The sequence below is a fragment of the Aristolochia californica genome, unplaced genomic scaffold (assembly GCF_029961685.1).
Source record: "Aristolochia californica isolate CCGP_79_NKW_82.1479 unplaced genomic scaffold, dmAriCali1.0.hap1 SCAF_6, whole genome shotgun sequence".
In the NCBI taxonomy this organism is placed as follows: domain Eukaryota; kingdom Viridiplantae; phylum Streptophyta; class Magnoliopsida; order Piperales; family Aristolochiaceae; genus Aristolochia; species Aristolochia californica.
This window is the reverse complement of record NW_027182257.1, coordinates 33,403,202-33,475,290: the sequence shown is the minus strand read 5'-3', so window position 1 is coordinate 33,475,290 and position 72,089 is coordinate 33,403,202. Positions and strand designations below refer to the sequence as shown.

General features: G+C 39.1%; 1 protein-coding gene across 1 annotated transcript; it reads right to left on the bottom strand.

Annotated features, from left to right (window-relative positions):
• Positions 1 to 41,306: 41,306 nt before the first annotated feature.
• On the bottom strand, positions 41,307 to 44,614 carry LOC137934774 (probable polygalacturonase). Its single transcript, XM_068779300.1, has 6 exons — positions 44,334 to 44,614; positions 43,679 to 44,008; positions 42,747 to 42,867; positions 42,479 to 42,653; positions 42,313 to 42,383; positions 41,307 to 42,219 (listed from the first exon to the last, which is right to left on the bottom strand). The coding sequence occupies exons 1-6, from the start codon at positions 44,352 to 44,354 to the stop codon at positions 41,504 to 41,506; spliced, it is 1,434 nt and encodes a 477-aa protein (XP_068635401.1). The 5' UTR covers positions 44,355 to 44,614; the 3' UTR covers positions 41,307 to 41,503.
• Positions 44,615 to 72,089: the final 27,475 nt, after the last annotated feature.

The window sequence follows — 72,089 nt, the reverse complement described above, 5'->3', positions numbered from 1 at the left end:
TTGAAATCTATCAGATTATTTATCTTCTAATAATTATATTTTATGAAGTAAAGTTATACTTGGATGAAAGGTATTTAAGTCTTCTTTTAGAATCAGAAAATTTTATTTCAATCTAATCTATATTTAAAGATATATTCGCACTGGAAGAATCAAAGGTCATGTTGGTATCCTGTTACATTGAAAAATCTGAATTTAAGCAAATTGTTTTGTGTCATTTTTTGAGTTGCTATATCAGGAAAATATCTCACTTTTCCCTGGTTTGAGGGTTTTTTACTACATCTATGTTATTGGGTCAATGATGTTTGGTTCAAGGTGGGATCATTGCCATTACCTCCCAGCTTGAGGGGGAGAAGTAGAAGAAGTACAAGAAAGAGGTATTTTATTCCAGACGTTGTGGATAAAGTTTATGTGACCAAAATATTCAAGAAAGGGGAGCATAGATGAAGCTTTTGCATCTAATAAGAAATTTTTATATCAAATTATTTGATGCGTTCTTTTACAAATTTTATTATTTTGTTTGTATTATATGTGTTGGAAGATGGTCGTATTATATTTAGTTGTAGCTATTATGTCTCTTTGGGGACATTATTATTGAAGAAGAGGTGACCTCATACCATTTTTTATTTGTCCCCATCAAAAATATAAAAAATGTCAATGGTTGGGATTCCATGACGGAGGAACTTAATACCCCGTAAAAAATATCAAGTGTCAATGGTTGGGATTCCAAGATGGAGGAACTTAATACCCCATAAAAAATGACAAATGTCAACGCTTGGGACAACATGATGGAGGAACTTATTATTACATCAATGTTATACCCCCCTGAATTGGTCAGCTGGATCTCATGGAAGAGAGCACCAGCGTGAGGGGGAGTGTTGGACGATTGGAGGACTACTATTTTATACAAAAAAAATTTATACATCATTTGCAGCAAGCTGGGAGTTCTTGATGTTCTCTCACCCCCAACTTGAGGGAGAGTGTTGGAAGATAGGCCCAAGCCCACACGACCAAGGAAGACCGACATATCTAAGAGTATTATAAGATGGGCCACACGACCAAAGAAGGCCCACAAGATGGGCCCAAACACATAAGTAGTTAAACTAACCATGATTACCACGAGTAGGCATCCTTATTAAATAAGTTGGAAGATCAAGAAAGACTCACAAATTGCTTGGGGTTCCATGACGGAGGAACTTAATACCCCGTCAAAAATATCATGTGTCAATGGTTGGGATTCCATGATGGAGGAATTTAATACCCCGTCAAAAATATCAAGTGTCAATGGTTGGGATTCCATGATGGAGGAACTTATTACCCTGTCAAAAATATCAAGTATCAAGGGATGGGAGACCATGACGGAGGAACTTATTATTACATCTATGTTATACCACCCCTGAATTGGCCAGTTGGGTCTCAAGGAAGAGAGCACCAGCATGAGGGGGAGTGTTGGAAGATTGGAGGGCTGCTATTTTATACATCATTTGCAGCAAACTTGGAGTTCATGTTGTTTTCTCACCCCCTGCTTGAGGGGGAGTGTTGGAAGATAGGCCCAAGCTCACACGACCAAGGAAGGCCCACATATCTACAAGTATTATAAGATGGGCCACACGACCAAGGAAGGCCCACATATCTACAAGTATTATAAGATAGGCCACACGACCGAGGAAGGCCCACAAGATGGGCCCAAGCACATAAGAAGTACGATCCACCATGATTCCCACAAGCTGGCATCCTTATCACATAAGTTGGAAGATCAAGAAGGACTCACAAAGGCATCTTTATCTTATGGTCATGTCCTAGAAGAGTTCTAGTTTGAGTTATGTTTGTCTTTTATCTATATTGAGTTATTTAATTATGCTAGGACTTATCTTTAAGTGTTAGAGTTTGGGTGTAATTGGGACAAAGGTAGTTTTATTGTAATTGGACTCTACTTCCTTCCTCTATTATAAATAGACGTTCATGTACTCTGATTATAATGAAGTCAATGAAGTGTTTCACTTTTCCATAAATTCAACAATATGGAGAGTCTTCAAAAAATGTGACATCCCTAGATACAAGTAAATGCTGAAGAGAGGGATTATAGCCAACATAACCCTTTTGTGTACGAGAGTATCCTAAGTAGATACACTTCACAGATTTGGCATCAAGTTTATTGTGTTTTGGGGAGGAAATATGGACAAAACATTGACGGCCGAAGACTCTCAAGGGCAATGAAAAAGATCATCATCAGGTAATAATAGAGTGTAGGGAGATTTTTTACCAAGAACGGAAGAGGTAACCAGTTTATAAGAAAACATGCGGTAAGAACTGCATGCGGCCAATAAAAGTATGAAACTTGCATGACATATAGTAAATCGCAAGCTACCTCAAGAATATGACGATTCTTCCATTCGGCTACACCATTTTGTTGAGGGATGTAGGCACATGATGTCTGATGAATAATGACATTTTCCTGACAAAATGAGTCAAGATCTTTGGATGTGTATTTTTTGGCATTATCCGACTGAAGGAATTTTTTTGCACAAACTGAGTGAGTACCATTGCATGAAAAGATTTAAATATCAATGGTATTTCAGAACGCTCTTTAAACAAAAATAACCAAGTGATACGAGTGAAGTCATCAAAGAATGTAATAAAATATTTCGCTTTAGAAATATTGGAAACACTCAAGGGTCTCCATACATCAGTATGAATTAACAAAAAAAGAGAAACACTTTTAATTTCTAGACGAGGTGAGTATGTAGACCTCTAATGTTTACTCATTTGACATGCTTCACAATGAAGGTCTTACCATGCTTTAGGAAAAATATGATGAAGAGATCGAGCGGAAGGATGTCCCAACCGGTTGTGCCATAACCTAATTTAATGTCACAGGTCGATGCAGTATTTATTTGTGGCACATCCAGGTAGTAGAGCCCCCCTTGTTCACGGCCTCCACCAATCACCCACTTTGTTGTAAAATCCTGAAACACACATGAAGTGGGTGAAAAAGTGATAGAGCAATTATAATGTTTGGTGAACTAACTAACAGATAAAAGATTCAAAGGCAAATTAAGAATGAAAAAGATATCAATGAGCAGAAGTGATGGTGTAACAGAAGTGGATCCTTTCCCTTGAACTTTAGTTTGTGAACCATCAACAATGGTAACAAATTTATGTGAAAGACATGGAGAAACTGAGTATAGTAGATGTTTGTTACCTTTAAGATGCTCTAAGGCTCATGAGTCAATTACCCAAGATGACGAGGAGGCAAAAAACATACCTGAAGTGGTGGTGGCAGCGGTGGGTGAAGAAGTACTTGGGGAGGACCCCATCAAGGTTTTCATTTTCTGGAATAGTACATAATCTTCATCAGTAAAAGTATGCTTTGGAGTTGTTGTGGTAGATTGCTCTACCTTTGTATCACTCACTAAGGCTTGGTTAGCCTTATTCTCATTAGCATTATAACATCTTTTGCGAGAGTGGCCCAATCTACCACATATAGAGCATTCTTTCAGGTGAAAGCATGCGTCTCTGGTGTGGCCATATACCTTACAATGGGTGAATTCCTTCCCATCTATTTGGTCAAAACCAGTCCTTCCACCTCTTCCTCTTCCTTCTCTATAAAATCTTCCTCGGCCTCGGCCTTGGTCAGATGGTGTTCCCCTATGTTCAGAGTACATAGCGGATGGTATTTCAGTAGTAGAGGAAGAAGCACCTAGAATACGGAGAAGTGTAGCATAGACATCATCAAAAGTAGAAACCATGGAAGAGCTAAGAAGCTGAGTCTTGGGAACTTCAAGATGTGGTTTAATGTTAGCAAGGCATATGGCAGTAATCAAGGCCTCTTTCTGTTTATGTTGGACAGTGTATTGTGCAAACCGACAAAAAATGTATTGATAATCTTTTCTAATCAAAGATAATCCAAGATGCATATATTCTAATAATTTCATAAGATGAAAACATGCATAAGGACATCTCTAAACCACCTCTTAATACCGAAAACTAGTAGCATAAAATTAATAATATCATAAATAAATACTTATCTCTTGAGCTTCAATCTTGCTTCATAAGGAGCCTTCTACGAGCAGGTTTTAATCATATCTTCATAGGGCATAATGGGGATCCTAAATTGGTAGCTCTGATGCCATGTTGAATTTAGGATCCCATGAATAATACCTTGAGCAAGGGAGAGAAAAATAAAAAAAGTAAAAAGAGAAGAGCTCTCGGGTATAGAGTGAAGAGAAGGAAAATAAAGGAGAGTAGAGCGAGAGTACTTCACACGAAAGAGAAGAAAAAAATAAGAAACCTGCTTGATATTTCTGAGTTACAATCACTCCTATTTATATTTAGGAGGTGATAGAGTCCATGTACAACTAAACTTAGGACTCCTAATTACATTCCAACTAGAACTCTCTAAAATAAGTCTATTATGATAAGATTACATTACCTATTTAAGAGACTAATTTAACTCAACTACAAACACCTTCTTTAAGGACGTGAATCAAGCTAGAGAGCCAGCTCATGGTCTTATCTTGTGGGTCCCACATGATCTTCCAGCTCGTGGTATCTTTTTGGGTCCCTCTTGATCTTCAAATCTTCTATTTAATTCCAGCACATATTCCTTATCTCTTATCTAGAGCCACTTTATATGAGGACTCTTGTTGACAACTCCCGAGCTCATGGTGTGTCTCACCAGCTTGTGGGGCCATGGTGGCTCCCACATTGTAACAAAGTGCAGCCAAGGCTAGCTCGTGTAGATGGGAGGAGAACTCCAAATTTATCAAGTCTTTAAGCAAGGAGGGAACCCTTTTAAGCCAATCAATAAGCATGAGATCAAGATAAGGTAGCAATTCCAAATTTGATCTTTCCAAGATCATTCCAAAAATATATTTGACTCAAGCTTATGATAAATCAGTCTAGATTCAGTTCCCCATGAATTAGGCAAGATATGATTGATAAAAAATCAAACAAAATCAGGCCTAATCAAGAAGATATTGTGAGATCTTCAATAACAACAATCTTTCTTCAAATGGATTGGCGTCAACTAGACTTTCAAAGGACCACTTCCTTTCGTATTGTGTGTTTGATTCATTTTATATGAAACACAATATTTTATTCTTTATTTTATAATAACAATCAGCCAAATCGTGGCTCTCAAAAAATTCTCGAAAAAATCACATAACCGAGTTGAGTTCTTCAAACAACTGGGTTAATGGAGAAGCTTAGCATAGAAGCTAAGTAATTAGATTTCTAAAATACAATGGATAAAAACCACTAATAATAGGCTCAAGAATAGTTTTCTTCATTAATAAAATCTGGTTCCAACAAAATTATAATTTTTTATGCAGAAAATCACGGAAAGGAAGGTTGAGAAACCTCTTGTTGTTCACGATAAAGAAGATTAGAGACCTCTTTCTCTCTCGGTAAGGGTTTAGGGAACAAGAGAGATAAAAAAGGGGTAGGGGAGAAATCAAATTCAAGAGGGAACCTGGACTTGGAGCTCGTCAAGGAGAACTCCAAACCCTAGAGCTCATCAAGGAGAACTCTTAACCCTGTTTAACCTAAAATCAGACTTCTTTTCTCTTCATTCCTTTGCCCTCTAAGTAGGGTTGACATAAATAGAATTTAGGGTTTAAAATTACAATTCTGCCCCTGATGCATCTTGACTTAAACAATTAATGAAAAGTATAACTTAAAAGCAATATAAAATATGAAACTAAAAGAAATTAACTATGTGATTTAGTGGCGCCACCTTTGGATGACACGGTTAGCAATTGAGTCCACAACATCTCTCCCCCCCCCCCCCCCCCCCCCCCCCCTCCCCCCTTGGAGTAAGAGTTTGTCCTCAAGCTCATAAGTTGGGTAGACCTGCTTGAAGTTGTCCAACTGTTCCCATGTAGCAGCTATTGGTTCGGTGTCCTTCCATTGGACAAGAATCTCCCATTGGTCATGAATAAGTCAGGCATGCAATATAGTAGTCGGAGGAAAAATAACCCGTCCATTTTCCGCCAGAGGAAGGGACGGGGTGGAAGGAGGGGGTGAGCCCATAAAGGGTTTAAGTAGGGAGACATGAAACACACTGTGAAGCTTGGTCATGGTTAGAAGTTTCAGTGGATATGCTACTGGCTCCACTCACTGAGTAATAGTGAAAGGCCCAAAGTACTTTGGGGAAAGTTTATGTTGTTTTTTCCCAGCAATTGAGTGTTGTCGGTGAGGTTGGAGGCGTAACCAAACATAGTCCCTTGCCTTGTATGATACATCCATCTGCCCCTTGTCCTAGAAGTCCTTCATATGAACTTGTGCCTGGAGGAGGCGATCAGTAATATTTTGTAGCACCAGGATGCAATATACGGGTGTGCCATTGGAATAAAGTGAGCATACTTGGAGAACCTATCCACCACCACAAATAAAACTGATTTGCCTAATGACTGGGTAAGACCTTCTAAGAAATTCATAGAGATATCAGCCCAACTTGTGTAGGGAGTGTGAGAGGTTGCAGAAGATCAGCTGGACTTAAGTGTTCGGCCTTGTTGCGTTGACATACCGGGCATGCTGTGACATATGCTGCAATGGTGGTCTTCATGACCTACTAATAGAAATCTGCTCGAATGCGATGCAATGTTTTTTGTATGCCTTCATTAGTGTTGTCATGGTAGGCAGAGAGGATGGCTGAAATCAACTCGGAAGTGTGTGATACATATAAGCACAATTTGTAGAAAATAAGAGAATCCTGAATTGACCACCTAGAGTCCATTGCCCTCTCTGTAATTTTTGTGTGTAGGTCTTGTAGGACCGGATTAATGGTATTTTCCTCCTTAACCAAGTCTAAGAGAAGAAACCAAGTCTGGCTAATGGCATAGAGAAGCTGTGGATTTTCCAAACGTCATGACAAGGCACCTACCACCTTGTTTAACTGCCCGACGTGGTACTCCACTGAAAAGTCGAACCCCATCAATTTACTAATCCAGTGTTGTTGAGGAGAAGTCGTGAGACACTGTTCAAGCAAATATTTAAGACTGTAATGATTAGTGCGAATGACAAATACACGGCCCCATAAGTAAGGTCGCCAGTGTTGGACAGCCTTGGCCAAAGCGATTAATTCACGTTCATATGCTGCCAATTTGAAATGCGGTTCTGCCAATTGTCTGCTAAAATATGCAATAGGATGGAAGTTCTGTTGGGGAACTGCCCCAATGCCTCCACCAGATGCATCACCCTTGACCACAAATAATTCCTCAAAATTTCAGAGTTATAGAACTGGTGCGGGTGCAAGAACTAATTTGAGATCTGTGAAAGACAATGTGGCGTGGTCATTCCAAATAATGGAATTTTTCTTGAGGAGGCTTGTCAATGGTGCTGCTAACAACCCATAGTTTTTTATGAATTTTTTATAATATCCTATTAATCCCAAAAACCCTCTCAAAGCGGAGTTATTCGTAGGTTTTGGCCAATCAGAAATGGTTTCAATCTTCTCGGAATCAACTGTGAGTCTTGAACTTGCTGTAAATGAGTATATCATAAAAAAACAAGTACAAGTTTTTGAAGATAGTTTCGGAATACCTCCTTCACTAACGCCTGAAAAGTGGATGGGGCATTTGATAACCCAAACGACATCACAACAAATTCAAAATGACCTGTGATGAGTTCGGAAGGAATTTTTCTCGATGTCAGCTGGGTGCATACGAAGCTGATGATATCCGGAACGCAAGTCCAATTTGGTGAATACCCATGAACCATGTAATTCATCTAGGAGCTCCTCGACCACAGGAATAGGGAACTTATCTTTTACAGTTTGGGCATTCATATCCCTATAATTGACACAAAATCTCCATGTACCATCATGTTTCTTAATGAGGAGGACTGGTAAAGAAAATGTTGAACGACTACTATGAATAAGGCCTTGTTGCAGCATTGTTTGGCACTGTCTTTCTATTTCATCTTTCTTGAGATGTGGATACTGGTATGGTCTAACCTCCACCATATCTGAGTCAAGTTTTAAAAATATCTGATTGTCACTGTGCCTCAAGGGAGGCAGCCCTGAAGACTCTTGGAACAAGTCCGAGAATTCATCGAAGAGTTGTTCTAAAGTGTTGTCTAGATGGTCCTGTGTGTGGAGGGTATGAATGTGATGTGGCTTGTCAAATTGACTACCTTGTAACAGTACTTTGGTCTAACCGTTGCAGTTAAAACAAAGAAGTCCATAAAGGGCCTAAGGTTTTCAACCATTTAATACCCAATACCATATTGAACCCAGCTATAGGTATGACAAAAAATCTGAATGAAAGAAAGTTGTACCGATTGAAAATTTGACTGATGTGCTGATACCATAGCTAGGAACTTTCTCTCCATTGACAACCGAAACCGTGGCTCTTGGGTGGGGAAGGATCTGCAGTTGAAGGTGTTGAGTAGTTGTGTGTACTTCCTGAATCCACAAGGCTGACAAGTTCCTGGTCCATCACCCGAGCCCTGACTTGCATAGGTTTGACAGATTTTTGGCCGATGGCATTCAAGGAGATTTCTAGTGCGTCTTCCTCTGTATTATCATCAATCTATTTTGGTTCTGCTATTTCGTACACTTCTAACCAGAACAACCGTTTACACAGATGCCAAAAATGCTACCAAAGCCATGACTAGATTCCTTGAGCTTTCAAACAGATTTTGTTTTCATGATCAAGGACTTTTGAACAAGTCCCTTGAATATTGCAATTACCATTTGACAATGGATTTTTGGAATCACTTGAGGCATTAGATGAAATAGGAAGTTCAATGTTTTCCAATAAACCATCTTCCATGGGTAGACGAATGAAGTGCAGAATGCATTGTGCTTTTGTTTTTGTGCCAACAAGATCTGCAATTTCATTCCAAGTGGCATTATAAATCTCCAATGCTTCAAGAAGCAATAGCATTTCCTAATCAGTACAGCTGTCCTCCTCCAGCTCACTGTAATCCCTCATGCTATCCACCCTAATGAAATCTATACTTGCATGCCCAGATACAAACTTCCCATCATGGAAGCACTCAGAGCAAAGTGTTATATCCACCTCCTTATGTGATTGATAAAAGGAATGTAGCAATGTTTTTGAAAAAAATTGCAATGGTTCTCAGACAATCTCTCCTGAATTCTTCCAACATCCACACTCACTGAGGGCACATAATACACATCTTCCTACCGATTTCAGCTTTTTGGCTTGTCAAAATGGATCAAACTATCAATGGATTTCAATGCAACAAAAGAAACTTGAAGGTCCCCATTTGCCTCTTCATGGATAACTGGACCCACAGTCTTTGATTGAGGTTGTAAAGGTGCAGCCATTTAGTTGATAATTCCCCAGTGGTCTAAAAGGCGGGCAATTCTGTTGATATCATGGACTCCAAATCCCCTCACAAGGGCTTGACAACTTGCAGGCAAGATCCTTATACCAAGGTTCTCTAAGTACTTTGAGACAATCCTATTGTGTATCTCCATTTATCACTCTGGGGTGTGATGTTTATGAGCATGAATTAGGAAATTAAACATACCTGTCCATCTAGATAAGTCCAAATATTCAGTTTGTTTGTGCTCTACCACTGAGCTATGGACCCATGTATGATTGAGAACTGTAACTGCAGCAAGTTGCTCTCTAGGAGCTGCTCTTGACATTTTTTTTTCTAGTTCTTTTTCACCAGTGGAAATTGATGGCCATGGATCAGACGCACAATCAACATACCCATGCAAAACTGCAGCACTTATATTATGTCCAATCTCTGCCCAGAATTTGATTTTTTTACCATCAATAGTAATAACAATCATCCCCCACGACCCTTTCTCTACCATTCCCAGAAACATGAAACTCCTTAGCCTAGTATTCCATTACTCCACCTTTATTTCAGACATTTCAACAAGCAGGTGCACGACCTCTTCGATTTCCCTTGTCTACTCTGGATTAGCTCCAACCAATCTATCTACTTGAGCCCTTGCCCTCAGCCCTTTCTTCACTACAATAGTACCAGCAAGTAGACAATTCGTCAGATTGTTCAATCTAATAGTCTCACCATTATTTCTCACGTTAGTTACCTTCTCATTTCCAGAATTCACACCGGGTTGAAGATTTTTTACAAAAAGTGGTCGAGCAGCATACATGGGAGAAAAAAAAATTAAGCACAACGATTTCAACTGTTCTCATCAACAAAAAAATAAAACTTCACTCAGAGAATTTTTTTTACTATTCCTGGAATCCCCAAAAATTACAATCTTGCATTTTAGACCCAAAATTCTGAATTCTATCAAATAGGCTCTATTTCTCTGCTTCACGGAACAATCCCAATGCCATTGGAGAGGTATTTTTTAAAACATCGAGTGATTTAAGAAAAGAAAAGATGGAACTATGAGAAATTCGTATCAAAAGCTTACCCCAAATTTTGTAGAAGTCGGGTTCCTCCTATGCTACCAAGACCGAGAGTGAGATTGATAGTGAGAAGTGTCATCTTGAAGCTAAAGCCCACCGGATTTTTGTCCGATGGAGCCTCATTTTTTGGTGGTGAATATCAGCCCTTTGGGGCTTCGCCGCTCAAAGATTTTTCGAGACAGAGGTCTCTCGGATTTTTTTCGTATCCTATTCTGGGAGTCGTTTTGCTTCCCATGAGAAGGGGTTTGTTGATGTTGAACCCAAATCAAAACTTTTTATTGAGGGTTGTGCTAAATACCCCTCCGATTTTGAAATTTCTGATTCCTTGCCATCTAATTTCCATGCTCGGGATATTGAATTTTTCTGGCCTGTCGCTGGACTTCCCTGCTGGCAGATGTTAAAATTTTTTGGCCCGTGCCCTTTCTTACCGTCCAAGACAGATTCTGCTTGAGTGAGTTTAGGTTGTATGACCTTCTTTGCAGTAGTGACATGCCTCTCCCTTGCAGAAATTTTAATGGAAGATTCACTCCATGCTGTTTCCATTGCTAAACACCTTGTGTGTATGTCTTCCAATATCTCATGCATGGCAGGCCATTTTTCTCGAGACAAAGAATCGCTCATTGTGTACCTGGCTCTGATACCAGTTGTTATGGTCCCGAATTTAACACAACGATTCGTAGGGAGGAAAAAGATAAAGACAAAAATCAAGCCGAAGTGAAGCTGAAAAACCCTAGGTTCTTTGAGGAGAACACATACCCCTAAGCTCATTGAGGAGAACTTAAAATCCTTGGTTATGCGAAATCAATACTTCCCTTTTTCTCATTACTCTTACCCCTTAAATAGGGTTCACCCTTACAAGGTTCAAGATAAAATATTACAAAAATGCCCCTATGGCCTATTAGTTCTTTAACTGAAATAAAATAAAGTAAAGTAAAGAAAAACAATTAATTAGACTCTAAATAACTTAACAATGTTATTGCGTGCATAACAGTTTCGTAGATCACTCTGTATTTCTTAAAGACACACCTTTAGGCACAGTGATTTTTGCCATATATGTTGATGATATTGTCTTAACCGGTAGTGATCCCAAGGGCATTCAGAAAACTAAGGAAAAGATATGTGAAGAATTCAATACAGAAAATCTTGAACTATTTAAATAATTTTTTGGTAGTGAAGTACTACTGTCCAAACATGGGATTATACTATCTCAAAGGAAGTATGTCCTTGATCTACTAGAGGAGACAAGAATGATGGGTGTAGACCAATAGAAACCCATATGGATTCCAATACATAATTATCTACAGGAACTAGAGAAGATGTGGACATCGATATATATTAAGGACTTGCGAGGAAACTTATTTATCTCTGTGTAACAAGGCCAAATATATCATATGCAGTAAGTATAGTGAGTCAATAAATGGACAAATCACAACTTACTCACTGGCAAGCACTTGAAAGAATATTGTGATATTTGAAAGGAGCTCTAGGAAGAAGGTTTCTCTATAAGAACCATGGCCACTTCAACATATAAGGGTTCTCAGATGAAGATTGGGCATGATCCCTGGATGAAAAAAAATCTACTTCGGGATATTGTACAATGGTTGGAGGGAACTTGGTTACATGGAAAAGCAAGAAGAAGAATGTAGTTGAAAGGTCTAGTGCAGAAACAGAATACAAGGCTATGGCACACACAGTTAGTGAGTTTCTATGGATCAAATGCCTTCTCACTGAACTAGGATTCTATAAAGAAGCCTGAATGGATCTACATTATAATAAACAGGCGGCAATACATATCACCTCAAATCCAGTCTTCCATGAACGAACAAAGCACATTGAAGTAGACTTCCATTTCATACGAGAGAAATTCCAAGCCGGCATATTATCTCTCAAACATATCTCCTCACAAGGGCAAGTTGTAGACATTCTCCCCAAACCAGTCACTCATAAGATCTTGTCCACCATCTGCTGCAAGCTGAGCATTTATGATATTTTCTCACCCGCAACTTGAAGGGGAGTTTTACAAGGTGGCATCCACCATGATCACACTAGCCACTGAGTCCCACCATGATCATGTGAGGTGGCATGATGAATCATCACACGAGCTGGCATCCTTATCATGTGAGTTGGAAGATTTGTCAATCTTCCTTGATTAATGTAATCGATTTATCTACCCTTGATTTATGTAGATTTGGATAATCATGTTTGATGTAATTAGGGATATTAGGTATCCTATCTTATATCTAAATATGTAATGAAAATAGTATAAACAAGGGTCTTGATTGAAGGGTTCAATCAAGCTCTCCACTTCTCAACTCATGAAGAATCTCTCTCTAGCCTAAACTCTTTTTCTCTCTTTTCTCTTCTCTCCTCTCTCTCTCTCTCTCTCTCTCTCTCTCTCTCTCTCTCTCTCTCTCTCTCTCTCTCTCTCTCTCTTTTCTCTTTTTCTCCTCCCTCTCTCATCTTGCTCGAGGTTTCAATCGAGGCATCCTAAATTCAACAACGTACAAGAGTGTTACCACTTCATTAGATCAACTCTTGAGGATAGAATATTAGCACTTGAGAATATTCAAGGGAGACAAAATTCGACTGATATGTTGACAAAGACTGTTACGATTGAGAAACTAAAGTTGTGTGCAACTTCGGTTGGACTTCTCTCTGAGGGTTGAGAAGTTGTTGCCGCTACAGAGGAGATATTGATGATGGATAAGTCTCTAAGTGGGAGATTGTTATGTTGGGGAGCCTAATCAATACCTTACACGGAGTCGGTACACGAATCGACCTAATTGACTTTTTTTTCAATAAGGGCAGTTTGGGGATTTTACTCTTGTATTGCAGTTGGCCTAATTTTCTCTTTATATTTGGGGGCACCACTATTAGGGGTTTTATAATCATCAGAGAAGGATCTTGAGTTGTGGCCTGAGAGAGGTTAAATAAAAACACATATGAGTGTGTGCAATTTTTTTTGTACACTATTTCATCTTCATAGTGAATTACTGCAGTGGTGGAAGACAGGACGTAGTCTCACCTTGAGGCGAACCTGTATAAATCTTCTCAAGTTTTTTCTCATGCTTGATTTTTTCTTTCTTTTGTGTTTATTATTATTGCACTCATTAGTTTGTAATTAGGGTGTCTAATTCTATATCATAAGTGAGTCTCGAGAATGTACCCTTCCTTGGGTTGAGGATAAGGGTAAGTATTTCCATGTGTATTCTATGCTCCATACTTAAGTTTTTTTATCTTGATTTTGTAGGAGCAACCCACAATCTGGCTGAAAGTTAGTATGGCATCTTGTATGTTTTGGGGGCAACCCCTATGGAGGTCCAGAAGGCAGTTTTCCTTCACATACTTTGCTATCCCCTAAGATATTGTGCCAAGGATAGTGTTGAGGTCACTAGACTCAATTGAAACGATTGTCTTCTTCACATAGGTCATGAGCCTCACAGTGACTAGGGTAACCTCCTCTACCTCAAGATTTGTGTAGAAGACATTTACCAAGAGTGGGTAAATGGCCTCCTCACTAACTAGAGGTCTTTTTTAAGGCTTAAAAATCCTATCAAACTCATTGATTTCCCTCTTACAGAAATCAATGCCAACTTTACTAGGCTCTACAATACTTTTGGAGGTAAAGCTCTTGAAATAGCTACCCCTTTGTAGCCTAGTTCATAAATGTTCTCTCCAATTAAGCATTTTCCTCACAAACGTTGGAGTCCTTTGAGGGAGTATTCTTCTTTGCCATAAAGTTTGTTCTCACCATCTTGAAAATTTCAGATATGGAGCAGAAGTGCATTTGTTTAAGGAAAAATAATCCCTTTTTCACTTTTGAGGGTTGGAAACCAACAAACTCAAGCTAAATCAAAGGGGGAAAAGGCAGAGATGTTTAAGGCAATGGCATTGGAAGAGTTTGAAATTGAAAAATAAAGTGAAATGACGCTTTAAACTCATCAACTTCTCATTTGGTACCATGGATGATTGATCATTTTATATCAATTGATTGATGAATAGCTTAAGATGATCGATCAATGCCCAATGCAGAGTGATTGAAAAGTTATCTTTTTGTTTTATATCACTCCTAAGACATGATTTTTAAGGGATGTATTCATTAAGCTCAAATTTATCAGCCTAGGTAGATGAAGGTGGGTTGCTTATGCCTCGTTCTCCTTAAAGCTTAGAGAATTGATCGAATCCTAATGGCTTTGTGAAAATGTCTGCTGATTGATTTCAATGGGAACAAATTCATTACTAATTACTTTGAATTAAAAACTCTCACTTGAAGTGATATCTAATCGCAATGTGTTTCGATCGAGAGTGATGAATTGGATTTTTACTTGAGACTTATGGTGCTCATGTTGTCACAATGGGAAAAAATTTCATTTTGGTCTAAGCCATAATCCTCTATGTTGTTTTTTAGGATTCCATCATAGTTGTTTATGTAATGCGAGGTAAAGGAAGAAGGAAGAAGGAAGAAGAAGATGAAGAAAAGAAGAGAAAGAGAGAAAGGAGAAGAAGAGTGGGAAGAGTTTGTTACATGGAGAGAGTAGGCACATTGGGAAGAATGAGAGGATTAAGATTGTTAGAGATTATCCCTAATCCTCCTCCTTAAGGTTTATTTATAGATATCAAAAAGCAAATATTATATCCCTGCCCTTCACCCTAATTGGTGAGGATAAAAACCAAAAAACTTTGCCTTTTTATATTAATGCCACCCAAGTTCACTCATATGTTCTAACACTCCATCAAGTTGGTGATGAGAAGACATCATAGATTACAAGCTTGGTGCATATGGTAGCCATAACTTTTGAGGAAACCAACTTAGTGAGTATCAACAACTTGCTCTTGATGTGAGACATGTTTAAGAAATATAATGTCATCTTGTAATTTTTCTCTTACAAAGAAACAATCTATGCTTTATTCTTTCATGAAAGATCAGGTTGGAGGCAATATGAATGGCCACTTGCTGATCACAATGAAATTCCATCGGACCTTTCTTTGTGGAATCCCAAATCTGCCAGGAGAGATATAAACTCACTACATGAGCCATAGTCCTAGATTCAGCCTCCGCACTGGACCTTGCAATAACATTTTTTTTACTCCTCCATGTTAGTAAATTTTCTCTAACCAAAATACAATACCCAAAGGTGGATTTTCTATCATATAGAGATCCAACCCAATCTACATCAGCAAAAGTTTTCAATGTCTACCAATGAATAATTTGTGATTTATGCATATATTGACTAACAACACCTACTGCAAAGAAGATGTTTGGTTTGGACACACTAAGATAAATTAGCTTCCCTACCAACCTCTGGCATTTACCCACATCTACATCTTCTCTAGAGCTAGCACATAACTTGGTATTTGCATCCATAGGAGTGTTATTCAGGTGACATCCCATCATGCCTATATCCTTAAGTAAGTCAAGTACATATTTTATATATGGTAGAATAATACCATGTTTGGACTGGAAGAATTCACTACCAAGAAAGTATTTGAGTAGTCCCAAGTCCTTTGTTTTGAGTTCATTACAAATTTTTTTGTTTGACTTGATGTATGTTGTCTACACAACTCCTTTTGTAGTGTTCTTGACATAGTAAAAGATCTGCAAAGCACTCAGTAAACCCAAATCGAAACACAATTTGACTAAACTTGTCAAACCAAGCATGAGGAGATTGTTTCATGCCATATAAGGACTTCTATATTTTGCATACTAGATCCCCCTCAACCACAAATCTAGGTGGTTGGTGCATATAAATTTCCTCCTTAATAGCGCCATTGAGAAAATAATTTTTCACATCAAACTGATGGAAAGGCCAACAAGAATTTAACTTGACCAGAAGGAGAATGTTTCCTCATAGTCAACACCATTGCATTGAGTATATCCTTTTGCCACAAGTCATGCTTTGAGGTGGCCCACGAAATCATCAAGATTATGTTTAACAGTGTTAAAAGACACCCATGTGTGTAGGGGTGGGATGGCTAGTAAATAAGGTAAACTTTCATAGAGATGGTATAGAATTATAATTATGCAAGCTAGAGTATGTCCACTTATGTCTTTCTTCTTTGGAAGCATGCAGCCCTAAGGGCATTGTAGTCATTGTAAACACCTTCACCCAACTATAAATACTCCCTCCTCTTTTCCTCTCTCTCCCTTGGTTTCTTCTCTCCTCTCTCCTAAAAGCTAGAGTTCCTCTCTTCTCTCCTTCCCTTGAGATCTCCTATATTTATGTGTTGTCCCTAGAATTCAACGTGGTATAAAAGTGAGCGAAGATCTGAGATGGAAAAAGGAGAATAAAGGGAGGAAGAAGAAGAAGAAGAAGAAGAAAAGAGGAGTTTCTAGTCTTTCCTCATGTCTTCTTTCCCAATTCCTATTTTTCATTAGATGTTTCACTCTCTTAACGTATGTTCCATATAGAAAATTATCTCTAGTTGGAAAGATCATTGAATTTATTTTCCAACTCAAAATGAATCATTGAAAACATATTTTTCTAAAAAGAAAAAAAAATATTGTTGAAAAGATCATTGAGTCTACTTTCCAACTCAAATGAATTATTGAAATCATATTTTTTGAGAAACATAAAATGACATCAGAGCCAACAAAAGCAATAAAGGTCAAGCAACAGTAAAGTTCCATGTAGTAGCAGAAAGCCTCAACTTCCAAAATGGTTTGTACCAACATTACTGATGAACTATATTGATAACTATATCTCAAAAGAAAGCTATGCGAGTCTACTTTCAATCCCAATAAACCTGTTTTCAATTTTATCTTTCTAGAGAGAGTTATCCACAATGGAAGGAAGGTCATGTTGGTATCCTATTGCATTCGAAGATTCAAATTTAAGCCGGATTTTTTCTTCACTTTTTGAGTTGCTAATGTTGGTTGAGTATCCTATTTTTTATTGAATCTAGTCAAGATTTTACCAACTTGATTATCTCTCATTCTTTAATTTTTTTTTATCTCACATTACATTAGTTTCCTTATGATAAGTCTTTCCCATTATAAGTTTAGTTTCCTTTTTTGACAAAGTCTGAAAATTTTAAATTAGAAAGTCATGTTGGCTCATTCTAAATTCTAAATATAGTGTCCTAAAACTTCTTTCATTCCATAAATTATCCTTTGAATATTTTCTTTGTAAATTGGTCAAGTTATGTTAAAAAGAAATTGTCTTATTTGAGAAGTCTAGTTTTAGAACGTTTCCATTATTATGTTCCATCTCAAAACTTTCTTAACGGGGTTTTTTAAGTTTCCTTGTTCATCATGTTAATAGAGAAATTATTTTTTTATCTCCATCTTGAGACAAACCTGGTCACTTTTTATCCATCTACTGGTCTAAAAGTGTCTCCTTCTTAATTGGAAGTATGAAGAGCAGCATTGTCCACCTCCTTCCATTTGAAGTATGAGAGCTACTATTTTTTTATTTGCACTTTAACTCCTCAACGTATTTTTTTTTCAATTTTTGTTTGATAAAATTACTTCAGAGCAATGCCAATAGACCCACTACCTAAAAGTATAGGAGTGTGCCCAACATCCAACTTGAGACAAGTCTTTTATTCTTCAATCAAGAGGTGATTTGTGTTTGAGCTACCCTTAAAAAGTGAGTAGTATCTTTTTTGTGCCTTAAAGCTGGGCTACTTTTTGGCCCATTGAAATTGAGCGGAGTCGTTCAAAGTGAGATTATTTTGAATGGAGTATAGAGCTTTGTCCTACGGCTAGGAGTGATTTTTCTTCTCTCACCATTTTGATCTACAAGCTTAGTCTCATGGTAAAGAACAAAGATATCCTTAACTAAAGGGGGAGAAGTAGAAGAAGTACAAGAAAGAGGTAACCAATAATGAAAAATTTCACATGTTGGGGTAATAAAATTTTATGTGACTAGAATATCCAAGTAAGGGGGAGAAGAGATGAGAACAAGATAAAGACTACAAGCAAGATGTGAACATGAAGAAGATGAATCAAAGCAAGAAATCAAAATTTCTTCTCAACCCACACAAATCAGAATTTTTTTTCAAGCACACAAGTTTCTTAACCAAAATTATTTCCAATATGAAGTTATAAACACCAGCTTGAGGGGTAGAGATAAAAGGCACCCACCTGTGTAGGAGTGGCATTGCTAGTAAATAAGGAGAATTTTCATAGAGATGACATAGAATTATAATTATGCTTGCTAGTGTATGTCCTCTTATGTCTGTTTTTGTTGGAAGCATGCAGCCCAAAAGGCATTGTAGTCATTGTAAACACCTTCATACAATTATAAATACAACCTCAAGGCATGGGGTAGAGCATTCAAGCCTCTTCTTGACTCAAATTTGTCCATACATCTCTCTCTCTTTTCCTCATCTTTCTCTCATTTGGTTTATTCTCTCCTCTCCATAAAGCTAGAGTTCCTCTCTTCTCTCCTTCCTTTGATATCTCTTTGTATTTGTGTGTTGTCGCTAGAAATCAACAAACAATAAATAGCCACGTACATCTCACTAGCATCTTACCGAGAGGTAGGGGAATCAATGTCCAAGTCTAATTCTCATATAAGGTTGCCATCTCTTCCTCTATCACTGCTTTCCATTCTGAATTTTGAAGGGCCTCCTGATAAGACTGAGGAATATAAACAAAGGAAATAGAATCAAGGAAATGCTGAAAAGATGGAGATAACTGGTGAGTAGATACAAAATTAGACATAGTATGAGAAGTAGATGGTTGGGTGCAAGACTGGAGATTTTTTTCCGAATAGCAATGGACTTAGTGTCAAATTGAGGACCAAAATAAGATGAGAGGAAGGAGAACTTATCTCAGAGGGATCCATAGACTCCATAGGAGTGGTATCAACCAATGCTTCAGGAGGTTGTAGAGAGGTGTCATAACTACCATGGGTAAGGGAAACATCGATAGGCACAATAGGCTTAGAAAACTCATTAGCTAAAGAAAATCCGGGTGGAGTATCTGTAGAGGAGTAGAAGGGTTTTTCTTAAAAAAATGTCATATTTCTAAATACAAACATTTTTTTGAGAGAAGGATTATAACAAACATATCCTTTTGGTATGAGAGTATCCTAAAAGATACATTTAATAGTCCTGCGGTCTAATTTAGTAGTATGTGGAGATGTAGCATGAACAAAATATGTAGAACCGAACACCTTTAAAGGAAGAGAAACATATCTTCATCAAAAAAGAGTAAATAGGTTTCAATGAAGTCTCTCTGCCCTTCTCCAAATTCTTCCAAGCTCTCTTAGCCTAAAGGCTCTCTCCTTTTTCTCTCTTTCTCTCTTCTTTACCCGAGTTCTCTCTCTTCTCCTCTTCTTCTCTTCTCCTCTTCTTCTCTTCTTCTCTTCTTCTCTCCCTCTCTTACATTGCGCGAGGTTCTAATAATGGGGTCCTAAATTCAAAATGGTATCAGAGCAATAAATTTAGGATCCCTACATCAAGATGATGCTCTGAAAGTTATATGATCAAAGTTACTCATGCAGGCTCTTCGTGAAGCAAAATTGAAACTTGTTGAGATAAATTTCTTGTTTTCATTATTATTATCTATTGATGGCTTCTTGATCTCATTTATTTGTCTTTGGAATATGGTTTAGAGGTTATCCTCATCATCCTATGAGAATATTGAGATCCATATCTCTCGATTTGGAAGAATTGTAAATGCTGGATTTTTCAGCCGGTTTGCAAGTTTTGGCTGAAATTGGTTAAGTTGAGGTCTTTTTTGAATGGGAAGCTACTATTCATGCATGCAAGACTTTTCAATTCAAAATCAAATCTCTCATACTTTTTATAATCCAAGTGCTATATCTTTTGGTTTTAAGAAGTTTTGAGGAAAAGCATGAGAGTTCTTCCTCCTTCAATGCTCCTTTGAAGAGTTGTATTTTGAAGAATCAAGATTATTCAGTTTTTTTAATCAAAACTACTGGTAAATCCACGAGTGTTCTTGCTCATTTCTCCCCCTCCCACGTTGGAGATCATAGGAGATTTAATTTCCCAATGATTTCAAGGAAAAAAGGGCAAGAAAGGCTTCTTTTTTTACTATTAAGTTTGGCGCCATTCAAGGAAGGAAACTGTTAGGCTCTCTAGCCATGGATCGAGTCACCCGGCGATCTCCTCTAGCTTCCAGATTGAATGATGAGGAAGGGAAGGATTTGGGGTTCTTGGAACGCCCAATGGTGAAGGAAGGGAGCCTTGAAAGGAGCTCCCACGTTAGGCCTCTTTTGAGAGAGAACCTGATCTCATTTAGACTAATGATCAATGCTTGTCTTCATTCCTTCACTTGACGCCCTAAATAGGTCAAGGAAAACATCAAAGGTTCTATAATTACAATTAGACCCTTATGGAACTTCAAATTACAATTAAACCCCTAAGGTACTGAAATACAAGTTTACTCCATCTATTCTCTTCTTCGGTTAGCCACTCTTGATGCTATGGAGTCCATAACATCACCCCCCTCCTGAAGAAAGAGCTTGTCCTCAAGCTCGAAAGTGGGAAATAGAGTCTGGAAGGACTCGAGTGTCTCCCAAGAGGCTTCTATCAATTCCTTGTCAGTCCACCGAACCAACACTTCCCAAGCGTTGTTAACTCGCCTGGCTTGAAGGATCTGAGTGGGCTTGGGCATGGACCTGCCATCTTTGAGAGGAGGCAGAGGGGTATGCAGCAGTGGTGAGTCTCCCTTGAACGGTTTGAGAAGGGAGATGTGGAAGACGTCATGGAGCTTGGCGTCTGGTGGTAGTTTCAAACGATACGCCACAGTGCCAATACGTTGCATGATCTGGAATGGCCCATAAAATTTTGGAGAGAGCTTATGGCGTTTGATGGCTGCAAGAGATAGTTGGCGGTATGGCTGAAGTTTGAGCCAAACAAATTCTCTAGGTGCAAAGGAAAGGGGACGGTGTCCTTTGTCATAAGTATGCTTCATAGTTGCTTGTGAACGTTGTAACTGAAGGCGGACTTGAGCAAGCATTGCATCTCTGTCGGCTAATGCTTGGTCCAATGCTGCTACCCGAGAAAACCCCGGTTCATAAGAAAGTAGTCGCGGAGGTTCGCGTCCATAAACAACTTGAAAAGGGGTAGTACCCAAGGCGGTGTGGTATGAGGTATTATAACAATACTCCGCCCATGCTAACCAACGAACCCACAGTCGGGGCGTGTCCCCCACAAAGCACCGCAAATACATCGCCAATGTGCGGTTAACCACTTCTGTCTGGCCGTCTATTTGAGGGTGGTATGCTGACGAAAAAGCTAACTTAGAACCATGGAGCTTAAATAGTTCCCCCCAGAATTTACTGGTGAAGATTGCATCACGGTCGCTGGTGATGGTCTCCGGAAGGCCATGGAGACGGACAATATTATCCATGAAGAGCTGAGCGACCTGTGTAGCTGTATACGGATGGCTGAGGGCCATAAAGTGGGCATATTTCGAGAACCGGTCTACCACAACAAAAATAACAGATTTCCCTGCAGAAGGAGGAAGACCATCGATAAAATCCATTGATAGATCTGCCCATACCTGTGAAGGAAGTGGAAGTGGCTGGAGCAAGCCGGCGGGTTGTAAGGATTCTGACTTATTCCTCTGACAGATCTGGCACGCTGCAACATACTCAGCAATGACCCGCTTCATACCGCTCCAATAAAATTCCCGACTGAGGCGGAAGTATGTTTTCTGCTGGCCCTCATGTGTACTATCATGAAAGGAGGCAATAATGGCAGGAATGAGTACCGACGAAGGATGAAGATATATGCGTCCTTTATACAGAATGAGACCGTCCTGTAGTGTCCAGTTCTTGTCCTTGGAATGGTTTTCGATTTGAGCTTGTAACTCAAGGAGATCTGGATGATGGCTAGTATCCTGACGGATTGTGTCCAGCAAGGCCGACTTGGGGTGGCTCAATGCGTGCAAATGTGAATCCTCTAGTTCTCGGCGTGACAAAGCGTCTGCTGCCCTGTTGAGATAACCCGGTTTGTATTCCACCTGAAAATCGAATCCCATTAATTTGCTGAGCCAATGTTGTTGTGGGGATGTAGTAAGGCGCTGCTCCAATAAATATTTGAGGCTACAGTGGTCTGTCCTGATCACAAAAGGTCTGCCCCACAGATACGGCTGCCAATGCTGCATAGCTTTGGCCAAACCGATAAGTTCCCTTTCATACGTGGCTAACTTGTGATGGTGAGGAGCGAGATGGCGGCTGAAATAGGCAATGGGGTGACCCTGTTGCTGCAAGACGGCACCAATCCCTCCCCCGGATGCATCGCATTCTATGATGAAATTTTCGGCAAAGTTGGGCAATTGGAGAACTGGTGCTGACGCTAATGCCTGTTTTAAGTTGTTAAATGAGGAGTCTGCCAACTGAGACCACTGAAAGGCATGCTTCTTCAGTAAATTATGCAATGGTGCTGCTAGGTGACCGTATTCTTTGATAAATTTTCTATAATACCCTGCGAGACCAAGGAACCCTTTCAAAGCTGTAACGGTGTGAGGTGTGGGCCAATCCATCACCGATTGTATCTTGCTGAAATCTGGTTTCACCCCGGATGCTGAGATCACATGCCCCAAATAAGCTACTTCGGATGTGGCAAAGTCACATTTGGCACGATTGAGAAATAAATGGTGTGCTCGGAGAATGGTGAAAACCTGTCTCAATTGATGCAAGTGTGCTGCCCAAGTTTTGCTATAGACCAGGATATCGTCAAAAAAAATTAAGACATGCTTCCGTAAGCAAGGGCGAAATACCTGGTTCATAAGCGCTTGAAAGGTGGACGGGGCATTGGATAGCCCAAATGGCATCACCAAGAACTCGTAGTGACCATGGTGGGTGCGGAAGGCAGTTTTTTCGATATCCTTTGAATAAACCCGAATCTGATGGTAGCCAGATTTTAAGTCCAACTTTGTAAATAGTTGAGAGCCGTGTAGCTCATCCAATAATTCATCGACCACTGGAATTGGAAATTTATCTTTGATGGTGCGAGCATTGAGGTCACGGTAATCCACACAAAAGCGCCAAGATTTATCTGATTTCTTTACGAGTAATACCGGGGATGAAAAAGGAGAACGACTAGGCTGAATAATACCTTGTTGTAGCATTTGTTGACATTGTCGTTCTATCTCATCTTTTTGCACATGGGGATAGCGGTAGGGACGCACTACCACTGGTTCTGTGCCCATCTTCAAACGAATTCTGTGATCACACTCTCTTATAGGAGGAAGGTCGGCAGGTGCCTGAAATAAATCAGCATATTCGGCCAACAATGAAGCTAAGTTATCCCCTATTGAAGGATCCACCGAAAGTGTGTGGAGGCTGCATGGCCTCTAGGCGCTATTGCCATGGAGGGTGATCGGATGTGTGTCCTGGTTAAAACTCATGGTCAGGGATTGGAAATCCCATAAGATCGGACCCAATCGCTGTAGCCATTTAATTCCCAAGACAAGGTCAAACCCAGCCAGCGGTATGACCAAAAAATCTGCTACAAAGGAGTGACCTTCAATAGTAAAGGGCACTGCTGAACCGAACCCCACTGTGGTGACCTTGTCACCGTTAGCCACTGAGACTGATATTCCTGATTTCTGCTGTAGTGATAACCCCAACTGTTGTGCTGCCTGGCTGCTTATAAAATTATGTGTGCTGCCTGAGTCCACGAGTGCTAGCAGAATATGATGGTTCATGGTGGCATGGACCTGCATGGTATTTGTGCTATGCAGTCCGGTCATGGCATGGAGGGAGATCTCTGGTGTGTCCTCCTTGGTTTGGTCCATATCCTCCTGAAAGTCATCCTCTGAGGGGTCTTCTATTTCTACCCAAAATAGTCTTTTGCATAGATGGCCCTTGACGAATTTCTCATCACAATTGAAACATAGGCCCTGAGCCCTCCTCTGATCAATTTCTGCTTTTGTCAGACGTTTGATAAATCCTGGTGGGGGTGTAAAGGCTGGTGGTGGTGGGGATGGTTGGTTGGGAGGAGGCCTGGGGGGAGTGGGATAAGGGCCATGGGGCTGTGGGCGAGGTTGCCAAGGAGGACGTTTGTTTAAGGACTCACAGAAGAGGCGCTGTTTGGTGTCCAATGCTCTTGCCAAATTCATGGCGTGGGCTAGGGAGGTGGGGGCTTCCAATTCCACTTCTAGGCGAAGGGGTTCTACCAGGCCAGCCGTGAACAAATTGACATAAAGTTCAGGTCGGACCAAATGACTTGCACGAGCAAGTTTTTCTTGGAACAATTTCTGATATTGTTCTATAGTGCCAAGCTGTTTTAGATTGACCAAATCCCCAACTGGGTTGCTGCGAAGCGGAGGACCAAACCGTAGCATACAATTTTCTTTGAAAAATTCCCAATCATAGACCACAAATTCGTTTTTGAATTGATGAAACCACATAAGCGCTTCATCGAGCATGTGGAAGGCGGCTAATTGAACCTTGCCTTCGGGCAGAGTTCCTTGATTGGAAAAGAAATGATCACACCTGTGCAACCACATTAAAGGGTCGGAGGACCCATCATACGTTGGAAAATTAAGCTTTGTGTACCTTGGCACGGTAGGAGGGGCTGGATTGAGGCCCCCACGAGGTTGAGGTGTTTGGCGCAGGGGAGGAGGTGGAGGCGTTGGCAGAGGGTTGAGAGGATCTGCTGGACGTGATGAGGATGCCATCTGGACTGAAAGCTGGGTGAATCCTTCTTCCATGCGTGACAGCAACATCTGGAATTTTCCCTCCAAGCCATTGATTTGAGATTGAAGACCAGCATGGTTTTCTTCCACAAAATTTCGAATTTCTGCAGGTGAAGAGGAATCACCAAGGGTGGTCCTGTCTGATACCACGTTGTTAGGCTCTCTAGCCATGGATCGAGTCACCCGGCGATCTCCTCTAGCTTCCAGATTGAATGATGAGGAAGGGAAGGATTTGGGGTTCTTGGAACGCCCAATGGTGAAGGAAGGGAGCCTTGAAAGGAGCTCCCACGTTAGGCCTCTTTTGAGAGAGAACCTGATCTCATTTAGACTAATGATCAATGCTTGTCTTCATTCCTTCACTTGACGCCCTAAATAGGTCAAGGAAAACATCAAAGGTTCTATAATTACAATTAGACCCTTATGGAACTTCAAATTACAATTAAACCCCTAAGGTACTGAAATACAAGTTTACTCCATCTATTCTCTTCTCCGGTTAGCCACTCTTGATGCTATGGAGTCCATAACAGAAACTTCCTCTTTTTGAACCTCCTTTGGCCAGCCACGAATTTTGTGGGATTTATTTGTTTTTGGAAAGATTACAAGAATCTAATTTGATATCCTTGAGTATTCAAATCAAGGAAAGATTGATTTTTTGGTAAATGGTGTCATACTACAAGGAAACGTTTCCTTATTTATATTTGGAAGTGGTTGTTTATGAAAGATCTTCTAAATATCATAATTTGGTGGATAATTTGATTATCATTTTTTTAAGAAAGATATGATTTTTTGGCCAGCAAAGAGTTTCCTCAATTCAGTGCATGATCAATTAACTAATGGCAATCACTGAGTTCTGGTTGAAATTGGAAGATTGGGCTCGAATTCTTCCTTGAGCCAAGTTGGTTCAAGTTGACACTTATTTGGGCTTTTTTTAGTTTGGTTTGGTTAGGCTTGCAAATTACTTTCTCCCTTCTTATTGAAAGTCTTCAGGTGTTCAGGTTGTGTTCATGTTACATCACCATAGAGAAATAAACTAGATCCAAAATTTGTCAAGTATATCTTCTTAGGATACTCTCACACGTTGAAGAGTTATGTTTGCTATAATCCTACTCTACAAAGGTTAGTTGTGTCTAGGGATGTGACCTTTTTTTAAGACTCTTCATACTACTCCAAAAATTCTCCTTTGGGTCTCTCCTCTATTCAAGCCTCTCCTCGACCGGTTGTACCCCTTGTTGCGGAAGCTCTTTAACCCCCTAAAGCATTGGCCGACACTATGCTTGTAGAGTTTACAGATCCCATCAAGGTTAGTCCATGTCCTCTTATTACATTTGGACCATAGTATGATACTAGACCTATCGCCATAATAAAAGAACCCAAAACTTGCACTTGGCCCTCTACTTCTCACCCCATATCCAATTGTGTATGTCACCATCGTTTGTCTTCTTCCTGTTGTCAATTTCTTGCCTCTATCTCCTCCATATCCCTACCACAATCCTATTTGGAGGCTCTGAGGCATCCGGGATTGAAGGCAACCATGGAAGAAGAAATGCAAGCACTATATGAGAACCAGACATGGGATCTAGTTCCTCTGCCTTCAGTCAAGAAACTTGTAGGCTGTAAGTGGGTATATATTGTTAAACATAATCTGGATGGATCAGTTTCTAGCCTTAAGGTAGGCCTCATTGCCAAATGCTATTGTTAATACTATGGGATCGATTATGAAGAAATATTCTCTCTGGTGGCCAAATTGAACTTGGTACATATATTATTATCCCTTACTACTAGTTCTTCCTGGCAGTCTATCAACTTGATGTGAAAGATGCTTTCCTCAATGGGGATATTAAAGAAGAAATTTATATGCAACAACCACCTGGATTCGTGGTTGAGGGGGAGTTAGTATGTCGATTGAGGAAATCTCTATATGGTCTAAAGCAATCTCCTCGTGCATGGTTTGATAAATTTGGTCAAGCACTGATATGGGCTAGAAGTCACCGATGTTCAGTAGATCACTCCATGTTTATTAAAGTCACTTTCAAAGGGAAAGTACTTTGTTATGATCCCTAGCAATGGATCTAGTAACTTGGAGAGGTAGTTGTGAATCCAGCATGTTAAGAGGGTTCTTGATCACTGTAATGAATCAAAGACTCCCTTTTCTCTTGCTATGATCGTGATGCTTGAAAAGAAGTTTCCTTTTCTTAGTCCTCTATGCAACTAGAAGACTAATGGGGCTGTTCTTGACCCAACGAATGAAACCCCTATTTTAGACTCACGTCAAGGGTGTAGGGTTTCTCTACAATACTGATATTGATCACGTATGGGAAAAAAGATAATTTTCTAACTCTTCTACACTCGGAAAAGAGATTAAAATTACCTCCTTGCTATGCAATTCGATTAACTAGCCTTAACACCTCATCTTCCCTGGTATGGTTAATGCAAAACCCTTCTTCCTCTCTGGTATTCTATGAAAGAGGCAAATCCCTCCTTAAACTCAAAAAAGAGTGATTAAACTCCCTTCCTCCTTTCTATCTCGAGTATTCTAAATACCAACAGAATTCAAGATGAAAAGCATGAAAGATCAAATCAAGAACATACCTTGGAGCTCGTCAAGGAGACCTCCCAACTCTAGAGTTCATCAAGGAGAACTCCCAATCATGTTTAACCTAATTCCAGATTTGCCTTTCTTCTATTTCCTTACCCTTTAAATAGGGTATTTGACATCATAAGTGTTTTAGGCTAACAATGCCAATTTTACCCCTAAGTCCTTGCTCATTACATAATTAATGAAAAATTAAACTGAAAGCAATATAAATAAGGAAAGTTAAACTAGTGAACTCTATGAGTCATTGTCTCCTCCTCTGGGTGACTCGATGTGCTATTGAGTCCATAACATCTGTCTCCCCTTGGAAAAAAGAGTTTGTCCTCAAGCTCGTAAGTTGGGTAGACCTGTTTGAAGTTGTTTAGCTGCTCCCATGTAGTTGCTTCAGGTTCCGTATCTATCCACTAAACGAGAATCTCCCACTGGTCATCGGTCAAATGGGTGCGTAACACCGCGGAGGGTGTCAGGATGATGTGTCCATTGTCCACTGGAAGAAGGAACAAAGGAGAAGTAGGCGGTGATCCCTTATATGGTTTCAGGAGTGAGACGTGAAACACATCATGCAGATTTGCCGTAGGAGGCAGTTGTAGTTGATAGGCCACCTGCCCAACACGCCTAAGAATGGAGAAAAGCCAAAAAAACTTGGGGGAGATCTTATGGCACGACGGTCCCACAATGGACTACTGGCGGTACAGTTGTAGGTGTAACCAAACATAGTCCCCTACCTCTTATGAAACATCGTGGTGTCCCTTGTTGTAGGCACTCGTCAAGAGCTCCTGAGCCCGCTGGAGGTGGTTTGTGATAGTCTGTAATGCCTGATCTCAATCCATGAGTGCCTGATCAATGACATCCATGCAGGTGGAGCCTCTCATATAAGAAAGACGGCGAGGGGGTCACTTCCATAAAGAACCCTGAAAGGAGATGATTACAAAGTTGTAGAACGAGGTATTATAACAATATTCAGCCCATGGTAGCCATTGAACCTAGTGCTTTCAACGATTACCAACAAAGCACCAGAGATACATTTCGATGGTGAGATTGATCATCTCGGTTTGGCCATATGTCTGTGGGTGATACGTGGATGAGAACCTCAATTTTGTGTCGCTCAGACGAAAAAGTTCCTTCCAGAAAGTGCTTGTGAAAACTGTGTCCCGATCACTGACAATAGATTCTGGAATGCCATGTAATCGTACAATATGCTCAAGGAAAGTCTGTGCCACTCAAGATGCCGTATAAGGATGAGCCATCTGAATAAAATGGGCATACTTGGAGAACCGATCAACCACCACGAATAAAACTGATTTATCGGCTGAAAGTGGAAGACTCTCAACGAAGTCCATCGAAATATCGACCCAAACCTGGGTAGAGAGGGCGAGCGGCTGGAGAAGACCTGCTGGGCTCAAATGATCGATTTTATTTCGTTGACAGACCTGGCAGGCTGAAACATAGTTTTCAATGGAAGTCTTCATAGCTTGCCAATAAAAATCGGCTTGAATGCGCAACAAATTTTTATGCAGATCTTCGTGTGTACTGTCATGATAAGCCGAGAGAATAGATGAAATCAAATAGGACATGTGGGGAAGGTAAATCCGCTATTTGTAACAAATCAGTGAATCATGGATGGACCACTTAGAATCCATAGCCCCCTCTGCAATCTTCCCGTGGAGCTTCTGTAGGGCAGGAAGAGTGATATGTGCATCTCGCACCAAGTCGAGGATGAGGAACCGAGGCTGGCTAACTGCATATATGAGCTGCTGGTGTTCAAAACGTCTGGACAAGGCATTTGCTACCTTGTTTAACCTTCCCGCACGGTACTCCACTGAGAAATCAAATCCCATTAACTTACTGATCAAATGCTGTTGTACCGAAGTTGTGAGGCGTTGTTCAAGTAAGAACTTGAGGCCATAATGATCAATATAGATGAGAAATACACGACCCATAAGTAAGGCGTCCAGTGTTGGACCACCTTGGCCAACCCGATTAATTCTCGTTCATACGCAGCCAGTTTGCGATGGCAAGCTGTCAATCGCCAACTGAAATAAGCAATGGGGTGTGACTGCTATTGTAAGATGGTCCCAATGCCCCCACTTGAAGCGTTGCACTCAACCACAAATAAGTCTTCAAAATTCGGAAGTTGTAAAACAGGTGTAGAGGCGAGAGCACCTTTGAGGGCCTCAAAGGACTGTGTGGCATCCTCCTTCCAATGAAAGGAATTCTTCTTGAGATGATTTGTCAAAGGCGTTGCCAGAGGACCGTAATTCCGAATGAATTTGCGGTAATAGCCCGCTAGACCCAAAAATCCGCGCAAAGCTGAGCAAGACTGAGGTTGTGGCCACTCACGAATTACTTGAATCTTCTCGGGATCAACAGTGACCACTTCACGTGATATAATGTGGCTGATGTAAGTAACATAAGAAGCCACAAAGGAGTATTTGGATTGTTTCAAATATAGCTGATGTGCTTGTAGTAATTCAAACACAATCCTTAAATGTGCTAAAATTTCTTCTTTGGACTTGCTATATATGAGTATATCATAAAAAAAAAACAAGATAAGTGCTAAATACCTCATTAATCAGCGCTTGGAAAGTTGAAGGTGCATTTGATAACCCGAACGGCATGGCCACAAACTCAAAATGGTCGTGATGTGTGCGGAATGTTGTCTTCTCAATGTCAGAGGGGTGCATGTGAAGCTGATGATATCCCGAATGTAAGTCCAATTTCGTAAAGACCCACGACCCATGTAACTCATCGAGGAGCTCCTCCACTATTGGAATTGGGAACTTATCCTTCACTGTTTGTGCATTTAATTCTCGATGATCAATACAGATTTTCCACGTGCCATCATGTTTCTTCACAAGCAAAATGGGTGAAGAGAACGGGGACCTGTTGTTGCGAGTAAGGCCCTGTTGTAACATCACCTGGCACTGTCTCTCGATCTCGTCTTTCTGGAGGTGTGGATACCGGTATAGTCAAACGACCACCACATCAGACCCTGGTTTCAAACAAATCCGGTGATCATAGTGCCTCCAGGAAGAGGTCATGGAAGAGGTCGGAGAACTCGTCAATAAGATTATCAAGAGTGCTTTTTGCAGCGTCTTGGGCTTGCATAGAATGAATGTGATGTGGTTTGTCTACTTGACTCCCTTGTAGGAGCACTTGGCTATCGTGCAAGAAAAAACTCATGGTTATAGCTGAGAAGTCCTACATAATAGGTCCCAATGTTTGTAACCATTTAATGCCCAATACCATATGAAAACCCACTAGAGGTATGACAAAAAATTCAGCATGAAATAAAGTAGTACCAATGGAAAAATTTACCGCCTTGCTGATCCCATAACTCAAACATTTTTTCCCATTAGCCACTGAGACTATGGCTGTCGGATGTGGAAGGATCTGTAACTGCAGATGTTGGGCCGCAGTTAAGCTAAGAAATTTTTGGGTACTCCTTGAATCCACTAGTCCCACAAGTTCCTGATCAAGGACCTGAGCACGGACTTGCATAGTTGTGGGCAATTTTTAACCTGTAATGTCATGCAAAGAAATTTCCAATGGTTCCTCCTCTATAATCTCATTCGTATCATCTGGAGTATTTACTTCATCCACTTTGAGCCAAAACAACCTTTTGCATTGGTGATCTGCCCGATACTATTCATCACAATTGTAACACAGATTCTAGGACCGCCTTTCCGCCATCACAGCACTTGTCAATTTTTTGATATATTTAGGTGGAGGATTAGTAGATCTTGTATCAGCCATCATAGGATTGCCCGACGTGTTTCTTGGAGGAGGTACTACTGACTGAAATGCCTAAGAAGGAGTATTACGTCGTCCTTGCCACGTAGAGGAAGGGCTCTATTCCCTTGGCCATGGTGGTCTTTTGTGCTGGAATTTTTGTCGATGTTCGAATGCTCGGGCTAGATTCATTGCTCTGGCTAAGTCAACAAGTGCATATAACTCTGCCTCTAGCCGTAAAGACTCATTAAGGCCTGCCGTAAATAAATTTACTTGCCGGTCTGTAGAATTTAGGATCTCATGAAAGGAACTTTAGATCAACAAGAAAGAAGAAGAAGAAGAAGAACGTGGAAGAAGAGAGTTTGGATTAAGGGAGAAGAGGGTTGCGTCAAAAAGAAAAATGAGGGCTGGACGAATTTGTGGAAAGAGAGGAGAGTGCTTCAATGCCCTACCTCTTAGCCAATGCCTTTATTTATAGTTTTACAAAACCCTTAGGGCAACAACTTGATAAAACTAAAGAAATAAAAGGAACACATATTTACACTTCTATGCCATCTTTATGGAAAATACCATATTTTACACATATGCCACTCCTTTGACGTGTGGGCTTCTTGTCTTGAGCTCGTGGGCTTGAGCCCATCTTCCAACACTCCCCCTCAAGCTGGAGGAGAAAATACATCATAAATACCCAGCTTGCCACATATAAACGATAGGATTTTAGATGTAATGGGTTTAGTGAGAATATCAGCTACTTGCTCTTGAGATGACACATGTTTGAGAGAGATTATTCCTGCTTGAAACTTCTCCCGTATAAAATGACAATCCACCTCAATATGTTTAGTTCTTTCATGAAAAACTGAATTTGAAGTGATATGAATAGCTGCTTGATTATCACAATGCAGATTCATGGACCCCTTTTTATAAAAACCTAGTTCGGTAAGAAGGGTCCGAATCCATAAAAGTTCACTAACGGTATGGGCCATAGCTCTGTATTCTGCTTCGGCGCTAGATCTTGCAACCACATTTTGCTTCTTACTTTTCCATGTAACCAAGTTTCCCCCAACTAGAGTACAATATCCTGATGTAGATTTTCTATCATCAGGAGATCCAGCCCAATCTGCATCTGAGAAGCCTTCTATATTGAAGTGCCCATGTTTTTTATACAGCAATCCTCTTCCTGGAGCTCCTTTTAGATAACATAATATTCTCTCTAAAGCCTACCAGTGGATAATTTGTGGTTTGTGCATGAATTGACTCACCACACTTACAGCATATGATATGTCTGGCCTAGTTACCGTGAGATAAATCAGTTTTCCCACGAGTCTTTGATATTTGCCAATATCAATATCTTCTTCATTTGTGGCACATAATTTTACATTTGTATCCATAGGTGTGTCAACTGGTCTACAACCCTTCATTCCTGTTTCTTCAAGGAGATCCAAGACATATTTCCTTTGAGACAATATTATCCCATGTTTGGATTGAAGAACTTCTATACCCAAAAAATATTTAAGCATACCAAGGTCTTTAGTCTTGAATTCCTGACATATCATCTGTTTCACCTCTTGTATGCTCAAAGCATCATCACCGGTTAAGATAATATCATCCACGTATACGGCCAATAATATTTTCCCTTTGACCGTATCTTTATAATACACGGAATGATCAACTGAGCACTGATGAAAACCAAACCGCAGGAGTGTTTGACTAAATTTATCAAACAAAACACGAGGAGACTGCTTAAGCCCATATAAAGACTTTTTTAACCGGCATACTGACTCCCCCTCAACCACATAACCAGGTGGTTGAACCATATAAATTTCCACACTGATATCACCATTTAAAAAAGCATTTTTAACATCCAACTAATAGACGGGCCATGAGAAGTTAGTAGCAATAGATAAGATGATGCGTACCGAATTCAATTTTGCAACAGGAGAGAAGGTCTCCTCATAATCTATCCCATAGCACTGCGTATAGCCCTTAGCAACCAGTCGAGCTTTAAGACGATCAACCGATCCATCTGAATTATGTTTCACCAAAAAAACCCATCGACAACCAACCGGTCTTTTACCTTTCGGGAGTGATGTTAAGTACCAGGTTTCGTTTTCATATAAGGCGTGCATTTCTTCATCCATAGCCGCCTTCCATCCTGGATGTCTCAGGGCCTCCTGATACGACTGTGGAACGGAAGAAGAAGAAAGGGACACAAGAAACTGAAAACACTCGGAAGACAAGCGATGGTGAGACATAAAATTTGAGATAGGATGTGAAGTGGTACAGGAGCGACGTTCTTTTCTTAAAGCAATAGGCCGAGTATCAAATTCAGGCCCATACATAGGAGGAGAAGGACTTACCTTAGGTGGATCTGACAACTCCACAGGTGAAGGTACGGCCGGTGTATCAGGGGATGGATCCACTTCAAGATTGAACGGCACAAGCAGACAAGGAGTAGTAGAAGGACAAGTCCATCCTGGAGGAGCATCATGGGAGGAGTAGAAGGGAGTGTCCTCAAAGAAAGTCACATCCCTAGAGATAAACATCCTCCGAAGGGTAGGATTATAACAAACATAACCTTTCTGGGTGCGAGAGTATCCCAAAAAAATGCACTTCATAGACCGAGGATCAAGTTTATTTTTATGTGGAGATGTAACATGAACAAAACACGTACATCCAAACACTTTCAAAGGAAGAGAAAAAGGATCTTCACCATTAAATAACACAGAGTAAGGAGTTTTATGATGAAGGACTGATGAAGGTAACCTATTAATGAGAAAGCATGTTGTAAGTATAGCATGAGGCCAATAGAAATAGGGTACCTTCATGGAGTAGAGGAGGCCCCGAGCAACTTCAAGAAGATGACGATTCTGCCTTTCAGCAACACCATTTTGTTGAGGAGTATAGGCACATGATGTTTGATGAATAAGCCCATTACTCTCACAAAATGATTTGAAGTCATGAGACATGTATTCCTTAGCATTATCAGATCTAAGGGTTTGAATTTTCTTCCCAAATTGTGTCAAGACCATAGCATGAAAATTTTTAAACAAAGGAAGAATTTCGGAACGCTCTTTAAATAGAAATAACCAAGTCACTCAAGTAAAATCATCAACAAAAATGGCAAAATATTTAACTTGGGAAATATTTGAGACACATAAAGGGCCCCATACATCAGAATGTATTAGCTCAAACGGAGCAGTACTTGTAGTTGTAAGACGAGGAGAATATGTACTCCTGACATGTTTACTTAATTGACAAACCTCACAACTGATATTAGAAAGTCCTTTTAAAGATGGAACCAAAGAATGAAGTGAAGGGGTAGATGGATGACCAAGTCGGTTGTGCCAAAGTTGGGCCTCAGATGTAGTGGACGATAATGCAGCTAATGGTGGAAGAGTGAAGTAGTACAAACCCCCTTTTCATGGCCGCCACCAATCACCCGCTTCGTAGTGAGATCCTGAAAGACACAAGAAGACGGCGAGAAGGTGATAGAGCAATTTAATTGTTTGGTCAATTGGCTAACCGAGAGCAAATTTAAAGGAAATTGAGGAACAAACAAAACATCTTGAAGGGGAATAGATGAAGTAAGAGAGGAGGAACCTTTGCCAAGGACCTTGGTTTGGGTACCATCAGCAATAGTAACGAATTTATGAGGATAACAAGGAGATAAGGACTGCAACAAGTGTTTGTTACCTGATAGATGTTCGGAGGCCCCGGAGTCGATGATCCAAGAGGAAGAGGAAGAAGAGGAAGAAAGCATACCTGAGGAATAGTTTTGGCAGCAGTAGATGATGAGGGAATAGATGATTCCATGAAGGACTTCATTTTTTGAAATGTAGCATAGTCATCAGCCATAGGAGTCACATTTCCGGATGATGATTCAGCCTTATCTTCATTTTTCTCAACATTAACTGAGACTGGGTTAGCTCTGGCCCAATCAGGCTTGCCATGAAGTTTCCAGTATGATGCCACAAGGTGGTTCTGACGGCCACAATAAGTGCAAAGTTGAGGCTAAATACGAAAAGAATTCTGACCCATTCTACCACTTCTATTTGCAGCCCCTCTCATAGTTCGACCCCCTCTCATATTTCTGCCCTGTCCTCGGGATGACAAAGATGTTCCCCGATTGCCAGAGAACATCATCGATGGAGCATCAATAGGAGAAGGAGGGGATGGATCTGGTATTCTAAGTAATGTAGCACTAATATCATCGAAGGATGGAAGAGCAGAAGAACTTAGAAGTTGAGTTTTGGCCACCTCAAGGTATGGTTTAATATCCGATAAGCAAATGGCTGCTGCCAAAGCTTCTCTTTGTCGTTCTTGAACGGCAATATCAGTGGAATATGGCTGAGCTAGTTTCCATTCTTGAAGGAGACCGTGAAACCTTGCCAAAAATTCGTGAATATTATCTCCATGTTTCGTATGCAGCATGTTTTGTAAGACATCATATATTTTTTGTAATGAAGCAGTGCTTGAGTAAAGCTTGGCACAAGTGTCCCATATGTTCTTGGCGGTTTCCAAGTGGACCACATTGTTGGCCACCTGCTCTTCCATGCTATTAATGAGCCAACTTATCACCATGTTATCATCCTTAACCCACTTGTGGTAGGACGCGTCTTCATCATTAATCGGAGGAGGAAAGTTAACAACGTGGCTCAAGAGGTCACGAGTAATTAGAACCCTCCGAACTGATTGTGACCAGCTCATGTAATTGGAGAGACCTCTAAGTGGAATTGTAGTAATACAGAGTATATCACTCTTATTACTATTGTATCCAATCTCCATGATGAGGCAAGTAAAATATGGAGGTCAAGGGAAAAGACCTTCTTCAAAAAACAATTACTCTATGTAATTTGAAGAACCCGTAGACCAAATCAATCACCAACAAAAGAGAACAAGAACCAATTTCTTTCACAAGGGCAAGCACCAAATGATAATAACATCCAGCCATCACTCAACTTCTCTTGTATTCATAAGAACAAAGAGAAGAAAGTAGATGCAACTGATTAGGCCTTAATCCAAACTTCAACACAAACGAGCAATAGACAAAAATTTAGAGAAGATTTAATGACAAACCAAGACATTTGGAAGAGATTTATCTTCAGCTCATGGGAGACTTCAACATAAGAAAAAAATTCAATTGTTGAAGTTAAAAAAAATGGAACTACAAAGGGTACATGGCTGTTGGCATTTCATTAAACATGTAATGGGCATCCAACAACACAACACAAACCCATGAGCAACCTAAAGTAGGAGAAGATACAACAACATGTGCTGGAATTCTACCTCAAATGAGATGGATCCAAATTACATAAAGGTAATTGAATTTCATCCATCAATCTTAATAAGATGCAAACAACAAATGATCTTGATCACTCTTGTAATTGATTTACAAGGAGTCAAGATTATAACATCAATTTAGTCATAGAAATAAATCTTTACAACATATAAAGATTTATCTTGACTTGATGTGACTCAAAATTCAAGAAGTAAAGAAAAACAGTAAAAAGGAGTATGTAAATAAGAAAAGGAAACAAAAAAAACGTAAATAAGAAGATAATGAACTTATCTCTTTATGACTGAACTCCTTTTACAACTTCTTGAACAGATTTCATAATAACTCCATGAAGAGATCCTAAACTCCTTGCTCTGATACCATGTAGAATTTAGGATCTCATGAAAGGAACTTTAGATCAACAAGAAAGAAGAAGAAGAAGAAGAGTGAAGGAGAAGAGAAGAAGAAGAACATGGAAGAAGAGAGTTTGGATTAAGGGAGAAGAGGGTTGCGTCAAAAAGAAAAATGAGGGTTGGACGAATTTGTGGAAAGAGAGGAGAGTGCTTCAATGCCCTACCTCTTAGCCAATGCCTTTATTTATAGTTTTACAATACCCTTAGGGCTACAACTTGATAAAACAAAAGACATAAAAGGAACACATATTTACACTTCTATGCCATCTTTATGGAAAGTACCATATTTTACACATATGCCACTCCTTTGACTTGTGGGCTTCTTGTCTTGAGCTCGTGGGCTTGAGCCCATCTTCCAACATGGTCCACTCGAACCCTCCTGCCCGCTCTTGCTAATTTTTCTTGCAACTGTTTTTGATATATTTCCATAGAGCCAGTTTGGCATAACAACACCAAATCCCCCTGAGGGTTGCTGTGAGCCAGAGGGCCAAAATGTAGAATGCATAATTCATTAAACTCCTCCCAGTCTACCAATAATTTATCCGACTCAACTTGCTGATACCAAAGTTGTGCTTCCCCCAATAACTGGAAAGCAACCAACTCTACCCTATCATTAGCTACTGTTCGTTGATGGCTAAATTTTTTTTCATTTCTATACAACCAAATCAAAGGATCTTTTGACCCATTAAAAGTAGGAAAATCAAGTTTAGTATACTTGGGTACGGTGCCTCCTCCTTGGTTGAAGTGTCCCGGCTGGCCAGTGAAGCTAGTGCACCCAGCAAACTCATCTCCCCCTCTGTCATGCGAGTAGTCCTCTCCCCTTTGTTTTAGAATTGTGTTCCTTCCAGTCGTTAGACCAGTTGTTATGTTGTCCATCTTTTCATTCAATCTCTCCATATCGAGATTAATTTTAGAGAACATCTCCATGCATTGAGCAAATTTTCTGTCATTCTCTGCCTGACCTCTTAGCATCAACTCCTTTAAATCATTGTTGCTGATCTCCACCGTGTTACTCTGCTCTGATACCAAGTTGTTATGATCCCTAGCCATGGATCTAGTAACTCGGCGAGGTAGTTGTGAATCCAGCACGTTAAGAGGGTTCTTGATCACTGTAATGAATCAAAAACTCCCTTTTCTCTTGTTGTGATCGTGATGCTTGAAAAGGAGTTTTCTTTTCTTAGTCATCTATGCAACTAGAAGACTAATGGGGTTGTTCTTGACCCAACAAATGAAACCCCTATTTTAGACTCACGTCAAGGGTGTAGGGTTTCTCTACAATACTGATATTGATCATGTATGGGAAAAGAGATAATTTTCTAACTCTTCTACACTCGGAAAAGAGATTAAAATTACCTCCTTTCTATGCAATTCGATTAACCAGCCTGAACACCTCCTCTTCCCTGGTATGGTTAACACAAAACCCTTCTTCCTCTCTGGTATTCCGTGAAAGAGGCAAAACCCTTCTTAAACTCGAAAAAGAGTGATTAAACTCCCTTCCTCCTTTCTATCTCGAGTAGTCTAAATACCAACAGAATTCAAGATGAAAAGCATGAAAGATCAAATCAAGAACATACCTTGGAGCTCGTCAAGGAGACCTTCCAACCCTAGAGCTCGTCAAGGAGAGCTCCCAATCCTATTTAACCTAATTCCAAACTTGCCTTTCTTCTATTTCCTTACCCTTTAAATAGGGTATTTGACGTCATAAGTGTTTTAGGCTAACAATGCCAATTTTACCCCTACATCCTTGCTCATTACATAATTAATTAAAAATTAAACTGAAAGCAATATAAATAATGAAAGTTAAACTAGTGAACCCTGTGAGTCATTGTCTCCTCCTTTGGGTGACTCGGTGTGCTATTGAGTCCATAACATACTTCTAGTAGTCTATGTTTATGATATTTTCCTAACTGATAATGATTCTGATGGCATTCAGGAAACCAAAGAGAAGATATGTGAAGAGTTCAAGACAAAATATCTTGGACTATTTAAATACTTTCTGGGTATTGAGGAATTATAGTCCAAACATGGGATTATACTATCTCAGAGGAAATATTTCCTTGATCTACTAGAGGAGATAGGAATGATGGGGTGTTGACTAATAGATAACCCCATGGATTCAAATATTAAATTATTTGCAGGCTCTGAGAAGATGTGGATATTGGGAAATATCAAGGACTTGTGAGAAAACTTATTTATCTTTGTGTAACAAGACCGAATATCTCATATATAGTAAGTGTGGTAAATCAATACATGCACAATCCACAACTTACTTGTTGGAATGGGCCAAAGCCCACACGATCAAGGAAGGTCCATATATCTAAGAGTATTGTAAGATGGGCCCAAGCCCAAAAGAAGTAGGACCCACCATGATTACCACGAGTTGGCGTCCTTATCATATAAGTTGGAAGATCAAGTGGGACTCACAAAGATAACCACAAACTGGTTGGAAGATCAAGAAGGACTCACAAAGATAACCACGAGCTAATTAGAAGATCAAGTGGGACCCACAAAGATAGCCACAAGCTATCATCTTTATCTTATGGTCACATTCTCATAGAAGAGTTTTAGTTTGAGTTATTTAATTATGCTAGGACTTATCTTTAAGTGTTAGAGTTTGGGTGTAATTGGGACAAAAGCAGTTTAATTGTAGTTGGACTCTACTACTTTCCTCTATTATAAATAGAGGTTCATGTACTCTAATTATAATAAGTCAATGAAGTATTTCTCTTTTCCATAAATTCAATGAAGTAGGACCCTCCATGATTACCACAAACTAACATCCTTATCACATAAGTTGGAAGATAAAAAAGAACTCACAAATGCACCTTTATCTTATGGTCACGTCCTAGAAGAATTCTAATTTGAGTTATGTTTGTCTTTTATCTATATTGAGTTATTTAATAATGCTAGGACCCATCTTTAAGTGTTAGAGTTTGGGTGTAATTGGGACAAATGTAGTTTTATTGTACTTGGACTCTACTATCTTCTTCTATTATAAATAAAGGTTCATGTACTCTGATTATAAGAAGTCAATGAAGTTTTTCTCTTTTCCATAAATTCAACATTACTCATGGACAAACATTGGAAAGAATATTGCAATATTTGAAAGGAGCTTCGAGGAAGAGGGCTTCTTTATTAGATGCCCCCAAGCCGACACGAGTATGGAGAAGGCCCACACGTCCAAGAGAGGTGTCATGATTGTAAATAAGGTGTCATCTTACAAAGATGGTACAAGGGCGTAATTAGTCATGATGAACATGTCTTGAAAAGAACATGATCGTACCGTTGTCAAAATTAGGAGTGATCATAGGGGAGAATTTGATCATTCATTTTTTTGAAAATCATTGCACTACGCTTGGCAAAAATCATAAAATTTGAGATCTCTACAACAACATGGCACGTTTTGTGTTCCTATAAACAACTACTATAAATTCTACATGTGCTTTGACTTTGATTACTTCTACACCTACTTTGATTATGGTTGTGTTTCAATTGTAAAGTTACTTATGCACTTTGGATTACTTGAAGGTATAAATGCACAAATAGGATTTAAATTAAAATGGAGTCAATCTTCGCAACAAACTTTAGCATCTCTATTCACTTCCACCCTAAATTTTTTCTTCATTGGACCTAACAAGACACATTAGAAGTGATTATCAAGTTGAGTTTAGGTGGTAAACTACTATAAAAACCACTTAAATCTATTGTGGCAATTTTTTTATGTGCCTAGAGACTTTATTTCATATTCATTTGCATATATAGACTATCTCATAATATAAGAATTTCACAAGAAGAGTTTAAAAAGTGTTTAAAAGTTATTATTAGAACACAAAACCTATTTACTCCCCTTTTCTAAGTTTGTGCCTTGCAAGACATAATAGGGTTAAAAATAAAATTCTCATTTCAGAATGATTTATTCATGGAATCACTCTCAATTGTCTACAAAACTACAACTATCATAAAATGTTAATATAATATGTCAAGAAGCCTAATAATCAATCTTATGAGAAGATACATAATAATTATTGCTGAATTGACTTACTAAAGTTTCTCTCTTGACATTAGTCAAGTGTTTTTTTGTCATCCATCTTTTTGAAATCAATGTACTTAGGGGTAAACGATATTCATTTGTACCTTAATCATCCACCTTGTATTTGAAAGGGTCAATCTTTGCAAGCAATTTTCTTTTGCTAACTACATTAGTGAGCAACAATCAAACGATCAAGCTTAAACATGTTGTAAGATGTGGTCTACTCTCTTCCCTTGAAATGTGCTAATATGACAAATTTCCTCCAAAGATACAAGTGAACCTATGGTGTCCAATGTATGCAACGACAACTATCATGGGTGCAACAACTTATTTATATATGTATCTCTAAGGGAGCCTACAGTATTTGAAGAATACAGAACAAAAATAAACAGAAAATCTAAGTGAGAAAAACAACCATTGAAAGCTTTCAGAAATTCAAATTTCAGAGAAATATCTATTTCCTTATTTTATTAACTTGTACTCGCAACCATGGCTTTACACGACTTGATCTCTACATCATCGATCGGCAATCGATCCTCTGGATACTCGCATGACTGGGATCCGTATTCTTGAAAGGGGAGTTCAGGACAGGGAAGGGGAGTCACAGAGTTGGAACCCCCTTCTACATAAGTGCAATTCCATGGCAGCTTTTTCTTGGATTTCAGTGTCGCCATCTCAATCGTGACATTGGAGATGCAAATCCGTTTGAAAAAGGACTTCTCCAATCCCTCCAACTGTCCGGCCATGGTGACATTCTCTGCGACCACATCTCTGTAATTGATGCCTTCGATGATAGGAATGGCGTTTGGGTCCCAGTTGTCATCGGCGTGGGAGCCGTAAGCGCCCGTCATCCAGAATACCCATTTCATGGTGTGCAAGTTCATTCCCTTGACGAAGATGTCCTTCACGTATCCTCCTCTCCCGATGGCCGTCTTGATTCTGACGCCGGATTCCGATTGGATGGCAACGATGTCCTCCGCTCGGACGTCCCGTATGCCGCCGGACATCTCACTGCCGAGGGCGATGACAGCGCTGGTAGGGGATATGCAGGTAAGGCGGCGGATTATTATGTGCTCCGTCGGCATTCCGAAGGCAATTCCGTATTGATCCCATCCGCTTTTTATTGCGACACAGTCATCGCCGGAAACAATGAAACAGTCCTCAATCTTAACATTGGAGCAAGAATCTGAAAATCATTTGAACCATCGGTTAATTAAGCAAACATCAAAGAGAAATCTTCAACTGTAACTCCGGCGATGACAGGACAAGGGTCACAAACCTGGGTTGATTCCATCGGTATTTTTCGACGTAACTGGAGCAAGAATGGTGACGCCTTTCACGATAATATTGCTGAAAATAATAGTAGCAGCATATAAATCAGTTACGATGGAATCAAGCAACATAATGAAACGGATTTAGAAAAGAAGTACAGAGTGAGGTCAAACCTGCTGTAAACGGGATGAACATTCCATGAAGGGGAGTTAACCAAAGTAACATTGGATATCAAAACCTGGTCCGAGTACATGAGCTCAATGAGATATCCACGAGTATACTGGAGCTTATTTGTTTCAAAGTTCTTCCACCACATTTCACCCTGTCCATCAATGGTGCCATTGTCCCCTGAAAAAGCAACAAAGGAAACAGAGACGCAAACGAGGTGAGTATAAATAAAATTTTAACAGGTCTTTATAAAAAGCTAGTTCGAGTTATTACCTGTAATAACAACATCAGTAAGATTACTTCCAGAAATGAGACTGCAATATCTTCCTCCTGCCTTATCTCTTCCTCTCCCATAGGAAGGCAAAGGATTAATAAGAGGCCACTCGTTCATATCCTAAAACAATAAAAATTTGTCACTTGTAAAGATTCCGTTTGCGTAACATGAATTGGTTATTGAAAAACAGCTCCAGATTCGATGGGGACGATTTCAAAACCTAAAAGAATCCAAATTCGTCGCTTTGCTTTCAAAGGAGTGGTAACCGCCACTGACCATGGACAAAAGATGTGTTTTTTATGGAGAAAATTAGTAGCATAGACTGAAAGTCAAAGTGGAGACGGCTTCTTTCTACCGACTCCCAATTACAAATTGCGAAGTCGGTGCGCTTCCCCCAGCTGCAATCGTGGATGGGCCCAATACAACCTGAGCTCTAGATCCAAGGATGTATTATGGGATTCGTGGAAGCAGGGGCGGGTGTGGCTAGGCACGTTTGACACCTGGAAGGAGGCCGCCATGGCTTACGACAGTGCCGCTCGGACGCTCAGAGGAGCAAAAGCTAAGACTAACTTCCCGTGGCGCTGCATTGGCCACTGCACAGGCCGGGGACGTCTCCGTCTCCGCCTCCATTCCTAGTCCGACGACGGGTGGTCCTTTCTTGGGCATTGGCCTAAAGGGTCTCGCTATTGATTTAAACGAGCGACCGCCTACGACCTTCTTTCTGATTTTTTTAAATTGAAAATTTTTAAAGGAAGAGAAACTAGAATCACTGAATAGTGAATGTATACTATATTGCTGATTTATCGATGAAATATGTCAATATCGCTATGGCCAGTCTCTGATGTGGCGCTAATGTCGGATTAGTCAACTGATAAAAATGGAGAAAACATAAAAATCGGAAGAAGAAACAGAGAAGGACGGGGAGAAAGACCTGAGTGCCGAGAATAAGAGCATCTTTGTGGAGGTAAAGAGTGAAATGATTGGTGAGATTGAAACATCCGGTGAGCCATTTTCCGGGTGGAACGTAGAGTTGGGAGCCGCCGTCGTCAGAGAACTGGCTTAGATGTTCCACTGCGGCATGAAATGCATTGGTGTTGGACGTTTGTCCATCGCCGACGCCGCCGAAGTCCGTAAGCGAGGCGGTGTGAGATCGGCAGCTGGTTGATTCGTACGTCCACGATGTCATTTCTCGCCCTCTGCGACATTCTGCACCTCGTAGCCCCACCATTCCCACGAGAATCAGCAAAGACAACCGAAGCATCTGCAGAATTCGTTAGGAGACTGTCAGGTCAAAATCTGGAATTCGGTGGAGGGGGAAGAAGAGAAACGGGTTGGGAGAAGATTGGTAACGACGACTATACAAAAAAATTACCCATAATAAGCAGAGAAAAGAAATTGAAAAAGAAAAAATGTGTAAGGGAAATAAACTCATCAGTCAAATGAGACCAAATCCAAACGTTTCTTCTTATATTTTGCAGAGCAAAACAAGAGCAAACAGGTCGAGGTTTCGAACATTTTGACCTGGATACATGTAAAACGGGAAGCTACCAGCTGAAAGAAAAGAGGAAGTCTGTTCTTGAGTTTACCTTCGTCCTCTGTAAAACCATGCTATTTTAGGAAAGGGCGCTGCTGTTAGTACCAAGAGAGAGGACCGGGGGGGGGGAGCGTTTTATAGGCGGAGGGTTCTCCTCACTCGTTTAGCTTCCGTAATGGGAATGCTCCTATACATCCTTGACTAATTTAACGGTTTCTTAGTCGGAAATCCCGCAGTAAATGGCTAGAAAAAGCGTAGAAGAAAATCCTCTAATCTGCATAATCATATTCTGTCTGTATCTTATTTATAACACGGGCAGACGGCAACTGCGAGAGGAATTGGGCGGATTTTCGGGCGTTCGTCATGCCTAAATTGATAATCTTGACCAGGAAGTCGTATTATAAATACGAGTTTGGGATGATGATGATATTGCCATTTAGAAGCTAAGTAAACAAAGCTCAAATTAACTCATAGACTCTAAATTTTGCTTAAAATTTGGAGTTCCAGATTAAGGTAACAGATAGCAATTTCTTTTCCTTTTAATTGACAAAAAAAAAATCGGTTGATAATGGTTTTTCGGAAGAATGAATTAAATTACACATTAACCAGCTCAGTGCTTTCTCTTTCAAATCTCCAAAATGGAAGTGGACAGGAGGGCAGACCACTTAGGCATTTGGAACGTTGTGGCGTGGAATTTAGTTGAGATGGTCCAAAGACCTAAGCTCGCCTCTGGCTTTATTCTTTCTGTGTTAACGTGCAACAGTGATTTCTTAAATCTGGCTATCCCGTGAGCACTCGCATGTTGTTCACGGGTGGCAGTCTTGTGGGTCCGCTACCGCTACCATTCACGTGAAGCAAAAAAACTCGATGGAGATTGCTACTTTGAGGGGTCCTAGTGCTAAACGCAGCCTATCAAAACTGAAAAGAAAGGCAGTTTATGTGGATGGATCAGAAGCGTAGAGAGTGGTGAACCTCTTTCTGGGATTTGTGGCAGTCGACTGGCGACTAGTGATTTTTTTATTTATTTTATTAATGGGAGAGTGTATGCCATGCCTAGTGCGCCAGGAGTTGGGAGACGAGAGTGGAAGGCCGTGAAAACTCTGTTCGCCATATTGGGCGTGGGTGCGAGTATAAAATAATCTAATTTAATTATATATAATAATTAATTTAGTAATACTAAAAGTTTTTGAAGTAAATTTTTTAAAAAAAAAATGTAAAAGAAGCAAAGGGTTTACTAACTCAAAAGGAGAAGTCAACCCTCATCTTCCATTTTGAAATTAGAAATCTGAAAAAAATGAAAGACAAATATATTTATTAATCATGCATCTCTATCTCCTATTAGGTCTGCAATACCAACATATATAAATAACCATAAAAAAATTAAAATTCTAAAATTTGGAAGTAGAAAAATCCAAACATCTCGAAAGATATAGAAGTAAGAATTTGATGAACGAACCGCATTCATGCGTAAGTGTAATTAAAATTCCTGGTGAATTATACATTTGTGTATTGATAAGACTATTCACTATTTCTTGAAGTTCGATCTCTCCCTCCGATGAACCATATAGCCAAGAAAAACCATGAACCACCCATGAGTAAGTATTTCATAGTAGCCTCATTAGACCGTAATCTCTTGGTATGTCCAGATAATAGGTAGGAGCATAAACTAAAACATGCTGGAGCTAAAGATAGAATCATTTATTTTAACTTAATACGAAAATTTTAGGAGATGACGCTCTATTTTTTTTTTTTTTTTTAACAAACATGTTTGAGTGAAAGGATCCAACAGTTAGTTGAATTATACAAATTACAATTTTCTGGGTTTCAACTTTTTTTCCAATTTGCATAAATGAAGAACATTTCTTCCATTGTCTATTTGATAGACAATTATTTCAAATTGCGAAAGCCGTAATGTTGTAAAAAAGAAAAATAAAAACAGGTTGAAAAAAGAATAGAAATTAGATGCATATGAGAAATAAGTAATCTAATCTTAGAAATGTGGATAATATTTGTTTCTTTAGAAACTCATAATACTACCAAAGCCTTTTCTCCATATTCTACACCGTTATGAGTAGTCATGCCTCTTTCTCTTAACTATCTTATCAAATTGAATGCTTCCATGTCCAAAATATTAGTTTGTTCATATTAAGTTTGAAATGTAAAATGTATTTCTGTAAAGCTTCAATATGCATCATAGAAAATGAAACCAAAACAATAGTATAAATTTGTTCCTAGCAATTTTGTAAAAGAACTTCAAACATACACATACAAATAGATTATGAAGAGATAAGAAAAAGATAGGGATTTAAAAGTATAGGATTCGTGTGAACTTAAAAAATAGAATTATCAAGAGAGAAGAGAAGAGTGTTAAAGATTCCAAGAATTAATCAATGTATCTACGAGTTTTTTTGTGAATTAAGGTAGTAGAAGGGTAAAAAGGGGATTTTTTTTATAATGGTCTATTTTCTAAATTAAAAGAGTAATAAAAGGGTAAAGAGAGAATAATAAAAATGCCAAAGTGGCACCAAGCATGCATGAGAGGATGCCAGCTCTCAAGGGCATTTTGGCCATTCTCTTGGCCAAATATCAAGGAGAGAAGCTCTCTAATAGAGTAAGCGAGTGTTAGGAAGTTTTTTATTAAGTAACTTTAGGATTTAAGCATTTTAGAGTTTCCTATTTGATTTACTTGAGAAACTATAAATAGATGAGATCTTGGCTTGGGCAAGCTGTCAAAATTGAAAGAATTTATTTTAGTTTACTCTCCCTCATTCCTCTTCTCTTTCTCTCTCTAATTCATGCCCTAGCACCTCTCCTCTTTTTTTCTCTTTTCCTTCTAGATTTCTCTTTATCTCCCTCTCTTCCTCTACTTTACTTCTTTTTTTTTCTTTTCTCTCTTACTCCAACCCATTTAACCTCTCTCCTTCAGTCCCTTGCAATCTTAAGAAAAAGATGGGACCATCTCCAAGGAGTTTCTATCAAATTGGTATCAACACAATCCTTCTTTGTGACCCTCTCTATCTCAACTATACACAGATAGAAGATCAGTACAACTAGACAATAGATCTGACAATTATCAGATTATCTATATCAAAATATTCATTTTTGATGTAGTAATATTATAATTTAATAAAGAATATTTAAGTTTGGATTTGGAAGCAATAAGTTTTAGGAATTAAACAATGTAATTCAATACTAATGAGAGCAATAATAATTACAGAAGAAGAAATAATCAAGCACGAAAAACACAAGATTTATACAGGTCCGCCTCAAGGTGAGACTACATCCTGTCTTCCGTTGCTGTAATAATTCACTATGATGATGAAGTAGTTTACAAGAGAAATACCTCTTGCTACCACAACTCAGGATCCTAATTGCGATGCACCCAAATATAAAGAGAAAATTATGGTAACCGTAATACAAATGTGTGTTAAGTACCTAGCCAATACTACCCAAAAGACTGACTTGGTAAGTAGAAGAAAGCCAAACACTTAACCCAGGATCATAACATCACACACCCATTGGAGAAAGAGCTTTCCCTCAAGCTCTTACGAGCCAACGCTCAACAAGCTCCTTTATTACGAGCCGATGTCAAAGACGACACACTCTAGCTACAGCCCACTCTAACGACACCGCTAGGTCGCCCCCTATGGCATTCGAACATCCAACGTAAGTAGTGGCTTTGATACCAAATTTTAAGTACCTAACCAATACTACCCAAAAGACCGACCTGGTAGGTATCGGAAAGCCAAACACTTATCCCAGGATCATAACAATGTGAAATCCCCAAATTACCCTTAATGAAACAACAATCAATATATCATGTGCCGACTCTACGTAAGGTGTTAATTAGGCTTCATAACTTAACAATAAGTACCAAGTCAATCTAATATCTTTGTAAAGAGATATCCCCCTTGGAGTCAATTTGGGTCCTATTGCAGAATAAGGCAAATCAAGAAACTAGAAGAGATTCAAAGTGAGAGCTTTATATATGAAATTATATACCAAATTAAATATATTCAAGTCTACTTTATGGAGAAATAAGCTATTTGCTATTCTGAGATATATTCTATAAAGGTCAATTTTTAGAGGTGAGTTTTATAGCTATATTCTATACAGGTTAGTTTCTAGTAAATAATTCATTAAGAAACTATAAAGGTTAGTTTTGTCAGAACTTTCTTTTTTCTTCCTCAAGCTGATTCAACCTTGCCCTCCCTTTTAATTTCCATATTACATAGAAAACCCTAAAAATGATCTATTCACCATTCTCCACTTGTTTCACCTCATTCTAGAGTCCCATTAGGTCCACAATCATGCACAAAAAAAAATCCATACCACTACATCTTAGGAGAAACCAAATTCTCCCCCTATTTTCTCCCTAGCTCTTATTTTCTTTTTGAACCTCCCTAACTTATTTTTCATGTTATTTTTAACCCATGACCCTAGATATTTTTAAAATCATATTCTATCCCGGTAAACACTCCTCACTTGTCCACAATCATCTCTACCGAAAAAAGGAAGCATGGTGAACACAAGACGCATGGAACAACAAATAGCAACATGAAGCTATTGGTACTCACAAATTTACCCCCCATATCCATTCTTTTTCCACCCATAAATTAAATCCCACCATATCCATCTACAATTCACAACACTGACAAATTAATTCCGAACACCACCCATATACCCCATCACTACCCACCTTGATTCCACAATAGCCAAACATACCACTCACACCAAAACATTTACCCTCACTTTCACTCTTAATTGAGTCCACCTCTAAGCCAACCCACAATTCAATCATTCACACTATATCTCAACAAAATAACCTTGACATTTTCCTCCTCACCTTAACATGTACGGATCACCAATGTCCTATCCACATACAACTCACCCAACTCCCTCATCTCCCTCACATGTCCTACAACTGAATACAATCAACATGAAGTTCAAAAGTTCGTTACAAGTAATGGTTGAAAAGTTGATGGAGTTGAGCACATGTCTCAAGAATTAAATACAGTCAACATTTGTTGAAAAAGGAGTTCAAAAAGTCGTTACAAACAATTATTGAACAGAAGAGGAATCAAGCACATACTCATATGGAGTCAAGTACATATAAAAGTAACCAAATACACAAGATAAAGTATTCAAATCTCCATAAAAATCTTGGTTTAGATATTAGGAAGGAGTTAACCTACTTATCAAGGAATCAAACCCATTCACTCAAGTGCAAGCTACAAGGAAAAGTTTGAATTTAATTAAGAAGTTGACCCTTGTAGGAGGAACCAAGGTATAAGATTCAACCCCAACCCAAAGGACTCGAGCCTTATAAGGAAATATAAGATGAACTCGAGCCTGAAAAGAGTCATTGGAGCACATGGATTCAACCTTAGACCAAAAGACTCAAACCCATGTTTCGGAAATGAAGTTTCAAGCATATCAAGAAGCGGTATCTTTGGCAGTAGACTACCAAATTCTATAAGTATTATACCCAATTGACAAGCAACAAAATATTTTATTTTAAGTATTTTTCATATTTTTTATAAATTTTATCTCCTAAGTTTTCAAGAAAGCTAAGGATTTGCTTTTACATTCTTAGTTATTTCAATCATCTGCTTACTTGATTTGAGTTTTGATAAATTGTTTTATCTTAGCTTGAAATTTCAATATCAAAAGTCTTTGAAAGTATTAGCATATACTTTTAATTTTATATATATATATATATATATATATATATATATATATATATATATATAGTGTTGCTAATCATATTAGTAGAACCATTTAAGTGTTAAGTTGTGAAGCCTAATCAACAACTTACGATGAGTCGGTATGCGAACGACCTTCGCGGTAAGGTTACAGTGGGGATTGGAAAGGGGGCAGAGCCCCCGAAAGGTCCACGATATATTGATTGTTGTTTTATTAAGGGAATTTTTGGGATTTAACTATTGTATTGTTGTTGCCCTATTTTTTCCTTTATATTTGAGGGCACTGTTATTAGGGTTTTATCATTCATCATTGGAGAAGGACCTTGAGTTGCGGCCCGAGAGAGGTTAGAGATTATACCTATAAGTGTGTGATTTTGCTTGTAAACTATTTCATCTTCATAGTGGATTACTGTAGTAGTAGAATATAGGACGTAGTCTCATCTTGAGGGGAACCTGCATAAATCTAGTTGTATGTTTTGTGTTTGCTTTATTTCTTCTTCCACGATTATTATTATTGCTCTTGTTAGTTTGGAATTAGGGCATGTAATATCTAACAAGTGCTATCATAGCTTTAGTTCGTGATTGAAAGCCATGGTTGGCGAAGAAGGATTAGCACTTGGAATCAACAAGTTTGATAGTATGGATTTTACATTCTGGAGGATGCAGATCAAGGATTATCTGTATAGTAAAAAGTTGTACTCACCACTTTTGGATATGAAATCAGAACGTATGAATGATAATGAGTGAAATCTCTTTGATAGATAGGTGTTGGGAGTAGTTTGGTTAACACTGTCGAAGAACATCGCTCACAATGTGGCATCAGAGAAAACCACATCGGGAATGATTAAGATTTTGTCCAACATGTATGAGAAGCCTTCCACAAATAACAAGGTACATCTCATGAAAAAGCCCTTCAATTTAAAGATGATAGAAAATACATCAGTGGCAGCGCATTTGAATGAGTTCAACACGTTTGTCAATCAATCGACCTCCGTTCAAATTAAATTTGATGATGAAGTTCGTGGCTTAATTATTTTGGCGTCTCTGCCAAAATTTTGGGAGCCTATGAAGGCTATGGTCAGCAACTCTATAGGCAACAGGAAGTTTATCTTTAATGATGTTTAGGATAACATTCTTTCAGAGGAAGTTCATAGAAAGGACTCCAGAGAATCATCGACATCTGATTCTGCCCTAAGTGTTGATACTAGGGGCAGGAACTTCAAGTTGAATTCCAACAAGGGCAATGGTAGAGGAAAGTCAAAGAAAGGAAGAAGAAAATCCAAATTCGAAAAGAATGTGGAGTGCTGGAATTGTGGCAAGTCTAGTCAAATAAAGAAGAACTACAAAACATCGAAGAAGGATGAAAAAAAAGTAATGCTACAAATGCGGTGACAGAAGAGGTACAAGATGCTTTACTTTTATTGGTTATTAGTCCTATTGACTCTTGGGTGTTAGATTCAAGAGCTTCTTTTCACACCACTGCGCACCGTGAGATCATGGAGAATTATGTTGTTGGAGATCACAGGAAGTTCTATCTTCCTGATGGATAACCTTTGCATATTATCGATATTGGTGATGTTAGTTTGAGAATATCAAATGGATCAGTGTTGAAAATTCACAAGGTGAAACATCTGCCAAAACTGATGCATAATATGATATCAGTAGGGTAGCTTGATGATGAAGGTCATAATATAATGTTTAAAGGTGCTTCCTAGAAAGTCACTAAGGGAGCCATGGTTATTGCACGAGGAGTTAAAACTAGAACTCTTTACATCACTTCCAGTTGTAGAGACATGATTATAGTTGCTGATGCTGTTACTGATTTTGATTTGTAGCATTATAGACTCAATCACATGAGTAAGAAGGGAATAAAAGTGCTTCAGTCCAAAGGGGAACTACTAGGGTTGAAAACTGTAAACAAAAGTTTTTGTGAAAGTTGTATTTTTGGCAAGCAGAAAAGGGTTAGCTTTTCTAAGGCTGGAAAGGAGCAAAAGATAGCAAAATTGGAGTTGGTTCACACAGATGTGTGGGGGCCTTCAACTGTTACTTACCTTGGTGGTTCTAACTACTATGTGACATTTATTGATGATGTAAGTAGAAAGGTATGTGTTTATTTTCTAAAAAAGAAATTCGATGTCTTTGATACCATCAAGAGATGGAGAGCAATGATTGAGAATGAGACGGATTTGAAGGTGAAGTATCTGCAATCAGATAATGGGGGAGAGTACATAGATGATGATTTCAAGTGGTACTGTATTGATAATGGAATCAAGATGAAGAAGTCCGTTCTTGGAAAACCTCAACAGAATGGTGTGGCTGAGAGGATGAATAGGACCTTGAACGAGCCTGCTAGGAGCATGAGATTGCATGCTGGATTGCCAAAGATGTTCTGGTCTGAGGTGTTAAGTTGTGGAGCCTAATCAACGTCTTACACTCAGCCCCCTCCCGAGGGTGTGGGGGCGGAGCCCCTGCCCGATCCACGATATATTAATTATTATTTTATTAAGGACAGTTTTTGAATTTTACTCTTGTATCGCGTTTGCTCTAATTTTCTCTTTATAATTGAGGGGTGCCGCTATTAGGGTTTGATTTTCTTCATCCGAGGAACATCTTGAGTTGAAGCTCAAGAGGTCGGAGAGAAACACCTGTAAGTGTCCGATTTTTCTTGTAAACTATTTCATCTTCATAGTGGATTATTGCAGCGATGGAAGATAGGACATAGTCTCACTTTGAGACGAACCTGTATAAATCTTATTGTATTTTTTTGTGCTTATTTTTCCCTTCATCTGTGTTTATTATTATTTCTCTTGTTAGTTTGAAATTAGGGCATTTAATTCCTAACAAGTGGTATCCGAGCTTTGGTTTGTGATTGAGAACAATGGCTGGCAGAGAAGGATCAACACTTAGAATCAACAAGTTTGATGGTATGGATTTTGCATTCCGGAGGATGCAAATCGTAGATTATCTGTACAGTAAATATCTGCACGAACCACTTCTAGATATGAAACCAGAAGGTATGAAAGATGATGAGTGAAATCTTCTCGATAGACAAGTGTTGGGAGTAGTATAGTTAACACTATCGAAGAATGTTGCTCACAATGTGGCATCGGAGAAAACCACAACGGGGATGATGAAGATTTTTCCCGACATGTATGAGAAACCTTCTGCAAATAATAAGGTACATCTCATGAAAAAACTCTTCAATTTCAAGATGACAGAAAATACATCAGTTGCATGGCATTTGAATGAGTTTAGCACGATTGTCAAACAATTGACATCCATTCAAATTAAATTTGATGATGAGGTTCATGGTTTAACTCTTTTGGCATCTTTGCCAAATTTTTGGGAACCTATGAGTGTTGCGGCCAGCAACTCTGTAGGCAATGGGAATTTGATCTTTAATGATGTTCGAGATAACATTCTCATGAAGGAAGTTCGTAGAAAGGACTCCAGAGAATCGTCGACATCTAATTCTACCTTGAGTGTTGACTCTAGGGGTAGGAACTTCGAGAGGAATTCCAACAAGGGCAATGGTAGTGGGAAGTCAAGGAATAGTAGAAGCAAGTTCAAATTCAGAAGGAATGTGGAATGCTGGAATTGTATCAAGCTTGGTCACATAAAGAAGAGCTACAGAGCACCGAAGAAGGATGAAAAGAAAAACGATGAATGTGGTGACTGAAAAGGTACAAGATTCTTTACTCTTGTCGATTGATAGCTCTATTGACTCTTGGACTTTAGATTCCCGGAGCTTCTTTCCACATCACAGCACATCATGAGATCATGAAGAATTACGTTACTGGAGATCATGGGAAGGTGTATCTTGCTGATGGAGAACCTTTGGATATTGTCGGTATTGGTAATGTCAGTTTAAGGATGTCAAACAGGTCAGTGTGGAAAATTCACAAGGTAAGACATGTACCAAAATTGATGCATAATCTGATCTGAGTAGGGCAGCTTGATGATGAAGATCATAATGTGAATTTTAATGGTGCTGCTTGGAAAGTTACAAAGGGATCCATGTTTGTTGCACGAGGAGTTAAAACTGGAACTCTTTACATCATTTCCAATTGCAGAGACATAGTTGTAGTTGCTGATGCTGTTACTGATTTTGACTTGTGGCATGATAGGCTCAGTCACATGAGTGAGAAGGGAATGAAAGTGCTTCAATCTAAAGGGAAACTACCAGGGTTGAAAACTGTAAACAACAGTTTTTGTGAAGGCTATATTTTTGGCAAGTAGAAAAGGGTTAGATCTAAGGCCAGAAAGGAACAAAAGACAACAAAATTGGAGTTGGTTTACACTGATGTGTGGGGGCCTTTAGTTGTTACTTTCCTTGGTTGTTCTAACTACTATGTGACATTTATTGATGATGCAAGTAGAAAGGTATGGGTTTATTTCCTGAAAAAGAAATCTGATGTCGTTCATACCTTCAAGAGATGGAGAGCAATGGTTCAGAATGAGACAAATTTGAAGGTGAAGTGCCTACAATAAGATAATGGGAGAGAGTATGTAGATGATGAGTTCAAGCGGTACTGTGTTGATAATGGAATAAAGATGAAGAAGACCATTCTTGGAAAACCTCAACAGAATGGTGTGGCCAAGAGGATGAACAAAACTTTGAACGAGCATAGGAGCATGAGATTACTTGTGGGATTGCCAATGATGTTCTGGTCTTAGGCTATTAGCACTGCTGCCTATTTGTTCAACAAAGGTCCCTCAACACCATTGGATTACAAAATACTAGAAGAGGTCTAGAGCGGCAATAATGTAAACCTTTCTTTCTTGAAAGTGTTTGGTTGTGTTTCTTATATTCACATTGATTCCGATGCTAGAAGTAAACTTGATGCCAAATCTAAATTATGTTTCTTTATTGGTTATGGCGGTACCGAGTTTGGTTATCGCTTCTGGGATGACCAAAGTCGTAAGGTTATCAAGAGCAAGGACGTGATCTTCAATAAAGGTGCTTTGTATAAAGACAGGTTGAGAACAGAGTCTGAGAGCACTAGTGATGAAGCTAAGAAGTTTAAATTGATTCAGTTGATAGATCTTCCAACTATTGAGATGAAGAATATTACTCAGAAAGACCAGGAGAACATTACCCTAGAAGTAAATCAAAACATTCTTGTGACTGAACTTAGGAGATCTACCAGAACTAGCAGACCACCACTAAGGTACTCCCTTACACTTAATTATATTTTGTTGACTTATAAAGGTGAACCAGAGAGTTAAGAGGAAGCCGTGCAAGTTGATTAATCAACCAAGTGGGAGTTGGCCATGCAGGATGAGATGGATTCATTGTTATCTAATCAGACATGGCAGTTGACCGAGCTACCAAAAGGAAAGAAAGCATTTCAGAATAAATGGATATACCGAATAAAAGACGAATTGTTATGGTCCTGAGTCATGGATCTTGTAACACGACGCTGAGAAGAAGGATCCAGTGCTGGTATGAATGAGTCCTTCGTCAACTTTTCTAGGCCAGCTACGAATTATAAAAGAGAAAGAGAGAGAGAGAGAGATAGACTCAGATTCTTTGAAGGGAACCTGGACCTTGGGTACATTACTCCCCCTAGAGAAAGAGCTTGTCCTCAAGCTTGAAGGAAGGGTAGGCTTGGCGGAACATCTCCACATCCTCCCATGTGGCCTCTGCGGCATCTTTGTCAGTCCACTGGACTCCCACCTATTATGAATTTGTCTGACCTGCAAAACCATTGTTGGAGAGAGGATAACACGCCCTTCGGCCACTGGAGGTAAGAAAGGAGCAGGTGGTGGTGATGTACCCTTGAAGGGTTTGTGGAGAGACACAATGCTATCTATGGATGTGTGTCCCTTAGTAGCAATTGAAGGATCAACATTTGTGTATTTTGTCGAATACCTTTGTCCTCCCAGGGATATTTTGGAGTGGGAGAAACTTTCTCGTTCTTGCGGGTGAACCGTAGTACGGTTTTGGAAGTTATCTTAAAAGCTATCTTCCATGTGGGTGTCTCATACCCTTGATGTTTCTGCTTCAAAATGGTCACTACCATGAAGCATTCAAAATCTTTTACCAAGATCATCTGCCTTTTTGTCTTTATCAGAGTAGTCTATTTTCTTGGTATTTTCTTTAACAACTTCATTAGATTCCCAGGCTTCTGGTTCACTGTCATGTTGCTCTTGTTGTTTACTAGAGGAAGGTTGTTCCTCTTGAGCATAATAAATCGGTTGGTGACCGAAAGTATTATATTCCGTGTAAACTTCATCATCGGTGGAGGATGATGCTTTGGAAGCGATCCTAAAAGCAGGTGGTGTTGGATCTTTTTTTCTAGGTGTTATGCAAGGTGTTGCAAAGTACACTAGGTTTTTAAGCCATCCGGTGATGTCAGGAAGGCCTAATAGTAGTGGAGTTTCCATATCCATTAAGTAGAAAAACTCTGTCATAGAGCTATATCTTGAAGCTTCCTTTGAAGTCTTCTGATCACATACTATAGTAGAATTTCTCTACGGGGTAATCTTCACCATTCAATCAGATATGCTCGATAAGCTATATCGGTTTCATTCATTGGTCTGAGATTTTCTCTGGCTTGTCAATTTTGGTCTTTCATTGAGCGTACTAGACGAATTTGATCTAGTAGTCTTTCTCTACAGATCATTTTACAAAGCTAAAAGGTTTAGCTTTTGTTTGATTTTCTTGATCTTGCATCTAAGGTTGTAGATGCGATCAATATATCTTTCCCGAAAATAGTAATACCATACCATTGTTGGGATTGTATTATCTTCTGGTTGAAGAGTATTTCTTTGGAGTAAAACGAGGTCAAGGCTTTCTCATTTTAATTTTAAACGATCTAAAAGTTTCTTTTATAGATCATTCTGGTGTCCAAGGTGTAAAAGGTGTTTTATACCTTGATGGACCTGGAGACCTTAGACGTTCTTTTAAACCTAGATGTTCTTTTAATGCTAAGACTTCTGTTAAAAGTTCTTGCATTTTATCTTTGTTTAGATTATCTAAACTTTGTTTTAGTTCTGTTAAGTCTTTGAAAAAAACAGGACTATTTCCATGGTCAATCTTTTCTAGAATATTTTCTAGGATGTTTTAACACTTTATTATTTCTCTATGTTTATGTTCATCATAGGGGAAATCTATTTTCTGTTGGAGATTCTCAACAGTTTTTTCTAACCTATTAAGGGTCTTACCATAAGACTCTAAGGTTTGATTGGGATTGGTGACGATGTCACTATTTCCTATTGGTGGACCTAAGGCTTTATATGGGTTATGTGCCATCATTGATATGAAGAGGAACATAAGCATTGGGCCTTAGATTTCCTATTCCTTCGAAATGGGAACTGTTTGAGGTTCTACTTGTGAAGGTAGAGGGCCTATCCTGTTCGATGGAAAAGCTGGATCTAGTATTTGTGATCACTAGTTTTCCTTCTATCTCCTTTATGGTTTTACTGGAGAGGGGAAGGTGTCTGGGTGCCAAAGGTTGGACTACCCATTCTGTTGGCCATGTTAACTCTCTAGGGTCGAGTTCTTCTTTGGTCAAGTTCTCAGAATAACCAATGTCTTTGGCTAATTCTGTGAGTTTCTTTGAATCTTTAACTGGAACCTTTCCAGTGTTGATTCCTCGGGCTACTATGCATACAAGTATGCGCATAACTCTTCTTCCTGGTTGAATTCCATTTTTTGACCAGTTGTTTGTATAGATTTTTAGGGACAAGGTATCTTGGATGTGCTGGTCTTCTAAATCTATTTGTAGATTGGGCCATGTGGTAAAGGATACTGGGCCTAATCCTAAGTTAGCTCTAACTCCTCCGAGTAGGGCCTTTTCAAAATTATTCTTCACAGAGTTATCTACTATAGCTGCTATGAAGGGTAAATTCTGATTGATTCGTATTAAGTGGTCTAATCCTATACGAACTAGTCCATAATGGACATATTTGAATCTTTTTAGCTTAGCTAAATCAGATTCACTTAATAATCTGTAGCAAAAGTTACCTGTGTCGGTATCCTGTATTTCTACAGATAGTTCCTTCTGAAAGACGAAAGATTTCTTTTGGAACTCAATCCAATCTTTGTTGTAGACTTCAGTTATCCTAGGGATACTTATTGTCCACTTTTGTCCATCCTGCATAAGATTAGGATGTTCATCTTATTCTCCCCGTGTTTCATGATGTACACGAACACTGTTTTGGAGAGAAGTACAGTCTATTCCTATTTTTTCTGACATTTAGGAATTTTAGATGAGTTTAGGTCTCTTCTAATTTTTGGAACAAGATTTCAATCAGTCATTCCAATTGATACAAAGTGATGAAAGGAGAGATGTGTTGTATAACTAGTTCTCTCAATTCCTCATTTTGAGTTAAGGCACAGGTGTGATGAGCTTTTACAGAAGCTATTTTGCAAATAACTTCCTATAATTATTTTCTACATGGTTTGTTGTTAACCATTTTAGTTTTTACTTCTCGGATAGGTTCTAAGATCCTAGAGTGATTTATTTCTTGATCTACATAGCTTTGTAGATCTATAAGGAAGTGTACTGTTTCTTCAGTATTTCCTGTTTTAAGTACCTCAAGATGGGCATTAATTCTTCTCTCGAGTTTCTGTACTTGTTCATTGACGTCACTTTCTATTCCTATGCATAGGAAAACAATATTTTTTGCGGTGTATTTTTTCCAGCATCTTTTCATAAAGAAGCTGTGATGCATATCACCAACTAAAACCATTATATTATTTAATATTGGATTATTCTTATTATGCCATCCATGTGGATAGCCTATTATTGGACAAACATTTGTGTGTCCAATTTTTAACATGGTGTCATAAGAAGGACCGTTGAGTTTCTTCTGACCTACTAGTTGGGGTCTTTGGTACATTAGTACATTTGTAGTATACCAATGGTACATGGGATGTGACCAGTTTGGGTCGTAACTGTTTGGGAGTATGTATACCTAAACAGAAAGAATTAAAGTTAAGCTTTGAATTCTTTGACACACATAGAGGCTTAAGTCTAATACTTGGCTCAGTAGGACGTTTAAAAATACGCTCTGATACCATTTTAAACACACAAACAGACACACAATGGATTCTGGTACCGAAAGCACTATTGCTCTGATACCATTTTTAAACACAACGAGTCTCTAGCAAACTCAACAGCGGAATACAGGGTGAACCTAGAGATGAGGGCAGCAGAACTAGATCCTAGGGATCACAACTACACATTGACTATAGGCAGGGGAAAACAACAATGACTCACACAATACTATTCCTACAGTCACACTTCATATATCCTATCATTTCACTATCATATTACTCTTGCTTCCTACCACATGTCATTGCTATGTCCTCGTTTGTGTTATTTTCATAGCTATCTAATATGCCCAACATGACTTCTGCTACTACTTAGAACTTCTTCGGGGTTTGACCCTATTCCTGTCGGCTTACCACCACGTGGGCAATCCATCAATGCGGTCATCACGGTCTCCAGAGGGCCCCAAATTGTTCCTATTCACCATTGCGGCTCCATGGCTGCTTCAGCAAGGTAGAGCACAGCTTTGTTTCGTTTTCTACCTCGGAACGTAGCCGAATAATTCCAAGTCTTTAGCTTATGTCCTATTTGGCACTATTTCGATACTATTTCTTTTTGATGAGTGAACAGTAAACACGAATAGTAAAAATGAACAGTACTTTTGAATAGTAACTTTGGAACAATAAAAAACAAACATTGTGGAGATTAAATAGTGATAACAATACTGTGGAGATCATAGATATAGATGCGGAACATGAACAGTGATAACAACAACTGTACTAATCACAATATTACAAACATGCGGAAAATATAAAAACTTCCTAATATAGCAACTCAAAAAGTGACACAAAACAATGGGCTTAAATTCGGATTTTCTAATGCAACAAAATGCCAGCATGACCTTTGATTCTTCCAATGTGAATATATCTTTAAATATTGATCAAATTGACATGAAATTTTCTCCTTTTGAGATTAGAATTAAATACCTTTCATCAAATTATAACTTCTCTTCATAAAATATAATTATCAGGAGATAAATAATCTGATAAATTTTGGTCTCTATAATCTGGCCAAACTAAGTACTGTTTCTCATTTTGCCAGCATGACCATTGACTCTTCTAAGATCAATATCTCCTTATAAAAAACTTAGATCGAGAATTGGTTGAATATTTAAGAAAATAGACTTAAAAATATTTCTTTTGATATATATTTCTACATATAAAGTCTCGTTCTTGATTGTATAAAATACCTCGGAAGTTGAAGCTTTCTACTGCTGCTCGAACCTCTTTTGCAATCTGACCTTCACTGCTTCAAGTATCAATTGCTCTTTTTAGATAACTCCGATTGGAATTTTTTTTTTATTGGAGAGTATACTCGAATATATTTCCGTCCATAACTAATTTTCATTATTAAAAGCTCATTATAGAGGTAAAAACGAAAATCAAACTAACAGGTGTATGGACTGAAAATAAAAGAAAATACAAACCTAGACTTGGGGTTTAGGGTTTAGAGAAGGATCTCATTATCTCTATGGGTTGACCAAGTCAACTCACAAAACCTGATATGATATCATATTTAATTTATGGAAAAGAGAAATACTTCATTGACTTATTATAATAAGAGTACGTGAGCCTCTATTTATAATAGAGGAAAGTAGTAGAGTCCAATTACAATAAAACTACATTTTTCCAATTACACCCAAACTCTAACACTTAAAGATAAGTCCTAGCATAATTAAATAACTCAATATACATAAAAGACAAACATAACTCAAACTAGAACTCTTCTAGGATGTGACCATAAGATAAGGATGCCTTTGTGAGTCTTTCTTGATCTTCTAACCAGCTTGTGGTTATCTTTGTGAGTCCTTCTTGATCTTCCAACCAGCTTGTGATTATCTTTGTGAGTCCTTTTTGATCTTCCAACTTATGTGATAAGGATGTCAACTCGTGGTAATCATGGTGGGTCATACTTCTTATGGATTTGGGCCCATCTTCCAACACTCTTAGATATGTGGGTCTTCATTGGTCATGTGGGCTGGAGCCCATCTTCCAGCATAAGATAGTTGCTCTTTCCACTACTGAGGTAGAATATGTTGCCGTTACCGAAGCCAACAAAGAGATTGTATGGTTGCAGTCTTTCTGGGAAGAATTAGGTCTCAAGCATAGGAAGAATGTGTTATATTGTGATAGTCAGAGTGCTATTCTTTTGGCAAATAATTCTGTTTATCATGCTAGGACAAAGCACATACTGGTGCATTACCACTTCATCAGATCGGTTCTCAAGGATGGAGTCTTAGTACTTGAGAAGATTCAAGGAGTTAGAATCCAGGTAATATGTTGATGAAGGCTGTTACGATCGAGAAACTGAAGTTGTGTGCATCTTCAGTTGAACTTCTCTTTGAGGATTGAAAAACTGTTGCCATTGCAGAGGAGGTATTGATGATGGATTAGTCTCCAAATGGGAGATTGTTAAGTTTTGGAGCCTAATCAATGCCTTACACTGAGTCGGTACATGGATTGACCTTTGTGGTAAGGTTGTCGTGGGGGTTGGAAGGAATGGCTTCAACAGAGCAGATGGGAAAGAATGTACTCATTGTAAGAAATTTGGCCACACTGTAGATCAATGCTATTTCAAGGAATGCAGTTACGGTGGACAATATGGTCATTATAGAGAAATATGCTATAAAGCCAATGGCAAATCAGAATTGACAAAGGATAATCAAGCTTTTGTAAGTGATACAAAAGAGTAACAACCCACAAAAATCAGCAGCACATAAATTTTTTACTGATGAAGAGTACGAGCTATTTCAGAAAATGAAGATAATGCTAGGCTCTTCTTCTAGTTCCTCAGCAACTACTGCTGCCACCACTACTTCAGGTATGCTATCTGCCTCATCTTCTTCTTGGATAATTGACTCAGAAGCCTCCGAGTATCTTACAGGTAACAAAAATTTATTACATTCTTTATCTTCGTGTCTTTCACACAAGTTTTTTTACCATAGCTAATGGTTTTCAAACCAAAGTCCAAGGGAAATGATCCACTTTTGTCACACCATCACTTCTGCTCACTAATATTCTATTCGTTCCTACTTTCCCTTTGAACCTATTATCTGTTAGTCAACTGAAAAAATATTTTAATTGCTCTATTACTTCTCACCCACTTCATGTGTATTTTAGGATCTTATAGCGAAGTAAGTTATTGGTGAAGGCCATGAACAAGAGGGATTTTACTACTTTGATGTGCCAAAAATAAATATGGTTTCCACCAGTGAAAATGAGAAAAGGCTATGGCACAATCGGTTGGGACATCCATATGCGCAGTCTCTTCCTTATATGTTTCCTACTCTTAAAGTAAGGTCAGAATTTAATTGTGAGGTTTGTCTGTTACGATATCTTGCATTGTATTTTAGATAGAATTTCTGATTATAATTGTTGTACAATTTGGGTTATGTAAATAGGGTATTTAGAGTAGGCTTAATGGGTTGGGGGCACTGTATTGGGGCCCATGTTTGTAATAATCTCAAAAACTTAAGCTTAAATAGCTTATGAAGAGAGAGGAAGACGCGAGATCATTTTAGAGAGACTGTTCATCTTCTCCAGCGTTGTTGTCTTCGCCGAGAGACCAAAGAGCACAACGCTCTCCGTCTAGACTATCCCGTCAGTCCCGTGAGGTGGTGGTGGTTCCATCCACCACCGTTAAAGTTGAAAGCTCTTGTTGCGCCATCAGCTGCCATTCGACGCACTTCGTTTTTGCTCCCATGAAGACCAGAGCGTAAACTCTGACCATAGCTAATCAGTGGTCTTGCTTCACTATCAGGAATCATTGTTGACATGGTATCAGAGCTTGCTCTGTTCGAAGAACGATAAAATCATCTCCGCCCGACGAACCTCTGTTTGACGAGCTGCTGTCCGACTACTCAAAGTTCGGCAAAGCTCTCAGCGGTGGTTGAAAAACACCGTCCAATCTCAGAGGAGTGGTTGGAATTCTCTGTCCGACCTTCGAGGAGTGTCCATCGCCGGAAAAGAGAACGGACAGGTTTGTTTTTTCTTTTCGACGTCGACCGGTAGTGTTTTCCTAAGTTTGAAATGAAATTATTTGCATAAGGTAGTTTATGTAATTTTCAGAAACTATGGGGGCAGGTTTGGAAGTTTTGAAATTGTGGGGACAGATTTGGAATTTTTGAAAGCGTGGGGGCAGATCTGGTAATTCTGAAACTGTGGGGACAGATTTGGAAATCTTCAAAACATGGTGGCAGATTTGGAATTTTTGAAATTACGGGGGTAGATCTTGAATTTGTTGGAAGCTATATAGTGGCAAATCTAGATTTTTCAGTGGGCTGGTATTTATGAAAATCTCAGCTAAATTTTGATCTTATCAATCAATAGACATGTTAGATTTTGCTCCTATTCGGTTCACGAGTAAGAACTACAGTGCTTGGGAATTTCAGTTCCAGTTATTTGTCATGGGAAAAGATTTATGGGGTCATATTGATGGGAGTGATCTAGCACCTCGTGATGCTGAAGCATTGTCAAAATGGACAACCATGGATGCTAGAGTCATGATCTGGATACTTGGATCCATTGAGCCTCTTCTAGTTCTTAATATGAAGCCCTACAAGGTTTATCACCAAACCAACACGGTGTGTCGATTTCAAGTCGAATATGAAATGGAAAATTTCACCCAAGGAGGCCATTCCATTGAAGAATATTTTTTGGGCTTCCAAAATCTGTGAGCTGACTATACTGATATTGTTTATAAGAATGTCCCTATTGTTGCTCTCTCTCTGTAGTACAAGCCGTATATGAAACTAGTAAATGGGACCAATTCTTGATGAAGCTACGTCCAGAATTGTCATCCAGTGCCCTCACTAGATGCTTATTTGAGTGAACTTTTGAGAGAAGAGCAGTGCCTTACTACCCAAGCCGGGATGGAACAATCAAGTCCTAACTGATATCTCGGCTCCAGTAGCTTATGTAGCACAAGGGAAAAATAAGGGTCGGGACATGAGCTTTGTTCAGTGCTTCCACTGCAAGGCATATGGTCACTTTGCTCGGGAATGCCCCAAGAAACCGGGTCATCTCATTGTAGCTTGCCCTACTCACCCTGAAAAGAAGAAGAATACAGGTTATCATGCCTCCATTGATACTTCTAGTTCTGCAGCATTGCGGACTGCCGTCCCCATCACTACACTTTCAGTTTCTCCAGCACCTGCGAGTTCGATCACTCTCACTCCTGAAATGGTACAACAGATGATCATATATGTTTTTTCTACTTTTGGTATCTTATGTAAGCAAAAAATCTCTACCCAACCATGGTATTTTGATTCTAGTGCCTCTAACCACATGACCAACAATGTAGTGCCTCTTTCTAACGTCAGAAAGTATGATGGAAACCTGCACATCAACACTATTGATGGTAGCTCTCTACCTATCAATGTTGTTGGTGATCTCTCTAATTCTTTAGCTGATGTCTTTGTGTCTCCAGACCTATCGACAAACCTTCTATCTGTTGGTAAACTGGTTGATAAAAATTGTAATGTTCAGTTTTCTCGCTCTGGCAGTGTTGTGCAAGATCAAGCATCGAGGAAGGTGATCGCGAAGGGGCCTAAAGCAGGCAAGCTATTTCCACTTAAAGTCTTTCTATCCACCTTTATTCCACGTTCTCTTGTACTTTCCTTTGCGTGTAATGTTGTTGGCTCTGACACTAAGATGTGTCATAGACGTCTAGGCCACCCAAACTCGGATGTCCTTCGTACATTGTTTAAATCGGGTTTATTAGGCAATCAAGACTGCACTCTTGATACTTATTTTGAATGTTCATCATGCAAACTTGGCATGTTGGCAGATATGCCCAAGCCCACACGACCAAGGAAGGCCAACATATCTAAGAGTATTATAAGATGAGCCACATAATCAAGGAAGGCCCACAAGATGGGCCCATACACATAAGAAGTAGGACCCACAATGATTACCATGAGCTGGCATCCTTATCACATCAGTTGGAAGATCAAGGACTCACAAAGGCATCTTTATCTTATGGTCACATCCTAGAAGAGTTCTAGTTTGATTTATGTTTGTCTTTTATCTATATTGAGTCATTTAATTATGCTAGGACTTATCTTTAAGTGTTAGAGTTTGGGTAAAATTGGGACAAAGGTAGTTTTATTGTAATTGGACTCTACTACCTTCCTCTATTATAAATAGAGGTTCATGTACACTGATTACAATAAGTCAATGAAGTTTTTCATTTTTCCATCAATTCAACATGGTATCAGAGCCAAGTTCTGTGAGTTGACTTGGTCAACCCATAGAGATAATGAGATTTTTTTCTTTAAACCCTAAACCCTAAACCCTAAGTCTAGGTTCGTAGTTATTTTTTTTTTAGTCCCTACACTCGTAGTTTTATTTGTGTTTTTAACCTCTATAATAAAATTTTTATATTGAAAATTATATATTGACGGAAATATATTTGAGTCTACTTTCCAAGGAAAAATGATTTTTTTCCAATCGGAGTTATCTAAAAGGAGATATCGATATTTGAATGAGTGACGATCAGATTGCAAAAAGGTTCGAGCAGCAATAGAAAGCTTCCGATTCTGAGGTATTTTATGCTATCAAGAACTAGATTTTACATGTAGAAATATATATCAAAAGAAGTATTTGTAAGTCTATTCTTTTACCTATTCAACCAATTTTTTATCTAAATTATTTACAAAGAGAAATCGATATTTGAAGTAGGAAAGGTTAGATTGAAAAAGAGGTTCTAGCAGCAGCAGAAGGCTTCAACTTCCGAGGTATTTTATGCTATTAAGAAAGAGACTTTATATAGATAATTATATATAAAAAGAAATATATGTAAGTCTACTTTCTTAAATATTCAACCAATTATTGGTATGATTTTTTTGTAAGGAGATATTGATCTGTGAAGAGTCCATGGTCATGTTGGAAAAAAAGGAGAAATAGTACTTAGTTCGGTTAGATGACAGAGACCGAAATCTATCAGATTATTTATCTTCTGATAATTATATTTTATGAATTGAAGTTATACTTAAATTAAATCTATTTAAGTCTAGTTTCATAAAGAGAAATTTTTTTGTCAATCTGATCGATATTTAAAGAAATATTCTCATGGGAAGAATCAAATGTTGTATTCTGTAGTATTGAAAATTTCGAATTTATGCCCATTTTTTTGCGTCACTGTTTTAGTTGATATGTCAAGAAAATATCTCACTTCTCCCTAGTTTGAGGGCTTATTTATGCATCTCTGTTATTTGGGCTTATTGCTACATCTATGATATTTGGTTCAAGCTGGGATCACTGCCATTACTTCCCAACTTGAGGGGGAGAAGTAAAAGAAGTACAAGAAGAGGTATTTTATTTCATATGTTGTGGATGATTTTATGTGACCAAAATATTCAAGAAAAGGGGAACACAAAAGATGAAGCTTCTGCATCTAAGAAAAAATATTTATATCGAATTATGATTATTTCATGGGTCCTTCTACAAGGTTTATTATTTTGGTTCGTGTTATATGAGTTGGAAGATGGTCGTGTTATATACAGCTGTAACTATTATGTCTCTTTGGATGAGACATTAGTATTGATTAAAAGGTGGCCTCAATATATGTTACATCACCTTGACGGAGGAGCTTATTCCTACAACCACTACCCATAAGGACATCTATGTTATTTCACCGTGATGGAAGAGTTTATTACTAACTCTATGTTATACCCCCATGAATTGGCATTTATTACTCCTACCACTTGAGAGTCGTTGTCCTATGGAGAGACAAGGTGATGGAGGAGTTTTTTTTATTATTACACTTCCGAACAGCGTATAGACCCACTACCTATAGAAGATGGGAGTGTGCCGAGCATCCAACATATAGACCCACTACCTATAGAAGATAGGAGTTAATTGACTAGATTAAAGAACAATGTCATACGACTTGAAGTGATTTTACTCTCAATTTTCTTATGCCAACTGGGCCTCATGAACGAGAGCACTAGCGTGAGGGGGAGTGTTGGATGATCTACTACAATATACAAAAAAAGGATTCTATATATCATTTGCAGCAAGTTGGGAGTTCATGTTGTTCTCTCACCCCCAACTTGAGGGGGAATGTTGGAAGATATCCCCAAGCCCACACGACCAAGGAAGCCCACATATCTAAGAGTATTATAAGATGGGACACACAACCAAGGAAGGCCCACAAGATGGGTCCCAACACAAAAGAAGTAGGACCCATAATGATTACCATGAGTTGGCATCCTTATCACATCAGTTGGAAGATCAAGGACTCAGAAAGGCATCTTTATCTTATTGTCACGTCCTAAAAGAGTTCTATTTTGATTTAAGTTTGTCTTTTATCTATATTGAGTCATTCAATTATGCTAAGACTTATCTTTACGTGTTAGAGTTTGGGTGTAATTGGGACAAAGATAGTTTTATTGTAATTGGACTCTACTACCTTCCTCTATTATAAATAGAGGTTCATGTACACTGATTACAATAAGTCAATGAAGTTTTTCTCTTTTCCATAAATTCAACATGGCAAAAGTAAAGTTCTACCATTTCCTCATCATGCCTCGCATGCCTACCACTGCTATGACCTTATTCATAGTGATGTCTGGGGAATTACTCCTGTTGTCTCACATGCACAAAACAAGTACTTTGTCACATTTATTAATGATTTTAGACAGTTTACACGGGTCTACTTCATATGGGCTAAGTCTGAAGTTTTTGTCGTTTTAAGAGGTTTCTTGCACTTATTGAAACACAATTCTCTGTTCACATTAAAGTACTACACTCTGACTCTGGATGCGAGTACATGTCTACTGAATTCCAGCAATTTCTTCAAAGCAAAGGCATTATCTCTCAATGTTCTTGTCCCTTGACATCGCAACAAAATGGGGTTGCTGAGCGCAAAAATTGTCACCTTCTTGATATGGTTCACACCCTTTTCATTTAATCATCCGTTCCTCCTCGGTTTTGGTGTGAAGCACTCTCTACCTCCATTCATTTAATCAACCGCTGCGCTCGCCTACCTTGGATCATGTCTCTTCATTTGTTAAATTATTTGGTTATTCTCCGTCCTACACTGATCTTCGAACGTTCGGTTGTGTTTGTTTTGTGCATCTACCTGATCATGAAAGATATAAACTTACAACCCAATCAGTTATGTGTGCATTTCTTGGGTATGTCGTTTCTCAAAAGGGCTATGTTTGCTATGATCCCCAGGCGCGTCTAGTCCATGTTTCTCATAAAGTGGTCTTCTTTAAAAATCAATGTTTTTTTCCCTCTCAAGTTACACTACCTTTTGCATCTCGGTCTAGTATGTCGAGCTTTGATGAACCTCACCCCAATTCATCGCTGCTCCCTCCCCATCCTGACCTGGAGCTTGCTCCTGCTCCCATCACTCTTTGCAGATCCATGCGTCATTCTTACCCTCCTAAGAGGTATGGTTTCCCCTCCCCTATATCATTTGCAGCTACTTTATCTTCTATTTTCATTCTCTCTTGCTTCAAACAGGCTATGGTACATCAGTGTTGGCAAAAGGCAATGCAAACAAAACTACACTGCCTTTGCCAAGCCAATCAGTTCGCGTTCATATGCTGGTAACTTGTGTTGCTGAATGGCAAGTTGCCGGCTGAAATAATCAATAGGGTGGTTGGACTGCTGCTGTACTGCACCGATACCCCCTCCTGATGCATCACATTCAACCATGAAAATCACTTCAAAATTCGGCAATTTTAAGACTGGCGCTATGGCAAGGGCTGTTTTCAGAGTGTGGAATGCTGCGGTGGTGTCCTCATTCTAGACAAAGGCATTGCAATGCAGCAGATTTTATAAGGGTACGACTAGTGCCGCATAGTTCAAAATGAACATCCTGTAATAGCCGGCTAAGCCCAAAAAACCCCGCAAGGCTGAGACATATTGTAGAGGAGGCCATTGTGTTACTGCTGTAATTTTTTTGGGGTCCACTGTGACCCCTGACGCTGTAATAATGTGACCCAAATAAGCCACCTGTTGCTGCCCAAAAGTACACTTGGTTCTCTTCAAATAAAGTCTATGAGCGTGGATCAGTTGGAAAACCTTATGTAGATGCTCTAAATGTTGAGGCCATGACTTGCTGTAAACCAATATATCATAAAAAAAAAACTAACACAAATTTCCGGAGATAGTCAGTGAATACCTCGTTCATTAAGGCCTGAAATGTTGACAGAGTGTTGGATAGACTGAAGGGCATGACCAGAAATTCAAAATGGCCATGGTGTGTCTGGAATGTTGTTTTGAGAATATCTGCTGAATACATATAGACCTGATGGTAGCCTAAGCGCAAATCGAGTTTGGTGAAGATTTGAGCTCCATGAAGTTCATCCAATAACTCGTCTCCAACCGGAATAGGGAACTTGCCTTTGATAGTTTTGGCGTTCAATTCCCTATAATCCATGCAAAATCTCCAAGTGTTGTCTTGTTTCTTTACTAACAAGACGGATGAAGAGAATGGGGAGATGCTTCTGCGGATTAGGCCTTCCTTCAGCATCTGCTTGCATTGCTTTTCTATCTCGTCTTTCTGGAGATGGGGATATTGATAGGGCCTTACCACTACTACCTCAGAACCACCCTTCAATGAAATTCTGTGGTCACAATGTCGCAAGGGTGGAAGGACTGTTGGCTCCTAAAAAACGTCCTGTTAATCCCCCAATAATTGTTCTAAGTTAGTCACCGAGGGGAGCTGCTGCAGTAGTACATGCAAGTGAGGAGTGTGTTCAGTCTTGCTGCCCTGAAAAGTGTACTGCTGGCCGGCCATCTCAAAGCTCATAGTCAAGGCTGGGAAATCCCACAAAATGGGGCCCAAAGTTTGTAGCCATTTAATCCCGAGAACCATGTCGAAAACCGGCTAGATGTTATGGTCCTGGGTTAAGTACGTATGCCTTCCGCTCCTAATATGCCGGTCTTTTGGGTAGTATTGGCTAGGTGCTTAACATTTGGTATCAGAGTAGGCTCGACTTTGAGTCCCTGCGGTGTGGGAGGTCTCGTCTCCCAGACTACGTGCGGGACCGTGGGTGTCACTAAGAGTTGTAAGCCACCGTGGGCGTCAGCTCAGTCGGGCGGGGTGTGATGTTATGGTCCTGGGTTAAGATTTCAAGAATTAACCGTAGTGTTTTCTTTCTGCACTACCGCTATTTTTAGCACTGGTGGCTGGCTGTCTTGCAGCAATATTTGTTTCATTGCCACAGTAGCACTGTGTCCTTGGCTGTCTAGCAGCAATGTCTGATGCATTCCGACAACAACATTGTGCCCTTGGCTATCTAGCAGCAATGTATTTTGGACTGCCACAACAACATTGTTTGCTTGGCTGGGTGGCAGCACTGGTTTCAGTAGTGCCACTGTTGTCAACACTGGTTTTTTTAGTGCCACAACAACAGCACAATAAAAAATGTTGAAGAAGCCATGAACGTTTGCACAAGCTATCCATCTTGAGAAGTGCAAACGTTCCTCAGCACTAGGGGTGGCTTCGAACCGAGCCGGCTCACGAGCGGCTCGAGTTTGTCTCGGTGCCGGCTCGGTATCTCTCGAGCTCGAGCCATGCTCGACCTTAACGAGCGACGGATTCGGGGGGATTTGGGAAATTTTTGGCAGTCTGCCATTTCCCATGCTGCTCTCTCCCAATTTTTTTTTTCAGTCTCTCTCCCTTGCTCTTGGTCTCTTGGTCTCCCCCTTCCCTTCTCTCTTCTTCCTTCAAAAGTTTTTCTCCCTCTCTCACCTTCCATCTCCCTTCTCCCTCTCGCCACCGCCACACCTAATCCTTCCCCCTGCGCATCACCTTCTCTACCTCTCATCGCCATCATTGTCAACTCCCGTAGCGTCGCCCTCGCCTCGTCGTACCCCAGCTAGAGGAATTGCTTTGAACCCTCTCCCATCGTCGTCACCCCCTACTACTACCTATTGCCGCCATCAGATCAGCCGGCCACTGCTCACATTGGGATGACAAAGAACCCCCCTCGACTCAGTCCCGCACAGTGTGCGAACTCGCATATGCAGTTCACACATGCGAGTTTCGCACGTGTGATTTTTTTATATAAAAAAAATTGAAAATCCTATTCTCATCCTCTAGATGATGCAATTTTGTCAGCCCTAACGGCCTCTAGTACTGCTTTTCCTCCGGACGATGCTATAATACGTAAAAATATAGTGTTAAAGTTAGCATTTGATAAAATTTTCCTGTTTATTTATTTATTTTTTATAATTAATCTTGTGCAAAATTAATTGGCTCAAGTAATTATTGTATTAATGTACAATAAACTGCAATCATTAAATAATATAATATCTAATTTAATTAATTAATATATTAATTTATTTTAATTATACATTAAATTACTTATTCGTGTTGTAATCATGTTTGTTTACCTAATTTTGGGTTTAAGTATTATGTTTTAATTAAGAATACTATTATAAGTTACTCATTTTCTTGTGTTTTATATTTTTCTCATTTTGGGACACTAACACTAGAAACTGTTTTCCAATGTACATGAACTCATCCACACTAATACCAAGTTTGAAATTGAATTTCATGTAGATGAATTAAATGAATTTGAAGCAGGAGATGAAGATGAACTTCAAATTTTAAGTTTGTTGACTAGCCCCCTTTATAATTTTCATATCCGCAGTAGCTTCAAAGTCTACATTTAGTAATAGACACATATCGTTCTTCCTTGGCACTAAATTCAGTTCAAGCTTTGATTTGTGGCAGTGAATGGGTTCGGCCTCTTCACTGTGTAAAGAAAAATCAAAGGTTAATTTCTTTGATTAATTATTTATTATGATATTTTTTAGTATTTTTTTAGTTTTATTTAATAAAATTTTGTTTTGTGATTACAGCTTGAGAAGAAGAGTGTAGAGATAATGCTACCAGCTACATGATTTTTCATGTTTTTCTCATTATGGTAATTTTAATATTTTTAACGACATTAAGTAACTTGTAGTAGAAGAATATTTTTTTATCTAACAATCACTAATTTTATTTTTTTGTTTTTGTCATAGGTGGAGATTTTTTTCATGCAAGGATGTATATTATTTTCTAGCATGAAGAGAA

Coding starts and splice junctions, on each gene's coding strand:
- LOC137934774 (XM_068779300.1), bottom strand. CDS start 44,354: ATGGTTTTACAGAGGACGAAG. Junction 42,868..43,678: donor CTCTTATTCTCGGCACTCAG/GTCTTTCTCCCC, acceptor TTATTGTTTTAG/GATATGAACGAGTGGCCTCT. Junction 42,654..42,746: donor TACTGATGTTGTTATTACAG/GTAATAACTCGA, acceptor TTGCTTTTTCAG/GGGACAATGGCACCATTGAT.